Below are 72,089 nucleotides of genomic sequence, written 5' to 3'. Positions count from 1 at the left end.
ACACTTTGCAGTTTTTGAAAGGAAAAAGTTTGGCCAATGCCTCACACACCTATGAAAAACCTTTTTGGTACTGTTATTTGACATTTGTTCCAGGCCAGGGCTAACAAAGCTAGGCCTTTGATAGTGTAGATTTCAGAATGGAATGAAAGAAGACATGTAGTACAGCTAACAGTTAACAAAAAGAGATTTATTTAATCATAGCAAAGGAAACATATTCCATGAGGATATTAAGAGAGACAGCCACATAGTTCCTCCTTCTCTATGTTGCCTGTGGTGATCTCCTGGTCAAGCACCAGGAATGGGCTGGAACTCTCAATGGCTTTTTGGAATTGGGTGACCAGGAAGAAACATCCGTGGTTTGATCTGCTAGTTTCCTGAGCTAATTAAGTCTCAAGGCTGATTTCATCATCTTTTAAGGAAAAGAAGTAGCCCAGACCACATGGTGGAGGATTCTGGTAAATAGTCTTCCTACTATAATATTCCTTCTGCAACCATTACCCAGAGAGAGATGACTCATAGCTTGATGATGACTGGTACTTCTGGTGGAAGTCCTACCAACTCTTGCAAACAGGACTACTCCTATTTACATTGTCTCACTAGTGACTGTTATTTAAACATGGAACATGATGGTGAGAAGGAAGCCCTCTCAGATTATGAAAACAACAGATAGCAAAGAAAAACATGCTAGAGAATATTTAACAAATAGGCAAAAGCATCATCATATAAATCCATAGATATGTGAGTACCTATACTTCCTAAATACAAACAACTCATCCTTATTTGGAATCTGCAGAATTCTCTTTCTCTCTCTCTCTCTCTCCCCTCTCTTTCTGTCTCTCTCTGTGTTTCTCCTCTCTCTGTCTCTCCCTCTCTCTCTCTGCCTGTCTCTGTCTCTGCATCTCTCTCTCTCTCAGTCTGGCCCTCCTTTCTTCCCTCTCTCATACACACAAACACAAATTATTTATTTGTGTATTTATTTAGGATCAGAATTCATAGCTAACTTAACAGCCACTCATCTGGGCGGTGGTTTGCTCTGCCCCCCCCCAATATATTAGAGCCTCATCATTTTTTTCTACTCTACAAGTAAATGTAACACTTTGTTTAACACAAGGCAGATCTCCTTGGCTCTCCATTTAGCTGTTAGGCCTTTTCCTTCTAACATGATGTAGTGCTGTGTGTTGTCCTCTAAATGATGGCAGGCAGACAGAAGCCATGTAGAAAGAATTCCTTTTTGGCCATTACTACAGTAAATATTTTCCTCCTTTGGACAGCAGATTGCTGAGGACTTGCCATCACAAAGAAATAACTGGCTTGCTTTGTCCCTAGAACTCAACCAAGTACTGGGAACCAGATTTTTGGATTCCTTCCATTAAAATGGAAAGAAGAAAACAAGGGCACTGTGCTAAGCGCTTTATAGATATGCCATCTGATCCTCACAACAACCCAGGGAGTTAGCTGCTATTATTATCCCATTTTATAGTTGGTGAAACTGAGGCAGACAAAGGTTAAGTGGCTTGCCCAGGGTCACACAGCTGGTAACTAAGACTAAATTTGAACTCAGGTCTTTAGGACCTCTACTTTGTCTATTGCCTCACCAAAAGGAGCCCCGAAAGAACAAATGACTGAAATTCACACTTCAAAATGGCCCATTCCACTTCAGCCTTCAGTTTAGTCACACTAAATAAGATTAAATAAGTCATACTAAAATAAGAATTGTAAAATATATATGTAAAACATAAAAAAAAGCAGTCATTTTGAATAAGGAAAGAGAAGCTGAAAGCTACACGTCTATCCTACAGCATCTTATTTTACAGGGAAATATGAGCCAATAGCCAGAGATAATCCCAGACCAGTTGCAGTTCATTAATAGTATGTTCCTTTGACCACATTTTCTCTGGAGAATCATTCCTTCAAACTACAATCCACAAACACTAATGAATACCAGTCCTGCACCCGTGGGATGCTGTTGGACCCAAAGCATCGCCAATCCTCTCCTCACACTTCTCTCTCAAAACACAGCCATGGGGCAAGTAATTTCTCCACCTGCCTTCCTTCTCTTGCAAATCTATTTGATGTTCCTTGAAAATACAAAAAAAAAGTTCATCAGCTACATGAACAGGAAGTTCCCTACTCAATACAGTCTAAGACTGCTTGTTCCAGTTCTGTAAAGGGTCTTTGTATGATTCTACCCAGAAGTCTCAGCACTCAGTGCAACAGTTTCTGTACTTCAGCTCACAGCTGTCCCTAAATCTAGATAAAAAAAAAAGCTGATTAGTTATATAATACAAAAACCTAATCAGATTTGGAACTTATAATCATATAAGGTTAGAGCAAGAAAGTATATATTATATATACACATAGGTATATGTGTGTATACACATGCACATGGACATCATTTTAGTCTATTTCTCTTATTTCATTGCTAAAGAAACTGAGGCCCAGAGTTATTGTCACTTGCCTAAGCTCACCTAGCTAGTCACTTGTAGAGCAAGGACTGTAAGCCAAAGATCTCAATACCCAGTCCAACATTCTCTATACTCTACCACACTGCCTCTGAATCATAGTTTTCAACTCTTGGCAATTCCATTTTGTTTGTCCATTGGATTCTATTGTGTTCCATTTTCATCATTAGGACATTGATAAACTGGGACGTATCTGGAACATAGCAAGTGGGGGTTTTGAGGGACCCCAAATTCATGTCTGATGTGAATTGGTTGAAGGAAATGGGGATTTTAGCTTGGAAAAAAATATTTAGAAAAATATTTGATGGATTGTCATATGAAAGAAAATTGGACTTATTCTCCTTGGCCCCAGAGGGTTGAGTTAGGACTAATGGGTAAAATTTCAATTCAATCAATCAATAAAAAATCAGGCACCAAGAGCTTATTAAGCACTTGTTGCTAGGCGCTGGGCTAGACACTGGAAATCCAAAGACAGCAATAAAACAGTTCCTGACCCCACAAGCTTACAGTTTAGCTGAGGGAGGTAATTTCTGCATAGACAGGTACGCACTAACTAGCACAAGGTAATTTTGAAGGGAAGTCACATTTAGGCTTGAGCTAAGGAAAAACTTCCCAGTAATCAACATTGCTCAAAAGTAGAATGAGTTGTCTGGGGAGGTCGCAGCTTACTTGGCACTGGAGGTCTTCAAGCAAAAGGCAGACCATCATTTGTTGGGTACCTTTTAGAGAAGGTTCTTGTTTAGGTACAGTTTGGATTGGATGAACTCTGAGGTCTTTTTCCGACTTTGAGGTTCCATAGTTATGAATCTAATTTATTAATTATATGGGCCTCTCACACGTTCTGGATCGGGCATGACTTAGGCCAACCATCTGGTTCCAGACATTCTTGAATGGGTTATTCAAAAGTTAATGAAAGAAGATTTACTTAACTTTCATAGAAGATGGATATTCAACAAGGATATCCATTGAGGACATCCTTAGTTTATTCAGCTGAAAGAAACTCCCTTGCTTCTGAGTTTGCGGTCTACCAGGCAAGTATCAGAGGGCCCCTAGAACTCTTTATACTCAGGCAACAAGGAATTGGTATCAACAGCCTGTACTTTTTAGTCTCCAAGTCAATTTTTGAGGATGATTCCAACACCTTTTAAGGAAAACCTAACCTAACTTTCATGGGATCAGGGTTCAGATAGTGTTCCTACCACACCTAGCTTCTTCCTCCAATCTGCTGTTTATGCTGGACCAATTCAATGCTCATTAGCACCTCACCAAAGAATCTTGGAAAGACACAAGGGCAGGGTTCCCAGACTGCTGAGTCTGACTTCCTTTGTTGCAGCAAGAAGACAAAACTAGGTTGACCATATGCATGAGATAAGGCAGCCACGAATGGGATATGATTTGAGGGGAGACATTTGTGTTCCAAAACATCTCCCTCATTGGCTTCCTATCAGGAAACAGCAGGCTAACGTGGAAAGAACACTGGATTTGTAGAGAAAGCACATGGAATCAAAGCTGATGTCTGCTCCTCTTATGCAACCTTGGGCAAGTCACTTAACATCTGTGGGCCACAGCTTCCTCAGCTGAAAAATTATGGCATCAGATTAGAAGATCTCTACATTTCCCTCTGGATTTAAATCCCATGGCCTACACAGCTGACTTCTCCTCCACCAAAGTCACCTGGCAATAGGAAGCTTGGGAGAACGGAAGGTAAGCTAGATTTAGAGTCAGAGGGCTTGGGTTTTAATTCAGGCTCTGCTGCTTCTTAGCTCTGTGGCCTTGGACATGTAGCTGGACTTATTTAAAGGGGCTTACTTTCCTTATTTGTCAAGTACACTTTAATCCTGTGATCCTACAAGTCTGTCCTTTGGGTGTGACAACAAATGTAGAGAAAGACCCCCATGGAAATGAATACACCCTATTGACTTGGGTCAGGCCTGAGTCAGGATGGCCTCATGTTTTGGCCAGTGTGGTGATTCAGATGCATGATTAGAATGAAATAAGACACTTATAGATCAGCCAACATTGAATATTTACTTAGCAAGTAGGGAAAGGATTTCAACACTTCTAAAGCATATAGCCTTTCTGAGGTCCATAGTGCACCATCAGAAGGGTATGTTGCCTAGTGTGTTTCTTGGAGCTTAATAAATGCTTGCTGATTAATTGATAGAATCATTGATATCACATGTTCTTCACCACTTCACTCTGTAAGGTAAATGTGAATATTTTTAGCACAACTTTAAAAATGAAGAAAGTTAGGCTCAAAGAGTTTAAATGACTTGCCCCATTGTTAACACAGGTAGCAAGTAATGGGACCTGCTCTGGAACCTGGGTTTTCTGTTTCCAAGTCTTTTCATTCTACCACTGTAGTGGTGACTGTTGTCTATATGTGGACTACAAAGAATATCATACTAATTAATACCCAATTGAAATTCCCAGAAGAAAACTTTTTCATACATTGAGCAACCATTTTTCCTGCATCCTCATTGTCCTCATTATCACCATCTATTTATTAAGGACTCACTGTGTAGGAATCTATAATTGATGCTTAGCTGCAGAATATGTTGTTTGTCCTACATTTTCAAAGAGGACCAATGGCATCACGGGTAATGTCTTGACTTGAATGTGAATTGGATTTAAGTGAGTCAGAGTTGCACAAAGTTGTCAGCCTCACTCTCTCTTCCAGAGTCATTGAAATCTAGTGTCTGGAAAAAAGTCAAGATGACTGGTGATGGCCCAGGATGCAGTGAATGACCCTGGTGTCTTTGATGCCTGACCAAGCTCTAAGGTCTCCACAATACCTGCTTCAGCTGCCTTCATGGCCATTGGAACAAATTGTTCTATCTGCCATTCCACTAAGGAAAGTCTTCACATGCTTGGGGTAGACATCCACCCAACTCACCTATGGATTTGAGGCCTGTGGGTTACCCCTCAACCTGGGTTAGCCTGTCTCCTGAGATGGTTTAACTGGGATGTGGCCACTGAGCATGCTACAGCTTCTTGGAGCCACAGGTGAGAGCTGAGTGAAAGGTGAACACCCAAGGGGGATGAGCAGCTCTGGGAAAGGCTTCACACCACACATGCTAGTCCTCTTTGGACACTCATACATTTCACGATGTAGAAGATAGTCAAAGAATAAATGATTGCCCTAACCTCAGTGAAGGGATTTGCTAAGATGGGCAATAGGTTTAGGTATGTCTGGCTGGACAGCATTGATTTTGATAGCCTAGCCTTGAGATTATTCCATATGTCCATTTGCAACAAACATCTGTTTCAAATGAGTACAGGGCTAAGCTTAACCCACTGCTAAACTGACTCTGGCAGGGGGTAAACTCAGAAGAATATTAATCATTTGGAGGGTCCTTGCTAAAGAAACTTAGAATTCTATAGCCAACACTGTAGTTGCTCTTTGCAAAGAAGAGCCTCATAGAAGTTTTATAGCCAATATGGCAGCCTCACACTCTCTTCCAGAGTCATTGAAATCTACAGCTGCTGGGGTGAGGTTACAGCAGTTTCCCTATCACAATCTCTCTCTCTCTGTCTCTGTCTCTCTATGTCTCTCTCTTTAGGAAAAGAAGACTATGAAATTTATCTCAGATAAAAGGTATGATAAATCCTAAAATAGGATTTTGACCATTATGGGTGACAGCTGAACTGAAAGATTCAGGAGAGGACAGAGTGGTATAGTGGAAAGAATGCTGGCTTCGGAGGCAGAGATCTTGGGTTTGAATTCTACCTTACTCCCTGTGTGGCCTAGGGCAAGTAGCTCAACCTTTCTGGACCTCAGTTTCATCATCTGTAAAATGAAGGGGTTGAATTAGAATAGCCTTTAAAGGTTCCTTCTTCCTCTAAACTTATGATCCTGACACTGAGAAGAGTCAAGAGGCGCAGAGTTCTGAAAATGTGAGCTGCCATGCTGACTACAGACTTTAGCAGTTGACAGTGATTCTCAGAAAATGGCCAAACAAATAGCTTTTGCTTCAATTTGACTAAGGAAAATTGAACTTCCTAGCCTTTAACTGAAAGATGACAGAAAGCTTCCCTGCTATTGGCTGAGAAGACTAATACTAATAAAAGTTAACATTTATATAAAGCCCTAAGGTTTACAAAGTGTTGTACATATATCACTTCCTTTGATCCTCACCAACCTTGTGAATCATTGAGATTACTGAGACACTCATAAACCAGTGCCATTATAATCACCGCTTTACAGATGGGGAAACTGAGGCTGAGAGGTGATGTGACTTTCCCAAGGTCACATAGCTTGGGTGAGGCAGGATTTGAACTCATTTCTTCCTAAAGACTAAAACAAGCTTCATAGCTTATTTGGCTAAGAATGCTGGCTGAGGAGGGAGAGAGATTCCATCTAGCCTAGAAAAACAAGGTTGATTCACTGAAACACTTCAAGGTGCTAGAGAACTGAGCTGCAGATGGCTTTGAAGATAGCACCAGCAAGACAAGTATAGCTTAAGCACAGAAAGATGATGGAGCAGGCTGAAAAAGTTCTAACAACCTCTTTTCTGAAGAGAAGTTCATTAAGCACCACACCCTCCTCTCCCTAAAGGGTTGTAGAATTGGCTAGAATAATTATAAGTACAGCACAGCACCCCAAATGGACTTGTTTCAAGGCATCTGAATTCTATCAACCAATTAACATTGTCTACTATGTGCTAGGCACAGTGCTAAGTGCTAGTGATACAAAAAAGAGACAAAAGATAGTCCTTGTCCTCAAAGAACTTACAATCTAATGTAAGAAGAGAAAACATGCAAAACATATTCAAAACAAGCCATACTCAGGATAAATAGGGAACAATTAACAGAGGAGAGGTAGGCTTCTAGTAGGAAAAGATGAGTTTTGGTCAAGACTTAAGGAAACCAGAAAAAGTCTGCAGGTAGAGCTGAAGTGGGAGAGCATTCCAGCCATGAGAGACAGCCAGAGAAAATTCCCAGAGCTGAGAGAATGAAGTGTCTTGTTCATGGAATAACATGGGGGCCAGTGTCTCTGGATCAATGACTATGTGGCAGGGAGTAAGGTTTAAGAAGACTGGAAAGGGAGGAGGGGGCTTATGTAATAGGTAGCCACTAGAGTTTGCTGAGTAAGGGGATTGCATGATCACACCTAAGCTTTAAAATCACTTTACTGGCTGAATGAAGGATGGGTCGGAGAGGGAATAGATTTAAGGCAGGCAGAGTCCCAACCCAGCTCCCAGTAAGCTATTCTGATAGTCCAGGTATGAGGTGATGAGATCCTCCACCAGAACGATGGCAGTGTCAGAAGAGAGAAGGAGATGTATTTGAGAGCTATGCAAGGGGAAATCAACAGGCCTTGGCAATGTTTTGGATATGGAAGGTGGGGGGGGGGAATTCAGGATGATTTCCCAGGTTGTGTTGCCCTTGACAATAATAGGGATAGTTATGATAAGAGTTAAAGTGAACTACCCCTTGGAACAATGCCTGGTGAAAAGAAGCAGAGGATGGTGCCTAGTGGAGAACAGCTGGCAGAAATCAGGTCCAGCAGAGAACAGAATGAGGACATCAGAAGGAGACAACATAGGTAGCTTTGCCATATTAGAGTTGTGTGACCTTTCCAAGCCCACGTTGATTATACAGATTCACACCTTTATACAAGTGCTCTGGCCACATGCTCTTCATATGTGGATGCCCTTCATATGATTCTCATGAAGGCCCATTTTCCCCACCTCATGTATGAGTATTTGAGGAAAGTAAATTCAAGATTCAGGGAGGGAATATCCTATTATGACTTTACTAGTACTGCTCATTATTTAATTAAAATGCCTTTCTTATAAACTGTACATGTCATCTGGCTAACTTGGTTTTTCATATTTCAGTGTTTCCCTTGGTTTCTAGCTTTTGTTGCTGTTTGCATTTAAAATAAAACATTGGTTAATTTTAAAATAAAATATTTTTGTTAAAAAATAGTGTGGACTTAGAAATACTCTAGACTAGCTGTTTGGGGGCCTGGAGTGAAGTCAATGGGCTAAAAATCAATATTTTCTGCTGCACAGGTATCCACAAGAACAGAACTTCAGAAATTGTGATAAAAATTTCCATATCATGTCAGTCTTGAGTGTCAGGAAAGCAATAGCTTCTTTCCCTAATCTCCCATGAGATTTCAGAAGGGTTTTTTTTTAAATTATTATTATTTTTTTATCTACAACAGAATGATTGGAATGTGTTGTGGAGAGCCGAGACAACTCATGGGTGTGGTGCTCCAGAACAAAATCTCTGACCTTGAGATCACTGATTTCAATCCTACACGTTGTCACTGACTAATCGCAGCTACTGGCAACGTAGATAAAGTTGGTCTGAGCGGAAATCTTTCGTGGCTGATGGAATGGTAATTGGTGACATGGTGAATTAGAGAGTCAGTAACAGAATCTTTTTGTAAAAATTGGCCCATAGAGCAACTAGAGATTGCACAAAGATATTGTATGTGTTCTACAACAAGTCATCCCATGTTGTGTCAATGAACCAGTTTCCTGAACAGTTGGGATATAAAAATCAATAAAATGCTACATCTGCCAGAAAATTGCAGATCATTACAGCTAACTAGGTATCATTTTACATTCCCCACCATTCTTGAACCTTACCATCCCTCAAGCTATTATCCTATATCTCTCTTCATTTTCTCAAACTCCTAGAAATAGCTATCTATACTCATTGCCTCCACTTCTTTTCTCACTCACTCCTACTCACCATTTGCAATTTGGCTTCATACCTTATCATTCAATTGAAATTGCACTCTTCAAAGCTACCAACATGTGAAAAAACCTGAGTTCAAATCTCATCTCAGACACTTACTGGTGAGGTGGCCTATTGACTTCTCTATGGCTCAGTTTTCTCCTCTGTAAAATGAGGTTGGATTTTATCACCTCTAAGGTCTCTTCCAGTTCCGAATCTATGCTCCCGTGATACCTTAATTGCCAAATGTAATGGTCTTTTCTCAGTCTTCATCCTTCTTGACCTATCTGCTATATTGGACACTGTTAATCTTTCTTTCGCTCTTGATTTTTGTGACACTACTGTCTCCTGAATCTTATATTCTACTTGCCTGATCCTTTGCTGGCTATCATAGATGTCGCAGTCCCTAATTGGGCGGCTAGGTAGCACAGTGGATAGAGTGCCAGGCCTGAAGTTAGGAAAGCTCGTCTTCGTGAGTTTATATGTGGTCTCAGACACTTTCTAGCTGTGTGACCCTGGGCAAGTTGCTTACCCCTATTTTCCTCAGTTTCTTCATCTGTAAAATGAGCTGGAGAAGAAAATGGCAAACTACTTCAGTATATTTGCCAAGAAAACCTGAAATGACTGAACAATTGCTTTCTCCCTCCTTCCCTCTCTCTCTCTCTCTCTCTCTCTCTCTCTCTCTCTCTCTCTCTCTCTCTCTCTCTCTGTCTCTCTCTGTCTCTCTCCTTTTCTTTCCTCCTTCTGCATACAGCAATCCAGACAAAATGGCTGTCTGTTCCTCAATATAACATTCCATCTCCAGGAAGCTTAGCCTGAAGAGAAGATTTAAGGGGATATGATAAATGTCCTCGAGCATTGGAAGGGCTGCCATTTGGAATAATCATTACATTTGTTCAGCTTAGCCCCAGAGGGCAAAATTAGAACTAGTGGATAGGAATTGCAAAGAGGCAAATTTACCTTTGATCAAAGGAAATATTTCCTAACAATTGCAGTGATCCCAAAGTAGAATTAGGCAACTTCTGTAGGTAGTGGGTTCCCCCTCCTACTACCAAATAACAGGCAAAAGCTAGATAACCCAGACTTGGCCAGGTGTGTCAGAGAGAGAATTTTTTTTTCCAATTATGGGCTGCCTATATGGCCTCTGTGGTACCACCTATCTCTAAGACGTTGTGATTGTATTGAAGAAAACAGGGACCAAGTGATCAACAGTGATCAATTTGAAGCTGATTAACAATCTCCTAGCTAACTGAATGCATCTAGAGTACAGGCTGAATCATTTTTCCTTCAAATTAAAAATGAACTTTCTATGAGTTTAACAAAGCAGAAAGTCTCATGAGTTCTTGGAAAAGAGCAGATGATTAGACTGATAATCTTACCCACTGGAGCTATTACTTCTATGAGATATTAATGAATTTACTAAAGCCATAGTCATTACTTTGTGACCCTGATGGTTATAACTAACAAAGTGATTTGTAATACTCTTTCCTTTTCCATAGAGTATTACAGGTGAAGGTAAGGGGTCACCTGACTCAACAAACCCTGCATTTTGCCGATGGCTTCCAGTAGGAAGATTTAGGGTACATACAGAATGTTGGGCCTTTTTTGAACTTCCTTGAATCTTTTGATCTTCAAGTGCCCAGAGTCCAAGTTGTTTGAGGCTTCTGGTTTCCAGGTAGTTAACCAGGATGATATTATATTTGGTAATGAAGAATGATGTCAAAAGGCAACTTATTCTAAATGCACAAACACCTAAGGATGCAGTGTCTTTACAGACTCTGCTTCACAGAAGGATGGAGATGAGGCTTGGGGAGATGAGGCCTTCCAGTATGCCACAGCTGGCAATCCTGCTTGGTGATCATACACAAGACTCTAGCACAGGACCTGACACATGTAAGTGTTTAATAAACTCTTGTGGATTGCCTGATTTTTGATTGATTGACTTGGTCCCCTGCCATCCCTATTCCAGAAGACAGCCCCCCCCCCCAACTGTTGAGTCAAAGCAATTCAAGTGAGCTAGAAGTTCAGCTATCCTTTGAGGTGAAGCTGGAAAAGTGATTTCAGATAAAGCTAAACCTTTTAGGTAAACTATAATTTCATGGTCAACCCCGGAATCAAATCAGCTCCACCAGGTTCCTTCCTAGACCTATGCCTGCCCCGTCTAGATTTATAGTCTCAAGGGCTCAGTCAGAACTAAAATGATCTTTAGGGACAAGGGGAAATTTTCTGAGAACTGTGTCCCATGTCTTCTGTCTCTTTGCTCTTCATACCTGCTCTATGTATTCTGATTTTAGAACTTGAGAGACACTTCAAAAATATGTTATACAAACCTCTACTGATTGCTTACCAGCTCAGGTGAGGGAGGGATAGAATTTGGAACTCAAACCTTTAAAAAAAGTTAAAAATTCTTTTAATATGTAATTGTGGGGGGGAATAAAATATATTAAATTTTAAAATGTTACACAATAGCAATGGCCTGATGCAACACTTTTGCTCTCAGATTGGGGGTGGAGCTGAAGGTGGGGGAGAAATGTGGAGGAGAAAAGGAAGAAAGAGGCATTTGGATCCCATAGACAGAAAAAGGTGACTCCCATCTACCTCCCTTCCCATGTTCCTTGCACAGAAAGCACAGCTATGGGCAAAGGTTGGAGGCTGATGGCCAAACCCATTAAGACTACAGAGCAATCGGAGAGGAGGCCAAATCTCCCAGGCCAGCTGTGAACCTATCTGCTGTGGAAAGGAATGCTGAACCTCCTGAATGAAAGACACTAACAGATATGCTTTTAAACAAACAAACAAACAAACAAAACACAAATAGGAAAACAAACACAACTCTCATTCTAAAATTTATCACAAGGAAGATTTGGGTGAGACGCTAGATAAAAGAGAAAGCCAAAAATAAATTCTCTATGAGCTCTCATAGGGTGTGCTGGTTAACCAAAATATCAAGTAGGGTCTGGGTTTCTCTCATTATCATGATGAGCTCCAGAGTAAGAGACACGGTCTTGGTATGTCACACAGAGACATTCACATTGCTTATCCTTGAAGCTGGGTGGTTGTAAGAGAAAAACTTGGGACTAGATCTTCTTCTCCCCAAAGTAAGGAGAGCTAGTTAAGTAGGAGCATCATGGGTAGCTGAAGATTTTGTTCTATTACCGCATATGAAATCTATCATATTAAATAAACACATCTGGCATGCATTTACCAACAGAGAAAAATGACACTAAGCCATCCAAATAAGCTTTTAAAAATTAAAAGCCAAGGAATCGAAATTCTGCTCACCCAAAGAAGCAACCAGACTCTAGGGTTGGCTAGCCATCCAGGACACAAAGATTATATAACAGAGAGATAGGGGCAGCCAGAGGTCAATTCTTTTCTTCTCCTACTTGTTAGGAAATATAATAGGAAGCCACATGGTGAGACAGAAGACGTGGGACACAGTTCTCAGAAAATTTCCCCTTGTCCCTAAAGGTCATTTTAGTTCTGACTGAGCCCTTGAGACTATAAATCTAGACGGGGCAGGCATAGGTCTAGGAAGGAACCTGGTGGAGCTGATTTGATTCCGGGGTTGACCATGAAATTATAGTTTACCTAAAAGGTTTGGCTTTATCTGAAATCACTTTTCCAGCTTCACCTCAAAGGATAGCTGAACTTCTAGCTCACTTGAATTGCTTTGACTCAACAGTGTGTGTGTGGGGGTGTCTTCTGGAATAGGGATGGCAGGGGACCAAGAGAGACCCTGAACTATTCCTGGGTAGGTAGGTATATAGGTGAGTATTTGGAAAGGAAGTAACATTCTAAACTGGAAGAAGGACCAAATCAGCTTCTTATGGGATAGAAGATGAAGAAATTAGGGCATTGTTTCCTTGGGGAAACAGCAAGACTTATGGGAAAGAGCACTGAACCTGGAGACAGGAGACCATTCAAATTCCAAATCTAGCACTTACCAGTTGTGTTACCATGGGCAGGTCACTTAACCTTTCTTAGCCTCAGTTTCTTTACTGTAAAATGAGGTTAATTATGCTTACTTACTGGCCTCACAGGGTTGTTAAGAGGAATGTAATTTGTAAGACTTAGATACATTTTAAAGTGAGTTATTATTACTAGACGTTTCTTAAGGGACTATTGATACTTTTGTGGTGCTGCTAGAGTAATTGTCTTGTGTCAAGGTAGTAACATGGGACACCGCGTCTTAGGTGATAGCTCTGACCAGGGTCCAAGGTATTGGGGTAGGAAATAGCTAATAAACATTCGTGCAGGTCAGTGTGCTTAACCCCTGAACAATGATACTTGAGGATATGTAAAATGAGTCAGAGAAGAGCTAATAGGCCATAGGTTAGGTCTGGCACACATAATACAAGAGAATATTGGATACATTGGAGGCAGCTAGGTAGCTCAGTGGATAGAACGTTGAGTCACTTACTAGCTGTGTGATGCTCACCAAGTCACTTACCTTCTTTTTGCCTTTATCCACTGGAGAAGGAAATGGCAAAACCACTCCAATAACCCTGTCAAAAAAATTGGTGTACTATGATCCATGGAATCATGAAGTTAGAAATAACTGAACAACAATAACAACAAATTGGATACACTGGTGGAAATCAAAATTACTGCCCCTAGCCTCCTTATATTCAGTTGCAGAGAACTAGATTTGAAGCCAATAGACATGGGCTCAAATTCAGACTCTTCCAATTACTAAATGTGTGGCCATAAGGAAACCATTTAATTTCTCTGAGTCTCAGTTTCCTCTATCTGTAAAGGACTAGATAATTTCCAAATTCGCTTCCAACTCTAAAACTCATGATCCAAAGTTCCAGTTTTAAATCAATTACTTAGTTGTCATGCGATCCTCTTTACTTCGACTAAATGAGGCAGTTAAGTGGCATAGTGGGTAGACTTCAGGACTTAGAGTCAGGAATATCTGAGTTTAAATCCTGTCTCAGACACTCACTAGCTCTAAGACTCTGAATGAATTACTTAATCACTCTCAGTGCCAGTTTCCTCATCTGAACCATGGATCTAATAATAGCACCTACCTGAAGGGTTGTGGGGATCAAATGAGTTTATACACACATACGCATATGTATATATATGTATATATACTCATATATATATATATATGCATATGTATGCCATATACATATACATGCATATTCATACACATGTATATATATATATATGGATATATGTGTATACATGTACATATATAGCTTTGCAAACTTAAAAGTTCTATATGATTGTTAGCTGTTGTTAGTAAATGTTCTTGGTCCAATTCTCTGCAGACCTATAGCATCCTACTACTATCTATCTGCTGGAGTGGATAGGTAGTGGAGGCAGATTTTTCCAGGAAATAGAAATAATGATACCACATTAGCTACCTTTTAGTAGTAACCAATAGTGACAGTATAAATCTAAACTGTTTTGAATGGCTTCCTTTGGAAAGCTTAAGTGTCTTCAAATGAAGCCATAGGTTTGTTTGTTTGTTTTTTTAAATAATTATATTAACCCAGGGGTGGGGAATCTGTGGACTCTAGGTCCTCAGGTGTGGCCCTCTGATTGAATCCAAACTTCACAGAACAAATCCCTGTAATAAAAGGATTTGTTTTATAAAACTTTGACTCAGTCAAAAGGCCACACCCAAGGCCTAGAAGGCCACCTGTGGCTTCCCCAACACCTGCTAACCCTTTTCTCCCCTACTTGTGTGCCTCTATGGAGACAGCTAGGCATAGAGAGTCATCTCTGTGTAGTTTTAGGTACGATCTCTGTTTGAATTCATAAACTTACCAAGGATAAGAGCACTCACTTTAACTTCCTTTATCCTCTCCCTCTAACCCAGGGCCAAGCACATTCAGAGTTAATAGAATAAACGGTATTACATGAACTAGTTAAACAGAGTTTGAAGGCTTAGTATAAGGCTGTTTTTTCCCCTAAGGTCCTATGCCTGAAATTCATTTAGCTGCCTTAAGATGAATGGTGGTAACTGGTCTGTGGCCATGTAGTCCAAACATCCATTCTTTGGTTAACTGAGAGCATATATTAGCATATCATTTCGGGCAGTTCTATCTTTTCCATAAAGATAAACCCAGAAAAATATGAACTAATTCGTAATTGTCCATATTAATAACATAGTGGAAAGAGTTAGGTTTGGCACCAGTAGAGCAGGATTTGAGGCCCAGTTCTGTGACCAACTAGCTGTATGACTTTGAGTGAGTTACTTAACCTGAGGCAAAGGTTCTTCATTTGTAAAATGAAGTCAATAATATTTGCACTATCTCCTCTATAGGGTTGTCAAGAATACCAGATGATATGATGTGTTTAGGGAGTTTTGCAATTTATAAAGCTCAACACGAGTGTGAGTTGTTCATAATATTATTACGTGTAGAAGAATATTGAAGTTTAGAGCAAATAAATGTAAGTCTAAAGACTAAGTATAACCAGGTGCCTTCTCAATGGTCTTTCACTATTATCAATCACTCTTAGTAGTTTTTCCTCATAGAACTGTTCAACTGAACCTTTCCTTAGGATGAAAAGTTTATGGGTAAATTAATTTGAACAACTCATTACTAAGCAAATTTAGTTGTTTGTATTATGTTCATTATCAAGTTTTTAATAAAACACTTAATTACTTGAAAAAAGCTTAAGTGGACGTATGGATAGCTTCACATGTCCTGGCTTCAGGACAGTTTAGTGTAAAAATTCCTGGTGAGTACTTTTCTTCTGCCTTAGTCTTCTCACTCTTAAGATCTACCTGTCCCATGCTCCTCCATTTCTTTGTGTTAGGGAGAAACCAGTCTTCTGGTTCAGAGGGTTTGGCTTAGCCCAGAAGAAAGAGATGATTCCTACCTTTTGTGTGTGGTGGCCCCTTCTTCTGCCTTCGAAGACAAGGCTTGATGTTAACTTTCAATTTGTTAAATTGTCTCAGTAGCACTATTTTGATTAATTTCTGAAGATTTCCTTAAAGCTTTTCAGCAGGGCTTTGGTCCCGGACTACTTGTCTAAAAGATTTCATTTGTCTTAAGTCTTATCTTTCCAACTATATTAACAGCTCCTGGACTCAGAAAACATTGCACATGTTTCTTTTGTACCCTCTCCATCCCCACCAATTCTAGCATTAATTAATGAATTAATTAGCTCATTCATCAATTCAGCACAGGTATGGGGCACTTCTCCAGTGCAAGGTTTTCTGGTAGGTGCTCTAGGGAAGACAAAGAAGGCACACGGTCCCTTTTTCTATTGAGTTTATAGTAAAGGATGGCTTAGTGAAAAGAACATTAGATTTGAAGTCAAGAAGCTGAGAGCTAAATGCTGGCTCTGACTTACATGGTCAAGTATGACCATGGTCAAGTCAGCTAATCTCTCTGAAACTCAGTTTCCTCATCTGTAAAATGTTTTTTGAGAGGTAGTTGTTAAACATCAGTACACTTCTGCCTCTACATAATAATCTGGTTTATAACAGGTTATTAGTCTAAATTTCATCCCTAGGTTGGGAGGCCTTTTCCCACAGCCCCATCTGTCCCTAGTCTCTGTTTTATCCTGGCCCTCCTCAGTTTATGCACTTCTAGCAGTTCGCTACATTCCCTCCAACATTCATTAATCATCCCAATTTCTTCTTTCTTACCTTCCTGACGTCCCCTTTCCCAAGTCACAAAGTTACAGGATGCCACCTATAAATTACTCACTAAATTGGCATTCCCAAAGCCAACTTCACCTTACTGTGAAGGGCTATCACCAGGAAGAGGGAGAAGACTTATCCTACTTGGCACCAGAGGCTGACCTGGGAGCAATGTGCTGGAAGGGGCAAAGAAACAAATATAGGTTTGATAAAAGAAAATGTTTTCAGCCAATTAGAGCTCTCCAAAAGTGGAACAGATTGCCTTAAGAGATATTCTGGCCTTTCTCCTAAAAGCATGTAAACAGAACTAGATGACCACTTGTTGGGTCTGATGTAGAGCGGATTCTCACTGGAGTAAATGGCCTCTTAGGTCCCTTCCAATTCAGTGGCTCAGTGGATAAAGCACCAGATCTAGAGTCAGGAAGATCTGAGTTCAAATCTGGCCTCAGACACTTACTAGCTCTGTGACTCTGAGCAACTCACTTAACCTATATCTGCCTCAGTTTACTCATCTGTAAAAATGAAGACAATAATAGCATCTACCTTGCAGGGTTGTTGTCAGGACCAAATGGGATAATGATTGTGAAGTGCTTGGTAAAGTGCCTGGCACAGTGTAAGTGAAATATAAATTTATATTATTATTATTATTTGCATTTATTTTATTAGTATTTATTACTAATAAATTATTTTAAATGCAAAATAAGTAATTATTAAGTAATTACTATCAATATTAATAAATATATGTTTACAATATTATACATTGTATTATAGTAGCAATTAGACACTGCTACTATCTTTTACTTACAGAGAAGTAAGGATAACAAAACAGTGAACAATAAAAATAAAAGAAGGCATTTGTTCACAAGAATACTATTTAAAAAGTTAAATTTAAAAAGTTTAAATTAAGGACTTCCCATTTACCAAGGAGGATCTGTCTGCCTCCCTGGCATGAGCCCCTTTCAGTTCAAACATTCTTTGTTTCTAAATGAGAAAGACCACTAGTCTTTCTTGAGGTGAGATACTACTGAGAGTGACATTGGGACAGCATGAAAATGAATTTCTGAAGGTTTTCATCACCATCTTCTTAAAAACCTCCTGCACCCTCACCATCTTTGCCTACTTGAGGCTATTTGCCACTCCCTAGCATATGTAACCAGGTTGCCATCTAGTGATTAAAGCTCATAGATGGGGGTGAAGTCTGAGGTGCTCAGAGTTCAGCATCCTGTACATCTCTAATGAGCTCCCTCTGGGACTCCCAGGACTAAAGCTTTCTCAAAACACAGAAGCTGTTCTTAGGCATTTCAGAAATGCCTGTATAGCCCACAGGGGCATATCTGGTAAATCTAGTGCTTTTGGTTGGGAAGTAGGGTTTTCTCCAAGGTGGAAATAGAGGGGTTACAGTGAGGAAATTCATCTTGGGGCAAGTGAATGGATCCAGAGGGAAGGTGAGCCAGTCAGGAGAGTAAGACAGAATCACCCACTAAATTCTTTTGGAAAGCAGAAATATAGGTTGTGGTTTAACAACTCTCACTTTCAATGAGCCAATGGAGGAAAAAGGAGGAGAGACAGAATGAGGCACAGAAAGAAAAGTGAAGAGTAGGAAAAAGAAGGAGAAAGGAGAGGAAGGTAGAAGGGAAAAAAGGAATCATGATCCAATACAATAAAGAACAAAATATGTTGGCAAAGGACTGTGTAGAGCACAGAGAATCAAAAAATATAACAAATCAAAATCCTTTTCTTCTCTACATCACATAAGACATGTGGTCCATTCATCTCTTCCTAATCCTCCTGTTTTGAAAGACCATGTACTGTCATGTTTTTCATCTGTGTATTCCCAGTCGCTAGAAAGTACCTTCTGCATAGTAGGGATTTAAATGTTTGCTGAATGAACAAATGAAATTAGAGGATAGATGTTTGATTATCATCGAATTGATATTCCCTTCTGAATTCCTTCATCAGCTCTGTCACAAGTGTTTCTTCTCTTATACAAATCTTTGATCTCATGGCCTGGCTCTTCATGGGCTTTCCTTCCTGGAAACCAGCTTTCTTTAACTGTCCCTTGGGAGCCTCACGGTCATATCCCACAGGACCAATCCAAAGCAACAACTTGGAGAGGTAGCAGAAAAAGCAATGTATTTGGACCCAAGTAAACTGTTAGAATCTTGATTCTTTGACTACCTGTGTGATCTTGGGCAAGCCAGTTAACCTGTATAGGACTCAGTTTCCTCATCTGAAAAAATCAGGGAGTTGGATGAGGTAATCTCCAAGGTGCCTTCCAGTCTTAAAAATTAGGACTTTTGAGCATCAGAGCCCAAAATGGTAGGAGTAGGGCAAAAATGAACAAGAGGGTAGAAGGATATTGGTACCTCCAGTGACAATAACCATGTAAGTGGTCTGCAAGAGAGACAGTCACAGTGTCAATTAACATTGATTAAGCATGCACCCACAGAGTGCTTGGGACTACACCAGTGCCTACCAGACTGGTAGTCTGGTAGGGGAAATTCATCCTTAATCACCTGAAACACTTCCCCTCTACCCCTTAATCCCAACAGAAGCTCCAAGAAAACAAGCAGAGATGATGAGGGACTTCCCCTTTGGGAACTGTCAGCACTAGTCTGAAGCCATTTCTTCCATTCCTCTTCCTCTACCCAGACCCCTTCCACCCCCTGGAGAGCAAAGCCCAGTGTGCACCCCCACCCCTACCCCAATACATATTGAGTTGAAGTTAATTCTATCTCTTCCCTGGGCTCTGACGCAAGGCAGAATTTACCACAGGCTCAAGGGACCAGTCTCCATTGTCTGCATCTCTAACCCTTTACCAGCTCCCTTTCATGCCAAGGAGAAACAGGGAACCAAAATGTGGTAATATGATCCCCAATTAGCATAAAATAAAAACAGCTCAGTCATGTTTTCCGTGGCCCTTTTCAATCGTAAATCAAAAGTGGGAAATGGGACAAAAAGATATAAATATACTCATAGAACTAAAAATAAGGTTATGGCACATGCATATACATGCATTTATCATAACCTCAGAATTTGTCTCTTAAAAAAAAAGTCAGCTGGAGGGAGGAATCCAAGCTATTCTTTCCCCTAAAAAACACAACAAGCAGAGGAAGAGGCTTCCTCTTTCATCTGTGGTGCTGAAAGGGTTAAGTTCCCAGCCATCCTTCTCCAAAGTGATTTATGATGATGAGTAGCGTTTCAAAACTCTCTCCCACTCCCAAAGAAGTCCCCCCCCTTCCCTATGGAGTCCTCCCTTAATGTGTTGAAGTGGGAAGGAGGCGGTGTTTTGCTGATCTGTTAAATTCTTAGTAAAGTTTCTGAGATTTCCAGTGGCTGCTGTTGTTTGACTTTGGTTTGGAGCAGAGCTGAGGTTATCCTGACATTTCTGGGACTGGATCCAGCCAAAGGGAAGAAGAAGGGGGAAAGGGAAAACGAGAAGAAGGAGAAGAGGAAAGAAAGGTGGGGAGGAATACACGGAGACGTGAAGAACTGAATAAAGAAAAAAAAAAGCCCACCCCTTTTTCCCTATCACATTGCTGTGTTTTCCTTCAGTCTGGAAAACGTATTGATCCTGATACTTTGGCTCTCGGGAAACAAAGGGACTTAGCCAGATTGGGGGGGAAAGCATGATAAGAAGGATCATGGAACTTTAAAAAGAGAGAGAGAAATTCTCCAAACATCTGGGACTCCACTCTTGCGGGATGTGATGTGTGCTGGAGTTTACGTGTGACTGCTACAAAAACCAAGCCAGAACTTAAAGGTAAATGGAGATACAAGGATTTAAAAGGACGGTTCCCTTCACTTCATTCTACTGGTCAAGAAGGTAAAAAGGAGAAAGAGAGAAAAAAGGAAAATCAACTCAACTGGAAATAAGACAGTCTCTGGAGTCTGTGGTCTTTTAAGTTCAAAACTGGAGCTGCTGCAAACCCTTTGGTGCTGTTCATCCGCTGAAAGGGAAAAGAGCTGGGAGGAGACTGATTTCTTCTAGGGAACTGTCCTGCGACTAAGCTTCAGGACTTCCCCCTCCCCGCCAAACCCTCTGCATTCCATCTCTATGAGCTAGAATGTAAGTGTGTAGTCTTTTTCACCCCTTAAAAATGTCTTTGTTGCTTATTCGAATAAATGAAACGTGCATGTTGTCACACTTCATGTGCTTGGCTTGCCGTCCAGAAAGCCAACTGAAAAGTCAGTGCAAACACGATGATTGAGGACACGAGCTAGTTTTTTTTTTTGCTTGCTGTAAGTGTTTCTGGAAGGCTCCTTGTCCTTCCCAAGTCACTGAACTGCAAAGACTTAAAAGCAAACATGTCCCATTCCCTTATTCCTTCCCTCTCATTGCTCCCCACCCCCACTTGAAGGATAAAATGTATAGATCAGCCTGCAATTAAATCATTTTCTTGTTTTTCTTCTCTTTCTGTTTTATGTTCCTACCCCGTCGCTCCTCAAAGTGGATGACACAATGAACTGGATGATGGAATGGGGCTTCACCATGCTACTGGCAATGTGGCTAGTGTGCCCATCAGAACCCCACCCTCAAACAGTGGACAGAGGGAGCCATGGAGCTGGGAAAGTGCTGCCAGCTTCCCAGGTTAATGGTAGACCACTTCGATTCCTGAGGCACACAAGGAGGGCCCAGGGGAGTGTGAGAGCCACACCAGATAATCCTGACCATCCCATCCTAGACAGGAGGAGAGCTGTGCCAGTATTGAGACTAGCCCGCCCAACTCCCCTGCCAATGCAGACCAGAGTGGGTGGCAGCCGAATGAGGCAGGAACAGAGACCGACAGCCAAGAGCTCCCCAAGGGAGATGGTGAAAGATGAGGGATCCTCTGCTCGGGCAAAAATGGTGCGATTCCCATCAGGGTCCAGCTCTCCCAACATCTTAGCCAGCTTTGCAGGGAAAAACAGGGTATGGGTCATCTCTGCCCCTCACTCGTCGGAGGGCTACTACCGCCTCATGATGAGTCTCCTAAAGGATGATGTGTACTGTGAGCTAGCAGAAAGGCACATCCAGCAGATCGTGCTATTCCATGAGGCAGGGGAGGAAGGTGGCAAGGTGAGGAGAATCACCAATGAGGGCCAGATCTTGGAGCAGTCCCTCGAACCTACTCTCATCCCCAAACTGATGAGCTTCTTGAAACTGGAGAAGGGGAAGTTTGGCATGGTGCTGCTGAAGAAAACCCTGCAGGTGGAGGAACGCTACCCATACCCAGTGAGGCTAGAAGCAATGTATGAGATCATTGATCAGAGCCCTGTCCGAAGGATAGAGAAGATCCGGCAGAAGGGGTTTGTCCAGAAGTGTAAGGAAGCTGGTGTGGAGGGACAGGTGGTTGAGGAAGGGAATAATGGTGGTGGTGGAGGGAGCAGACCAAAGATGGGCAGTGAAAAGAAGAAAGAAGACCCACGGAAAGGACAAATCCAACCCACAAGGGAGAGTCGAGTGAAAACAATAAAGAAATTGGTCACCACAACAGTAACTCCTCCTCCAACTGCAAGGGCCACCATGCTTCCTCCATCTCCTCCAAGGACAGCAGCCTGGACCACCCCTCGTGCGGTGACAGTGGCAACCCGGCCTACTACCACGACTACCACCTTTCCAACCACTCAGAGAACATGGACTACCAGAGTTCATACCACCTCCTCTTCCCACAGGCAGCCTTCAGCAGCTGAGGCGACAACTCCCAAGGGGACCTGGGAATCAGAAGATTTCTATCCCACCTCAAGGAAGGAGCAGCACAAAGAGAGGCAACAGCCTACCAGGAGACCAAGCAAGACCACTGGCTATGACAGCCACACAGCAGCAACCCCTGCAACCCCAGACCACTATACAAGGGCAGGCATAAGCCGCTTCCGTGACAACCGTACAGACAGGAAGGAGTATGGCCCTCGGGATCCAAATGTGGTGCCAGGCCAGCACAAACCAGTGAAGGCAAAGCCACCTAAAAAAAAAGCACAGGAAAAGATTCTAAGCAATGAATATGAGGACAAGTATGACCCTAGCCGGCCTACTGTCTCTCAGCTAGAAGAGGAGCTTGAGGCAGGGAACATCCCCCCTAAGAAAGGGAAGGAGACAAAAAAGCATGAGCGGCCTGACAAGCCTGAGAAGAAGAAAAAGGTGAAGAATGAGAAACCAGACAAGCTGCTGAGAGTGAAAAGCAGACCAAGAAGGACAAGACAGAAAAAAAGAATAAGCAGGAGAAAGAACGGAATAAAAAGAAGAAGGGGAGCAAAACAGAGCATGACGGGTACTTGAAACCCACTTCAAAGCTTTTCACACAGAGTTCCAAGAAATCATTGACTGACCTGCTAGAATTTTTTGAAGGGAAAAGGCGGCTCATTGTAAGTAAACTCCTCAGCCTACTATTTTAGGGGGATGGGCCATGTTTTGGTTTTCTGTTTTTAATGGGAAAAAAATGTGAGGTAATGGATGGATGGATGGATTGATGGGTGGATGGGTGGATGGGTGGATGGGTGAATGGATGAAATGAAGGAAGGAATGAAGAAATAAATGAAAAAGCATTTTTTTTATAAAGACTTTCTTTTTTTGGTTTTGAGTGAGGGAATCGGGTTTAGGTAACTTGCCCAGGGTCACACAGCTAGTAAGTTTCAAGTGTCTGAGGCCGAACTTTGAAAAAGCATTTCTTAAGCACTTAGCTTGTTCCAAGCACAATGCTAAGTGTTGGGTGTTCAAATACAAAGAAAAGACAGTCCTTGACCTCAAGCAGCTTATGTTCTAGTAGGGAGAGACAACACATACAAGGAAATAGTATTTTGGCTTGGAACATTATAGGGATGGTGAGTGGAGCCACAGAGAGGGTATTTGTTATGGTATGGCTGCTGGTAGGAAGTATGGGGAGTGTAGTAAAACTATAGCAAGAAAATTTAGGCATTCAAAGTCTGTCTTTTTTTTTCTAAAACAGTTGTTTGGGTCAACAGAGTTGATCCTATAGCCCTATAGACGGAGTGTCCAAAAGTCCAGCATCTTCTGTTCAGTTGTCCGATAACTCTCCCTTTCCTCTTTGACAGCCTTGTATTTTTGTATATATATATCTTCCTCCCTATGATCTATCACAATGAAGGAGTAGGAGAAGAGGGGATAAGGGCATTAGAAGGTGGGGGCAGTGAATCTCAGTCAGTTGTGTTGACCAATAAACTTCAACTATTACATGAAAAACACTTTCTTTGTGATTGAGCAAGCATGGATAAATTTGTCCTAGTGGGGTGGCAGGAATAAAGAATATGGAATTTTTTTAAAAATCAGTTTAAAATGAATATCAAGACCAGTCTTGAAGGGGAAAAGAAATCACAAAAGAGATGATGAAATTGGGAGGGCAAGATTATGTGTGTATGAGCCTTAGTCCTTTTTTAGCATCAGATGGCAAAACTACCATCTATTCTTCCTCATGACTAACTCCCTGGGTCATTGGCCAGCTAGCAACGGGAACAGAGCAATATAGGATGGAGAACAATGTGAGTTCCTGGATTTATAGTGGGATAATGAGCAATAACCGAGTTTAAGGACCAGATTCCAATTAATTCTGGGCTTTACTGTTGAGACTAAAAAGAGGAGGGTCAGTGTGTATGGAATTTGATCTCTTAAGTCCATTTCTACACTAAAAGTCTGTCACCATTGAGACTCAGAACGGTATCTGTGTTGGTAGAGAGAAAAGCAGTGTTTGTGGTAGGGTGAAGATGCAAACTTGGGGGAATGTCCAGTTAGAACCTTAGTCTTCTTCTGAATCACTGGGTGGTTCTGAGCATTTCACTTTCCCAGGGCTGTCAACATTCCTTAGGCCCACATGTGTCACTCCTTTACACCCACAAAAGAATATGGTAGAAACTGGTTAAAAATGAATTATGTTTTGGAGAATCCCTAGTTCCATATAAAACATAATGCTAATTCTTATAAATAATGTGAAAATGCTACTTTCTCAGTATTCCTTCTTCCACTTTTCATCACCCCCTTATCTCTACCTCAACTGCGAAGTCTCAAGCTAATCTAAGTCAATCCTTCTTAGGGAAATAAGTAATTTATAAAATCTTGATAAGGGTACTTCTCTTCTCTGGACCTCTGTTTACTCGTTGGTAAAATGACTAGATAACTAGGGTTAGATTAGGTTATTATATCTAAACTCCTCTCTAGCTCTAGCATTCTAGGATATTAAGGCCATAGGATTTGGAGATGGAAGCAACCTTAGAGAACGTCGAATCTAATCTCTTAACTTTAAGAATGAGGAAAACAAGGTTCAGGGAACTTAAATTACTAGCTCAAGGTCACATAGACAGTAAGTGACATAGTTGCCCTTTAAATTCAGATCCCCTGACTCCAAATGAAATTCTTGTTTCACCACAAACACTGTCTGTTCACTACACCACACGGATAATATAGTGTCCTTCAGTAACACAAACATCCCCCAATATTTTAATACCCTTGTCAGGAACAGTTGAATTTTAGAAGACTTACAGTCTGTTAGAACTGGGGTGAAGGAACCCTAACTGGTTTTATTCAGGCCCAAAGAAGTCAGGTCATGAAACTAGGGCAATCTTCATGAATTTCTAATTATGTGAATTACATGTGTCTTCCACATTCTCCTAAAATTACACTATTCTTTATGCGTGACTTTTCATACCTGTGGATTAAGTAGGACACTGACTGACACCTCCTTCCCACCATTTCATTTCTCTGGTCCCTTGGTAACCGTTATGTAAACTCTCCATATCTCTCAATCTAAGCTGGATTTGTACCAATGACCTGAATTTAAAAGCTCTGTCTCCCATTAGTCTTTGGCTGTTTTACCAAGTAAGTTCAAATAGCGATTTGGAGCTTTAAACAAAGCAGAAATCGTGGTGGTATTCATCTTAGGTGGGACAGTTCCAAAATTCTCTTCCATCTCTCAGCTGTTTCCCAGGGCTCCTGTCAGAATCCTGAAACCAAACCCAGAACTTTGGAAAGGTTAAGTGGATAAGAGGGATAGATCTTTTTTTTTTCCTTGCAAGTTCAGTTGTGTGTGTGTGTGTGTGTATACATACATACATACACACACACACACACACACACATATATATATATATATATATATATATATATATACATACAGAGAGAGAGAGAGAGAGAGAGAGAGAGAGAGAGAGAGAGAGAGAGAGAGAGAGAAATTCAGTTTTGAGCCACAAGAAATTAATCATAGACTAAGGAACAGCCATTACTAGAGGACAGTATATCACTGTCATTGAAGCATCATTTAGGAATTCTAAGGCATGTTTTATCTGGAATGATGATTATCTGGGGGAAGATTAATCTGGAAATCTTCTACTTCAGGTCCCCAAATCTGACTCATTTTTTGGATTGAACAACCCCCAAAGGATAACTGAACATTTCTTTTGGGACCTCTGAGACAACTCGAACTCTTAGGAGGTGGGCACAAAGAAGCAGGTGTTGCCTTCTCTCCCAACCTTGGGAATAACCTTGCGGCATCATGGGAGTTTGTTTGCCTAACCCTGCTTTGTGGAAGTCATCCAGTCCTGGCCAGTTTGAGCCGACAGGGCAGGCAGAGTTCACCTTTTGGCCAGGTTATAGTTAGAGAATGTGCCAAGGCTGCAATTGTGTACTCTCCTGGCAAATGCCTTTGCTGCAAAATGCTGTGAGCTGAGTTAAAATCCAAAGGAGGTTTTAACTGCCCTCCCATAGACATCACTCTTTTCTTCTCTCCCTCCCTCTTTTCCTTCTTCACCCGGTGATCTGAAAGTTCAGCTGTGCCCTTTCTGCTTTTCATATCATCACCAACAATAAATCTTCAGCGCTTGAAACTCAGTTGACAGTTTTTGCTGATGTCACATGAGGCAAAGAAGAATCCAACTTGGCTTGCTGGTGACTGTATGAGCTCACCAGGGTTCGCAAGGGTATAAAGTTTGTTATTAGAAATAAAATAGGAACAAGATATATTACATTTCCCCACTGATGCACCCTTTCAGATCATGATTCCACCTGAAATTTGTTTTTTGAACAGTGGGGCAGCTAGTTGGCTCAGTGGATAGAATGCTCTACCTAGTGTCAGGAAAACCTGAATTCAAAGACAGCCTCAAATACTTACTAGCTGTGTGACCCCAGGCAAGTCATTTAACCTTTGTTTGCCTCAGTTTCTTCATCTATAAAGTAGGGATGATAATAGAACTCACCTTCCAGGATTGTTGGGAAGATTGAGTGAGATAGTAAGTACTATATAAATCTTAGCTATTATTGTTGACAGAAATAAGAATCAGGTGAGAAGAGATGACTAGCTTTATGTCTCAAACAGAGTATTTGTTGTTCAGTCATTTCAGTTGTGTTTGACTCTTCATGATCCCATTTTGCCATTTTCTTGGCAAAGATACTGGACTGGTTTACCATTTCCTTCTCCAGCTCACTTTACAGATGAGGAAACTGAGGCGAACAGGGTTAAGTGACTTTCTCAGGGTCACACGGCTAGTGTTTGAGGCTGGATCTGAACTCAGGTCTTCCTGACTCCAGGCCCAGTGTTCTATCCATTGTGCCACCTAGCTGTCCCTGAACACAGTATGGGCACTTACAAATATTTATTGAATTGGAAAAAAAAATCAAGACTTAATAAAGATCAAAAATTGGTAGAAAGTAAAGGGGCATAGTAGACTTATGGGTAGAGAGGTGAACAGGAATCAGATTTTGGGTAAATGATTTCAGACATGCTGCTTACCTTCTCTGTGTCATACAAAGTTACCTTTCCTTTCAAACTTAGAGATGGTATTTTTTTAACCTCCCTAGGAACACAGTGGTTCAGTTAATATTCACAAAGGTATAGATACCTAAAAGTAGGCACTGCAGAAGTTCAAGTGTGGCAGCTAAAGTTTTCTTCCTAGTGACCCCAACTTAACCTGATATCTTGGAAATGAAGCAAGGTCTACGGACCAAAGCAAGAGCACAGTATTTGCAGCCCAGCCAATCTGATATGGCTCTCATAACGTGAGTGTTTTACATTCATGCAATTTCGTTCTTTTGAGGAACAAAAAACTTTCACAGTAATGAGCCCTGAATTTGGAGCAGGAGGTTCCAATTGGAGCTCAAATCCAGGCTTCACTGTTTACCACCTGTCTGACCAAGTCACTTTACTTTCAATGCCTCAATTGTCTCATAAAGTGTCTATAAAGTGAGTGAGATGAGGATATTGAACTAGTTGATTTCTGATGTTCCTCCCAGCTCAAAATCTACAATTCTGTGAATAGCTCACCAAGCCTTTATAAGAATTGTAGCAGCTAATGTTTGCAGTTTGCAAGTGGGCAACTGAGACACAGAGATTTTACAGGACACCCCATCCATTATCCTGAAATATTCTGATTCTCAGGCCAGTGTTCAACCTTGCACACATGCTACCTTCCAACAAGTCGATGTAGAATAACATTTTTTGCATATTGGAGTCTTGAATACTCTCATTGGGGGTGTACTGGAGTAAAATCATACAAACTTATGAAACTGGTTGTTAAATTTTCAATGTGAATATTTACACCTCAGAAATTTTTTAAAAATCCATTATATATAGATCAGGGTTTGATTTATTATTTTATTGCTTGTCTAGACTTAAGAAAGTAATGGAGAAAAATGTTAATAATGCAAATTAAATTTAAAAGTGAGTCTCATATACAGTTCTCTCCCTCCCAAGAGCTGGTTGTTAAACATTTACCAGCAAAACTCTGACTGTAATTCTAAATTTTTAATTGCCTCCATCATATGAATCATAGAATAATAGGAAGTAGAAGATGTAAAAGATCTTAGAGATTGGTTAGTCCAACAATAAACATTTATTAAGCACTTACAGTGTGCAGGGAATGATGTGAGGCAATGGACACATAGACAAAAATGAAATAGTGCTTGCTCTTAAAGAGGGGATACAATATGTGCTCACATAAATTAATATAGTCCACTTGTTATTATGTAAATAAAGAATACGAGAATCACAGAAATCAAAAGACTTTTCCAAGTATTCCATACAGATAGTAGAAGAGCAAGCATTAGGACCTAAGTTTCTGGATTCTCAGTCCAATGCTCCGGAAAAGAAAATGGAATAAAATGAATTTACCTTCATCTTGAGGTTATCACCCGTACTGTGCCAGTACTGAAAGTGGACAAGCCTGTATTGCCATAAAATGAAGGAGATATCAAGAAATTGCTTCATTGCTTTAATAAGTGTTGACTTCTATATGGTACAGTGGGGGGAAAAAACCACTGGCTATTTCTGAAACCAGGGAATCTGGGTTCATATCTACCCACTGGTGCTTCCTCTCTGTTTGTCAGTCTTTCTGGGTCTCAGTTTCCTCAGCTATAAAATGAAGGAATTGGACTAGATGGCCTCTGAATTCTCTTCTAGGCTTAGCTGATCCAAACTGAGAATTAAACATTTAAACAAACTATGCAGGCCCTGACTTACACAAATAAGTTAATCAAATCATAACAAAATCCCTGCTTCCTGTCATTATCTTAAAGTAAAGGTCTTGCCTGAATTATCCAGATGTTTGTCTCCAGCCCTCATCTTTGCTCTGCCTGTAGAGACGTAGGCAGGTCTATATGACTTCCCAGATCAACCATTTATTTGCCAGGCTATTGATTAATCAATTCAATACTGGCTGAATCAGATAGACAACTGAGTGACTTATTAAATTGGTTGGTGTTTGATCATGGTAATAGCTGAAACAAAATAACCTTCAAACCTTTTGAAATCACGATGTTACATAGACATAGTCACAGTACATGTAGAATTTTCTAGACTTTTCATACAAGGCAAAACCTTGTATTAAACCCATTGTCTTGTACCTCAAAACCAACGCATTGGTCAGTCTACTGGTGTTGGATTTCAGGGATTCAAACACAAGTTCACATGACACGAATGGTCCTACTCAGTCAATCCATTGGGAGGTATATATGTAATTGAGATACAAGCACCAGTAATGTCAACTTGACCTCAATGATCTGAGTATTTGTGCAATAATCTTATTATTTGGTCCATTTGGGAGATCAATTTAATGTAGAAATAGTTTAAAATCTTTGAACTAGCAGATTACTTCTCCATTTTTTAAAATTACACCATGACAATCCAGAATCATTTCAGGACTGAACACAGTACTTTAAAAGAATGTGGAATTTAGATAGCATCTTCATGTTTAGGTATAGCCAGACTCTTCCCATTCTAATCTGTTCGCTTTCCTTATGCAAACAAACTTCATAATCCAGTGAGCCTGGCCTGAGCCAATGTTCCATCTGGAAAGGAAACATGGAAAAAGAACAGCCCTACTCTATTAAAGCCACAATACAAGTCCCACTTTACCCCACCAAGTTGGATAGGTGCCCAGTGTAATTGCTAGACAACAGTGTTTACTGAGACTAGCACCCCTCCTTCCTAAGAGACCACTGGGATGCTCTTCTAAGAAAGAGGGAACTGGAAACCTTTGCTGAATGTTTCAAAAGCTGCTTTAGCTATTGCTGGAAAGAAAACGAATGTTGTGTAGATGTCATTGCGCAGGAAAAAAGTTACTGAAAATTTGAAATGGATACATTGTCTTCTATACACATTGAATCAAACATAAGGAACAGAGAAGATGCTAAGGTGGACTTCTTGATTCAGCAGAACTATAAATACATATTCACAGACTGATGGTAGGATTGTAATCTTGAGCTCCCCTACTCACCACCTTACGGCAAAGTCCATCCACATTTGCCACTAACTTGGCACAGCCAGCTAATATTGTCAGGGGCACGAGTCTTCATAATGGGTAAAGGGAAAAGGTGCCTTTTAACTTCTTTCCTGGTTACTTTTAAGATTAGGATAGAGAACTGCCATCAAATCATAAGATCATAAATTTAGAACTGGGAGAGGATTGTAAAGTTCATTTAATCCAACCCCTCATTTTAGAGATAATGGAACTGAGGCCCAGAGAGATTCAATGACTTTCCTGAGATCTATCTAGGAGAGTCCCTGGTACATCTAGGGTAGCTCCGTGTCTTTTGGGGACTGGGCCATATCCATTTAAAAGGGACTCCAGTCTCTGTGGCCTAGGCCCCTATACATCAAGGATAAATTCACAAGGCTGCCTGTAATAGACCCCTGACTAGAAAGGCCTTCTCTGTCTGAGATCAGCCTTTGCATTTTTAGGTAGGGGCCCTGACTATTTAGGATACCTGCTTGCTTAGGAGAGGCCCCTGACATAGAGGATAGACTCATGCTTGAATGTTATAGTTCTAAAGTTCTATTTCCCCAACTAGCTTGCAACTATGTCATGTGCCTCCTGGTAACCCCAGAGCTTACTGCACTGTTCTGCACAAAATAGATGTCCAATAAATGTTTACTGTTGTCCATATTTGTGATGATGACTTTGTGGTTCAGTCATCTTTCAGTTGTGTCTGACTCTTTGTGAACCCATGGGGTTTTCTTGGCAAAGATACTGGAGTGGTTTGCCATTTCCTTCTCCAGCTCATTTTATAAATGAGGAAACTGAGGCAAACAGGGCTAAGTGACTTACCCAGGGTCACACAGCTAGTGTCTGAGGCCTGATTTGAACTCAGATCCTCCTGACTCCATGGCTGGCACTCTATCCACTGTGCCATCTAGCTGTCCCATGTGATGATGATGCTATAGCATAATTAAATTGCTTAATTCTTCCTCTTGGGCTCAGAAGTTTTTAACATTGCATTTTTCAAGGATTGGATGGATAGAAAAAACTTTATTATCTTTTCCCTCATCCCCCTCTCCTCAAGGCCAGTAACCCCAGTGGCCAAGTGAGGACTGTTGAAGTATGGTTGATACCTCCTTGCACTACACCTTGATATGCCTACTCTCAGGTTTACAAGGGGGCAAGGAAAGATCTTATATCCAAATGCGGGAGACTTAAGAAACTTTCTCCTTGTCCTTGTAGAGATCCAGCTGTGCCCCATGGACAGAGGAAATGATTAAGTATGAACAGGACAAAACAGTAATAATTATGAAAGTGGAAAGGGTATTATCTTTCTAAATCAACTTATATGTGTTTATTGAGCATTTACAATGTTCTGGACACAGTCCCAGGCACTAAGGATACAAAAGAGTATAATGCTGACTTTGAGGTTTTTTTGTTCTTTTTAAAAATGAATGCGTTGTAACAGCCATGCATATTAGCAGAGGTTCACATACCTCAGAACTAAAAGCATGTCTTGCTCTTGAGGAACTTATGGTATAACTGAGGAAACAGGTAATGCACATAAAAACAACAAACAATTCAAGGTAATATATGCCAATTGCGAAATGTGTGGTCCAGACAATGAATGTTACAGGAAATCAAAGTTGTGAGAGATTGGTTTGAGTAAGAGTGAACAGGGAAGCTTCATGGAAGACAGAGGACTTGACCTGGACCTCAATGATGGACTGGTCAGATTCAGAAAAGTGGGGTAGGAAGGAGAGCTAGAAGAGCTAGAAGAAGTCTAGGGAGGAAGAATACATGAGCAAAAGTTGAGGTAAAAATGCCCTTTATATGTTTCTGCAGGGTTGGATGCCTCTGGCTGGAACACAGTGTTTGTAGAGGAGAATAGTGAATAATGAAGCTAGAGAGGATTAGGGTTACATTGTAGAAGGACTTGACTTCAGGGTAAATGAAATTAGCTCCATAGTATCTCCTGAGACTCGGTGGTGACTCATCAGCTCCTATGGATTTAATTTAATTACTGTCTCTACACTGATGATTCTCAAATCTACCTATCCTGCCCTCACCTGACCTCCAATGTTCCATCTCCAACTGCTTTTCAAACACCTAGAATTGGATGTCCAGTAAACATCTTAAACTAAACATGTCCAAAACAGAGCTCATTTTCTGCCTCCCTAACCCTTCCCTCTAATTTCCCCACCACCCCCCAAAAACAACCTTCCTTATTACTATAGAGGGCAATCCCATCCTCCCAGTCCCTTAGGCTTACAACCTAGGATTCTTCACTATCTCTCAGCCCCCAGATCTAAGCTGTTACAAAGGCCTGTCAATTTTATCTCTGCATCATCTCTCAAACATACCTTCTTCTCTCCTCTGTCATTTACACCACCCTAGTGAATGAAGACCCTCATCACCTCCAGCCTGGATTATTGCAATAGTCTGTTGGTGGGTCTGCCTGCCTCAAGTCTCCACACCCCATCCTCCACTCCAGTCTACCTTCCATTCAGCCACTAAAGTGAATTTCCGAAAGTGCAGGTTTAATTATGTCACTCCTGTATTCAGTAAACTCTAGTGGCTTCTGTTGCCTCCAAGATCAAATACAAAATGCTCCATTTGGCATTCAACACCTAGCCTTCATAACTCAATACCTTTATAATCTAGCCCCACTCCTACCTTTCCAGTCTTCTTGCACCTTACTTTCCACCATGTTCTCTTTTATCCAGTGACATTGGCCTTCTGGCTGTTCCATAAACAAAACACTTCATCTCTTAGCCTTGGACATTTTCTCTGGATATCCCCCATGCCTGAAATGTTCTACTTCCTCAAATCCACCTACTGATTTCCCTGTCTTCCTTTAAGTCCCAACTAAAATCTCATCTTTTGCAGGAAGCCTTTCTCACTCCCTCCTAATTTCAAGTGCCCTCCCTCTCTTAATTATTTCCTTTTTATGCTGCATATAATTTGGTTGTATGTATTTGTTTGTTGTATCTTCCAATAGATTGTGAGTTCCTTAAGGGAATGGATTGTGTTTTGCCTCTTTTTGTATCACCAGCACTTAGCACATAGTAAGCCTGGCACACAGTAAGCATTTAATAAAGTTTGTTGATTTATTGAGATGAACCAGTGTAGGGGGTGTGCTGTAGCAACTTCCAATTCAATGACCTGAAGGTCATTGTTAAATTTTCAGGACGAATATTTACACCTTGGAAATCAGCAAAAAATAAAAATTAAAAAAAATCTACAAATCAGGGCTTGATTTATCATTTTGTTGATTGTCTAGATTTATGAAAGTGATAGCGAAAATAGCAACGATAATGATAGCTAACACTGATATAGTGCTTGCTATGTGCCAGGCACTGTGTTAAACATTTTACAACTATTATTCCATTTGACCTAATGATAATGCAGATTAACTTAATATATCTTGCATACATTTTTCTCTTCTCATTTTCTTCTTCCTTCTGCTCATCTTTCTACTGTGCACGATTAATATTTTGGACTTATTCATAACAGCATTGAGAGCTAGAAGATAACCTGGAAATTATCTAATGCAGCCCTCTCATTTTACAGGTGAGGAAACTAACATTCTAAGGTTCAGGAAAATTGTTACTTTCCAAAGGTTCTATTGATAAGTTTATAGATGAGTTCAGTTATGACCCAGAAAAGAATCATTGTTATCTCCCCCATGAATGTATACTCCTTGAAAGCATGGACAACTTTTGTCTTTCTGTGTATCCCATAGCAGGTAACATGTGGTAAGCTGTTAACAAATACTCATTGATTAACTGACTGCCTTTTTTGACCCTGAAGATGCTGGCCCAATGTGCTTTGGTTAGAAAAGGAGACTCTTGCTGGATACCACCAAAAAAAAGCTTAGAGAAAAAGAAAAAGGAAACGTTATCCTATTAATAAAACCAAGACGTATCTCTACCAAGTTTGTCCACTCAGGGACTGCAACATGTCAAATTGGAACACCTCATGAAAGATATAAGGATTTGGAGAAGATTCAGAGAAGGGTACTTAAAATGGTCAAGTGGGTGGGAAGAGGCCTTGAAGGAAGGCTTTGACATGTGATATTCATGTAAGTTGATTTCTAGAGGTTCCCTAGAGGAAAATGATCCTTTCAAGCTTACCTAATTAAGATGGAGAGGAGGGAAGTGGTAGGGGAGGAATGGTCATGAAAGTAAGAAACTGACTCACTTTTTCTCCTACTGTAAGAGGCAAGCACATTATTACTCTTCTTCCTTTTTCCCCCCCTTCCTTTCCTCCTGCCAGAAGGGCTGATGGGGTCCTGGGTGGGAACCTAGACTACAAGAGATATAAGTGAACTTGAGCAGGGAGCCCAACATTTAGAGTCAGAATACTTGGCTGAATGGACCTGGGTGTAACTTTGTATGCCTTTTTTTTTTTTGAATGTTTGCACAAGAGAAAATGTGTGGGCTAAAAGTTTTCTTTAAAGCTGTTTGTAATGTTGTTTTATAAAGATCCCAAATAGAGTCAATGGAAATTTAATTCTGTGTTCTGTGTAAGGTTGAAAGTGTTTGGTCAGCAAAACTATCTAATCAGTCAAAATGAAGCATTATTAATATCATGAGGTGAATTTTTGACTAGTTTAATACCCAGCAGGAAACATAAAAGTTAGAGTTGGCCTTATTTAGATCTGAATCATTCAGTTTCAATAACTGAACAGCCTTCGTTTACCCTCACCCACTGGGGTGCTGTTAAATGTTTAACAACCAGCTCTCCAGTAAAAATGAAACTATGCATAAAGCACTTTTAAGTTTAATCTGCACTGCTAACATTTTCTCCATCACTTTCTTTTTTTAAAATTTATTTTTAGTTTTCAATATTCACTTCCATAAGCTTTTCATTTGTAAATTTTCTCCTTCCTCTTTCCCCTCCCCAAGATGGTATGCAATCTGATATAGGCTCTACATATACATTCATATTAAACACATTTTTACATTTAGTCATGTTGTAAAGAAGAATTAGGACCAATAGAAGGAAGCACGAGAAAGAAGAAAAAAACAAAACAACAATAACAAAAAAGAGAGCAAATAGTATGTTTTAATGTGTATTCAGACTCCATAGTTCTTTCTCTGGATGTGGACAACATTTTCCATCATGAGTCTTTTAAAGTTGTCTTAGATCCTTGTGTTGCTGAGAAGAGCCAAGTCTATGAAAGTTAGTTATCGCACAATGTGGCTGTTACTATGTACAATGTTCTCCTGGTTCTGTTCACTTCACTCAGCACCAGTCCATACAAGTCTTTCCAGGTTTTTCTGAAGTCTGCCTGTTCATCATTTCTTATAGCACTATAGTATTCCATTATATTCATATACCACAACTTGTTCAGCCATTCCCCAACTGATGGGCATCCTCTCAATTTCCAATTCTTGGCCACCACAAAAAGAGCTGCTATAAATATTTTTGTACATGTGGGTTCTTTTCTCTTTTTTTATGATTCCTTTAGGGTACAGACCAAGAAGTGGTATTGCTGAGTCAAAGGGTCTTCATCACTTTCTTAAGCCTGAACTATCATCAAAACAATAAATCAAGCCCTGATTTGTAGTCTTTGCCAATTTCCAAAGTACAAATGCTCACACCCAAAAGTTTAACAATCATCCCTCAGGAGCCAATTTGAGATGGCTCCAGCAAACATCTGTACATCACCCCACTCCTTCAGATTGCCACAGTAGAGTCTTCCTAAATGTTATACCCAGATTAACACTTTCTTGTTTCTGTATACCTCTAGCTCATCACTGCTCCCAAGGCTGAGAACAACATGTATGTGCAGCAGCGAGATGAATACCTGGAGAGTTTCTGCAAAATGGCAACCAGAAAGATCTCTGTGATCACTATCTTTGGCCCTGTCAACAACAGCACCATGAAAATTGACCACTTCCAGCTAGGTGGTTTTAAAAAAAAATCATTACATTATTTTTTCATGTCCTAAAAGAGGGATGGGGCCAATCCTAGGGGGAAAGAATATGCTTCTTCAGTGTGGTATCACTCTATTTCTTCCCTTCTCCGCTCCTTTTTTCCATAGCTGTCCTGGCGTTTTCCCATGTTTAAGCTGTAAAATGAAATTTATGGCATTTCTTGCTGCTAGTTTAGAAGTCAGAGAAATGGTGAGAAGGAGAGAAGGAACCCAAGGGGCTAGGAAGGAGGCAGGGATGGGATGGAGGGAATCAAGGCATTTGCCAGAATTCTAACACTTTATGTGGGTTCAGCTCCTCCTAGAATAAAACCATTTGATAGATGTGTGCACGGCATAGATACGTTTTGTGGACTGGACATAGCAGGTGGTTTACTCACTCACTCACAGACTCAGGGGCCTGCCAGACTCCTTGGAACTCTTCAGTTCCTGGCAAGGCAGGGAGGGGAATTAACTAGAATTGAAACAAAGTTGTTTGGGCTAAAGGAAAAAGCAACTGAAAAAATAGAGTGGACTGAGCTTGATGCTATTGGAAAAGGAAAGGCCTTGACTGAATTAGGTTCTTTGCAATTTTTTTTAATATTAATAATCCCTATAAGACTGACAAATAATAAACTCAGTGTTAAGGCTGTAGGCTATACTCATGATACTTTTCAGATACGGACTCAACATTACACTTCAAAATGTTTTTTTTTAAATACAGTTCTAAAGCACTTAAAAAAAAACTTTTGGCAAAATTCTGTCATGTGTACACATTCCTTCATTGTTATCATTTACCTCCTACTGCCACAGTCAGAACTTTTTTTTTTTGCCTAGAACTGTGATTTCATGGGTATCTATAGGGAATTCTCAGTGAGGAAACTGTCTCTACCCATGCAGATCAATGCCTTGCAAATTAGAATGTTAGAGAGCTGCCTGACGACACTGAGAAGTAAGCACCTGGCCCATAGTCACACAACCAGGATGCGTCAAAGTCTGGACTTGAACCCAGATCTTTACAGCCAGATTTCAATGTGCTATGCCACACTTCTCCTTGGACAAAGGAATAATACTTTACAGATCAACATTCTCTATTATCAGTCCAATCAAAAACATTACTGATGCTAAATATATAGAAAAATGGACTGTCCAAGAAAAAGTTGGCACATTTATCTATGAAGCAACCTGCACGTCCTTCTTCCCCTTTCACGGGGAGGGGTTGTAAAACACAACAGGGGCTTGCCATCCCTGGGATCTGGCTGCCTCTTCAGCTCTCTCTGTGCTTATTGTACAGCCTTGGTCAGGAAGGGCACACTCTGGGGCTGGATTAAATTATAGCTGTGAAGTACTTGGAAGTCTTTAAAGAAAGGTGTACTTGTAGTGTGGGCTATTTATATTTTCAAAGTTCTTTGCAATTGGTGGGATTTCTTACCTCAGCTTTTGTTCTGTGAGGGAAGGTGCATTATTATTTCTCTTTTAAAAGGTAGGAAATCAGGTGTTGGCTAAGCTGAGGTAAAAAACAAATAGACAAAAACAAAACTTCTTGCCCCCTAACTTTTAGGCTGTTATTTAGGCAGTGAGTTACACAATAAAATCTAACTAGATAAGAAGGAGAAGTATACTCTAGTGTAGAGAATTGTGCTAGGTAATCATGGAAGTTGTCCAAGACGGGGGGATCCAGAATGTCAAATCTGTTATCCACCAATTCCATAAAGTATTTTTTTAAAAGTCTGTTACCTAAAGATGGCCTTTAGATGGCCATTCTTTTTTCCCATCTCGATATCTATCTCTTCCCAAATGTTATAAGTATTTTGTGTTGCCTGGCAATTTTACAACATAATTCTATCGCCTTCTGGACATCTGGATCTAATGTGAATCGTATAGACGCCTGTGTTTTATTTCTCCTACATAGGGAGCCAGGCACTGTAATTTGGTTGTTTGCTTCCCTTGGATGACATACTAGGCCTGCTTTTTTGGGGACCTCTTTTTTCTTTTCCTTTCTGAAGTCCTTGTGTGCCTTTATATCTCCTCATTTCTCATCAGATTTGAAAGGAAAGCCTACCACGTATACACTATTAAGCCAGAGCTGACAGAACAGCTATGGGAAAATAAGAACCAGCTTGCACCATCATCCAAAATCTCAAAACTTTGGCCCTGACCAAAACTCAGTTGGAAATTGATCAGATGGCTTTAATTTTCCATTTAAGAATTTTTTTCAGGCACTTTTTTCAGACTTTTCCAAATTTTAAGTGGGCCCAGAAGTAAAGGCCCTTATCCAATCCCAGTGCCATCTGTGCTCATGAGGTACCACACCCTAGCATGTGCATTCAAGAGACTGCCAGAATCTAGGTAACGTGTGGCTAAGCATCTAGGTTCTAGGGTATTTATCTTTCTTAAGATGTGCAGGGCCAGAGAAAGACAAGAGAGTCAGAGAGACACAGAGATGGAGAAAGACAGGGAGAGAGACAGAGAGAGAGAGACAGAGACAGACAGAGAAAGAGAGGGGAGAGAGAGACACACAGAAAGAGACAGAGAGACAGACAGACACATACACACAGAGACACAGAGAAAGAGAGAGAAGGAGAGAGAGGGAGAGACAGACAGAGAAAAGGAAAGAGAGGGAGAGAGACAGAGAAGAAAGAGAGAGAGAGGTGGAGAGAAAGGGGCAGAAAGAGAGAGAGAGAGAGAGAGAGAGAGAGAGAGAGAGAGACAGAGAGAGAGAGAGAGAGAGAGAGTTATTTTGCTTGAGCAAGTTCCAACCCATCAGATGCATATCAGCTGGGGTGGTACAGGGAAGCCTGGAAACTGTTCCTTTAAGGCATGAGGTTGGGGTTAAAAGAGTCCAATCTTTGAAAGAATTTCTTCACTGCCAATGGCATTTAAAAGATGCTAATCTTGGAGGAGAATATGTGAGTGTGTGTCAAGACAATAGAATTAAAGGGAAAGTCTCCTCAAGGGAAAAGTAGCTGGCTGCAAACTCTGTTTGTTCAGTAGAAGGAAAAAATAGCCCTGTGCTTTTTTGGCAATATAAAGGTATTTGTTTGTTTGTTTCCAAACTCTCATTGTTTGTTGAGTTTGGAGATGAAAAGTGTGTGATAATCACACCTAACAGGTCAGTTTTTGAGAACAAGAACATAGTGGATCTTTTAAGGAAAGAAGGTCTTTGGCAGTTTATAGGAAGGAGATAGGGAGAGTTTCAGTAGAATGTAGAAAGGGAGGTAGAGGATGTGATTTAAGTGGAGAGCAAAATGAAAGTATGAAGAGGAATGCTAAAGGTACCTAAACCAGGTGTGGGCAAACAAACAAACAAACAAAAAGCCACAGGCAGTGTTTTTTCTTATAAGTAGCAAAAGGGAGAATGACAGGCTATATCACTCTCGCAGATAGCAGCTGGAACTGCCCTCTTCTTTACCTCAATATTTTCTGTCCTGGATGACTTTTTTATGTCAAAGTTCTATAAAGTTGAATCCATCAGGGACCTGAGATAGATAAGAGTGCATAGATTCTTGTTACTTTTTCTCAAAAGCAGACTTAGCAGGTTGACCACATACTAATTATTCTTTCTTGTTGAGTTGTTTTTCAGTCATGTCTAACTCTTTGTGATGCCATTTGGGGTTTTCTTGGCAAAGATACTGGAGTGGTTTGCCATTTCCTTCTCCATCTCATTTTATAGATGAAGGAACTGAGTCAAACAAGGTTAAGTGACTTGCCCAGGGTCACACAGCTAGTAAGTGTCCAATGCCAGATTTGAATTCAAGAAGATGAGTCTTTCTGATTCACCTTCTTAGTTGACTGCCATTGTCCTCTGCCTCTTGTCCCTGCCATTCCAAGGTGGCTCAAGTCAGGAGTATGTGCTTACCAGATGCTCTGTTTTCTGGAGTTTAACCATTGCACTCCTATTTATTATTCAGCTTCTGATTTTAATAGTTTTCAATTTGAGGGATTAGAAGACCACAGAGTTTAGAGCTGGAAAGGATATTTGAGATCATTATTATTCTTGTTGTTATAAATGTATGTATATAGTATTACAAAGGTTAGGGATGGAAATGTCTCAGGGCAAGGGCTGTGTCTGTGTCATTAGACGGTGGCAATTTGTAGCAGCTAGTCGGCACAATGGGTGGCGTGCTGGGCCTGGAGTCAGGAGGAGCTGAATTCAAATTTGGCCTCAGACACTTGCTAGTTTTGTGACTCTAGGCAAGTCATTTAACTCTGTTTACCTCAGTTTCCTCATCTATAAAATGAGCTGGAGAAGGAAAAGACAACCCGCTCCAGCATCCTTGCCAAGAAACCTTCAGATGAGGTTACAAAGACTTGGACAGGACTAATCGAATAAACAACAATTCGTACAAATGCCCCTCGCCTCCACCCCACCCTTATCTCTGTTGCCCCCAATGACTGCCATCTGCTTCTTTTGTTCTCTGCTCCATGTAACCACACAGCCATTATATCTATCTAATACAATAAGAGAAATTGGAGCAGGAAGTATTCTCTTTTGTAAAGCAAACAGATAGAAACTGTACTCTACAGGTGAGAACAGAACCAGTTCACTGATGATAAGAGCATCATTCCAAAAACATCCACAGGATGCATGTTGTGCTTTCCACATGCAAAGATGAAGAAGAGGGAGGGGGATTGTCTCTGCCTTCAAAGACTTTACAACCTAGTAAATACTTTCTTATACAGTTAAAATTCTACAAGGGAAGTCAATCAAGGAAAGCTGGGAATTTCTCAAAAACAAGGATGTTTAAGATACAAAAAGAACCAATTTAAATGTTGAGGAAAAAGCAAAACCAGGAAAGAAGATGGATATGTCTACAAGGGGGAAAATCATGGACCAACTTATGGGGGTTTTTTTGTTTTTGTTCTTTGTTTTGTTTTGTTTTGATTTTTTTTTGGAAAAAGATATATACAAGGGTTAATGGATATAATATAATACATGAGTGTGGCATGGTCCTCCCAGAATAACATTTGGGCGTATGAAAACTCTTAATGAGCTAAGGCTAACAAGCATGGCTAAGAACAACAAGAAGTTAGTTGGTTTTGTTTTTTTTTTTTTTGTATTTTCAATTCTGTCACAGAAAAGAGAAAGATCAAAGAAAGGATAGGCTGTTGGGGTGGCTGGAACAATGTAATAGATGATGGAGGGAATATCTAATTGCTCAATTCTTCATATTTCTTTTCTTAGCTAAATAAAGTGACCCTTGGGTTAGGAAGGACAGAACAAAAAGGGCTAATAAGAAGCTAAAATCCAAGATAAGTAGGGAAACAGTAAGGAAATGCTTAGTTGGCTTCAAGTCACCAGGCCAAGATCAACTACTACCTAGGGTGTCAAAGGCCCTGGCTAATGTGATTGCTGAACTGCATCTTTGAAAGATTTCAGAGAATTGCATCAAATAGATGGTTTACGATTGGAGAAGGACAAACATTGTTCTGATTTTTAAAAATGAAGAGAGCGGAGTCCGGAAATTGGAGGACATTGACCTTTACTTTACCTGGAAAAATTCTATATTTTATTATTAAAGGGATGCTTAATATATACCTTTAAAAGGAAGAAGTGACTATAGAGAGCCACTGTCAGACTAATTCTCTCTCTCTCTCTCTCTCTCTCTCTCTCTCTCTCTCTCTCTCTCTCTCTCTCTCTCTCTCCCTCTCCCTCCCTCCCTTCCCCCCTCCCTCCCTCTCCCTAATTCCTTCTCCCCCTCCCCCCCCTCAGTCACTAGACTATTAGATCAGGGAAATGGTATAGAACTGGTTTACCTGGATTTTAGCGAAGTGTCAGACAAAGTTTCTTATGCCTTTCTTGGTGCCAAGGTGAGAAATACAAGTTAAATCATGGCATGGTTTTGTGGATCTGGAAATGGTTGAATAGTTATGTCTGAAAAGTTATAATTGGTCAATGCTTTCATAGAAAGAGGTCTCTTATGGAGTGCTTTAGAGACTTCTGCTCAACAGATTTATTAGTGACTTGCATAAAAGCATAGATACATGGTTACCACATTTGCAGATGATACAAAGCAAGCAGGGTGGAGGGAGGATTGCTAATCCTTTGGATGACAGATCTCAATAGGCTAAATCTAATAAGGTGGAATTTAATAGGCATAAATATAGAGATTTAGATTTGGGTTCAAAAAAAAACTACTTACCAGGCACAAGATAGTAAAGCCAGAAATTCACTTGAAAATAGTCTGGGAGTTTTAGTAGACTTCACCTCAGTGAGAGTTCAAGAGTGTCATAAGACAGCAAAGAAAACTAACTTTTCTTAGATTGTGTTAACAGAGGCATGGAAAGCAGGGGGTTGATAGTTCTGCTGTATCTACAATTCACATCTGTATACCGTGAGCAGTTCTGAGCACCACATTTAGGCAGGACGTGGAGAATTCCCAGAGGCTGGTGACCATGATGGTAAAGAACCTTGAAATCATTCCATTTAAAGGTTGACTGAAGGAACCGAGAGAATTTAGGCTGAAAAAGAAGAGATAGAGGAAAGGAACAACTGTCTTCATATGTATGAAGGATTGTCATGTAGAAGAGATGTGAAATTTGTTTTGCATTATCTCATAATGTCAAATTAGAAGGAAGTTGCAAAAAAGCTAGTTTTGCTTTGCTCTAAGGAAAAACTTTCTAACAAATTAGAGCTGTCCAAAAGTGACATTTAAATACACACACATGTGCATATACATGCACACATGCACATATGTGTATGTATATGAATATGTGTATATACATGTATGTATGTATACATATGTTTATACATTATGTACTTGTATGTTTTATATATATACACCTGTAGCATACATTTTCTATACATGTATATGCATACATATACCTATACATGCATAAATATATACCTATATGCACATATACATATTTATATATATAGCTTTGGGTGACAGTGAGTGCCTTCTCACAAGGAGTTTTCAAGCAACTTTGGATGACCATTTGTCTCTTATTCACTTACCCTTTTTCCAAGCTACCCTTCCAAAGTGGAAGTTCTACCCCCACCCCCAGTCCATCCCTATCACCAAGGGGTCTGTGAATAGATTTCAGCAGGCCCATGTACTTGGATTGGAAAAAAATTGATCTTTATTTCAATATTTTCATTGTAATTCTATGTGTTTTAATTTATGCATTTAAAACATTATGAGAAGGGATCCCTAGCCATCAATAGATTTCTAAAGAGGAATATGACAAGAAAAGACCTGTGGCCAAAAAAACCCTACTTGCCACTCTCATGTACAAGACTGCCCAGAATGTAATGTATTTTTTCCATCCCAGTCTCCCAGAGAGACCATAGAATGGCTAAAACACCACAAAATGGGCTAGTACTGTGGTCAATATCAAATTGAACAGGATAAAAGTTGGAACATTGTATATATATGTATGTGTGTATGTGTGTATATGTGTGTGCGTGTATGTATGTATGTATGCATGCATGCATGTATATATGTATAGTCAAAATATATAATCCATGCTAGAGACGGGAGAGTTACGGATGCTCTTGGATAAAATTTCAAATACATGACCCAAATTTCTGGATATGTTTTCAGACTGAAGCAGACCTCTCTTTCACCTGGCATTCATTTAAATAAAATTAAAGACAGGACCAATTTTTTTTTGGCAGGAGCTGGCAGCTGGAGGCAGGAGCTGTCCCAAGATAGACACAAGAACAACCTAACACCGTATTTGGTCAAGTTCTCAGCTTTTCTACCATGATTGTAGTACTACCCAATAACCTAGCTATAGTATTGGTCAATATTTCCATTGTTTTTCTTTGACAGCTTTTGCTACTTTATCACGAATATTCATTTTGGCCCATGATTCTCTCCAGAGCCTGGGAGAGAAGAATTTACCATGTCTTTGGTTTGGTCAAAATCTCTTAGCCAAGTTTTTGGCTGGAAGGAAAGACCAGATCATGGAACTGAGCTTCTTATCGCTCTCTCTAATGGACCCCATTTGTAATGATAGAGGTAATATAAACAGGTAGGGCCTGTAAAAAGTTGATTCTGGGAAATCTTAATACTTGGAAGGAGTGGTGTTATATGGAGCCAGGTCCTGGCTCTGGCTTTAATTCAAAATTTGGCTATCTAGATGGCCAAGATATGGTGAACTTGGAAACTAAGAACAGTATTCTCACTAAGCAGGACTCAAGGCAAGATTTGTTAAGTTTTGCCATCAGCACACAAAGTAACTGAGAAACATTATTTTTATTTAGTGCTTTGCAGTTTGCAAATGTGTTTTTTTATTTGTCCCTCAGAACAACACTAAAAAGTAGGCAATGTTCTATTTTTTCCAATGTTTTAGACATTTTTATTTAAAGTTTTGAGTTCCAAATTCTATCCCTCCCTCCCATCCTCCTCTCCCCTCTCCCTGAGATGACAAGCAATCAGATATAGGTTATACATGTGCACTGATGTGAAAATTTCCATAGTAGTCATTTTGTACAAGAAGACTTGAAAGAGAAAAAAATGAAAGAAACAAAGTGAAGAACAGCATGCTTCAATCAGTATCATTTCTTTCTCTGGAGGTGGATCATTAGTCCTTTGGGATTGTCTTGGATGATTGTGTTGCTGTGTTTTCCGTAGTTCAACAGATGAAAAACTGAGGCTCAGAGAGGTTCAGTTACTTGCCCTAGGTCACCTCAATAGTGAATGAGTGATGGGAAGGGGGAAGGGAAAGAAATAAGCTTCATTATAGTACCTAATAGGTGTTAGGCTGTGCTAAACACTTTACAAATATTTTCTCATTTCATTCTCACAACAACCCTAGATGATAGGTGCTATTATGATCTTCATTTTAGAGTTGGGGAAACTGAGGCAAACAGAAGTTTAAGTGACCTTTCCAAGGTCATGTAGCTAGTAAGTGCCTGAGGTCAGATTTGAACTTAGGTATTCTTGACTCCAGGAGCAGTTCTCTATTCACGGTATCTGTCCTTGGACTTTAAAAATGTAAGGTGTTAACTTTTGTTTGCCATATCTTTCTCCAGTGGATTAAGGCAAACAGAAGTTAAATGACTTGCCCAGGGTCACACAGCTAGTAGTGTCTGAGGCTCTATTTTAACTCAGCTCTTCCTGACTTCAGGCCCAGCTTTCTATTCACTAAGCCACCTACGTGCCACCTACCCCATACTCATTCATATTTTATCTCCTTTAAGATAATGAGAAACCCATGAAGGTGCTAGATGATGAAGACTTAGTAGATCAGCATCTCATCAGTGAACTGAGGAAGGAGTATGGAATGACCTACAATGATTTCTTCATGGTGCTAACTGATGTTGACATGAGAGTCAAGGTAGGGACTTTGTGAGCTAAGGTGCCATTCCCTAGTATGATGATTCAGATTTTTTTCTGCAAATGGTTTCCTTTGACTGAAATGTATATGTCTTATTCTCCACTTGATGTCCTATACATTTGCTGTTTCTGTTTTAATGTTCTGATCTAATGTTCTGATCCTTGCCATTTTTTTGACTTTCAAAAGTCAAAAAATTTTGACTATTCTCATTTGTATCAAAGGTATGTGGGACTAGATTACCTTTTATAAAACTAATGGTTGAAAATGCAAACTTACTTATAAAACACTGTGGAGGAAGAAGAGGAGGAGGAGGACAAATAATTATGAGTAGGATCACTTAACAAAATGTTGAAGGGAAACAGTTGAGTTGACTTCAGTTTTAAGATGCAACAGAGAAATGTATTGTCAACACCATGGAAACCAGGAGTCACTAATGGAGGCAGCTCTTTGGCTCTGGATAGAGAGGCATCCTCTACAGCTGGTGCCTTGTTGGTATGCAGAGGCAGTAAGGGCTGAAATAGTAAAGGAAGCAATGGGAAAGTTATAAGCTTCCAGAAAATAATTAGGCTGTCTAATTTTGGCCCAAATTCAGGCAGCTTTGGTTGTTCATAGAACAAGAATCAGCCTCAGGTAAGCTCGTTAGATGCCAGAAAGTGGCACTTTATTTAGCTTTATTTCACTTACTGAAGAAAAATTTCCCTGATGTTGGCAAGAATTGGATTCTTCTGCATTCCCATTGGCTGCCACTCTTCAGTTTTTGTAGATCTGCCTTAGCCATATGCCAAGGCATAGTAGGGACAGAACGACATAGGTCACTATCATAATGATAATTGCTTCTTTTCAGCTAGCTTTTAGAGTTCTGACCCTGGAGGGAGTTTCCAAGAGCTAGCTCATTCTTTTTTATCCATACATGACTGCACACATTCAGTAACCATCATTTCTTATGTTAAAACCACTAGCCTAAGATCCTTTCTAGCTCCAATATCTTACGATTCTATAAACTGTTAAATGCACAGCACCACACTACCTTCTGATCACTCTCTACATCAATATTTCCCATCCTCAAACTTCTATATAGTTCAACCAGGTAAAATACTTAAATTCACTCCTGTTGACTGCTCTATAGCTCTAAGTTTCTTAAGAAATGGGGCCTAGGAACTCAGGAGGAATAGATATATAGGAAGAAATAAATGAAGTCCCATCTGAATTCTCCAGACATGATTGTGTCATATCTCTTCCTATTAAATACATGCATAGATAATTCTCATAAATATTTTTTAGGGATGAGGGAACAGGCATATAGCTTGATAGTCATTCACATTTTCCCAGTTGCCTTTTGGTGATAAAAGCGCTATGATGGTATTTTTCAATGAAAAAAAAAAACTTCATCTGAGATACTCTGAGTATTTTTAACATTATTTTGCCTCCAATGGTTTCTTCTGTAGGCACTTGGTCAGGATCACCCTCTCTCCTTGACTGAATTTTATAAAGTGTTGTTGCTACTAGATAAGCATCGTATATCCGATATTAAGGTGTTAAGTGGAGTGATTTCACTATTATTACTAACAAAGTAAATCACTATCAAAATACCAGTGGATTTGTTCTATGTCATATCTGTTTGTTGACCTCTCGGTTAGGGGGATCTCACCTTAAGCTCTTGGTAGGTTCTTTTTTCCCTCAGCTGTTTTTCACGATTTCCTAATCTTCTGCCTTCTTCCTCCATGGTGTTTTACAAACAAGTTTTCACTGTAATTGCTGTTGTTGTTCAGTAGTCTTCAGTTGTGTCCAACTTGGTGACTCCATTTGTTTTTTTGTTTTTGTTTTTTGGCAAAGATACTGTAGTGGTTTGCCATTCCATTCTCCAGTTTATTTTACAAATGAGGAAACTGAGGCAAACAGGGTTAAGTGACTTGCCCCAGGTCATATAGCTAGTAAGGGTCTGAGGCCAGATTTGAACTCAGAGAGATGAGTCTTCCTGACTTCAAGCCTGACACTCTGTCCACTGCGCTACCTCGCTGCCCATCTCACTCTAATGTAGTATTATATTTTCTTATTCTTTTTATTCATTTAGCAAAGAGACTGACTGTTTGCTGGATAACATGATTTCTGGGCTATTTTGGTTTCTGATTAAAATTCTGTAGGAAATAATGATAGTATCATCATTTTTATTCATTTCCTCATTTTCAGTCATTAGTTTATCCATAAAAGGTCAATAAAGAACTCCTGAATCACACACAATCCCTTTTTCCTCACCTTTATTCTTTCTTCCAATCTGGTGTTTATTTTGACCTCTGCCGTGACCAACTGATGATCTGAGTATTCACAGACAGATGATTCCAGTATGTCTACTATGTCTGTAATCAGTTTCTTTTTGTCTGTTAAATATATCTGAGTTCATGTTTCCTTATATCATTTGCTATTTGCCATGCCCGGTGCTTTCTGACTTTCTTATTGAAGAATGTATTCTGAAGCATAAGACTCCAACCTAAGCTGTAAGCCTTTGGCCTATTTCTTTCATTGATCCTGAGTCATATTTTCCAGCAGATTTAGCTTTTCCTATGTTGCAAGAACAGTTTCTCTGTCCCTCTTCTTCCAGCGCCTATTTCTTTCTCTTCCTCACCACCCTTCTGATAGACTGAGAAGTTTCTTTACACAGGTTTATTACCATGGGTAGACTCAGCTGAGTAATTTCATTCACTTTTCTGTATTAAATATGGTGCTCCTCACTTCTTTTTCTGTTGTAAAGTGCATGAGAAACAGCTTGGCCTCAAAGGCAGGGGAAGTGAAACTGGGATACATTCATAGTGAAGCACTTTGGAGGTAGGTGGGTGACTTTACAGTGAAAGGAGTTCTGCAAACCCGAAAGACCCTTGAAAGTGTAAGTCGTGGTGTTTCATACATTTAGGACCTCAAAAAGAGAGAAAGCACTACTGTGTGGGAGAATTAGTTAAATGGATGAGCCCCAGTATTTCAGTTTCCATGACTGTATTCAGAAATTATGCTGCCCTAGGCAGATTGGGGGTTGCAGCTCCAGTGCCCAGTTGGAGAAAAGCTGTCTTAATGGATAGCTGGACGTTTGGGTCTATAATTGTCTTTTTGTTTTTCTTTCTTAAACAGCAATACTACGAGGTTCCCATAGCAATGAAGTCTATTTTTGATTTGATTGACACTTTCCAGTCTCGAATCAAAGATATGGAAAGGCAGAAGAAGGAGGGCATTGTCTGCAAGGAGGACAAGAAGCAGTCACTGGAGAACTTCCTATCTAGGTACACGTCCTTTTGACCCTCAGGAGTGGCTGGGTTTGATTTGACTTTAAATCACCTTACATGATTACACCAAAGTACTGAAATAAAAAACAACAAACAGATGCTCATAGATTTGTAAAGTCTTTATCCTTTCCAAGAGAGCAATGTGATTTCTAAGAATTATACAGCAAACTGTCAGCTGAGAATGTCATTTTTTTCCTCTTGTTAATTGGAAAAGGCACTGATAATGAGGATTATTGGATTGGACTTGTGGTTGCACTGCTGACTTTGAGATCTTGAATCAGTGATTTCTCTCCTTCCTGGTCCTTACAGAGTACATGTGACTGACTTTCCTTGAACATGAATTGACTCAAAAGATCTCAGAATAGTAGAGTTGGAAGGTAATTTAGAGATCATCTAGTAGTCTAACCCCCACATTTGACAGAGAAGAAAATTGAGGCCTAAAGATGAGAAACAACTTATCTAAGGTCACATTGCTAGTAAAGGATAGAGCTGGGACTTCTTTTCATTACATCATGCCACTTCTATTTGGATACCCAAGTCACAAGAAATACAAATTTGGGAAAACTTGAGATGCCTGCTAAGTATACAAGGTGTCCCAAATGTCTGAGTGTAGTTTTAAGCTTTCAGGAAATATCTACTTCAATGCAATTGTACAAATCTATCCAAATGACTTCTATAAATTGAGAATATAATTTAAAAAAAATGAATAGCTGTAAAGATGCAGAGAAACATGCATTCCTACAAAGAAGATGACATTAGACTAAAAACTGATATGACTTTCAAGGTGCCACTTAACCTAAAGTTTCACTGGTGGCCAAAAAAAAGAGAAAATGTTACTTTCTCTATCTAATGTCCTGAAAAATAAGGCAATATTAAAAGGGAAAAAAATGGAAAATAGATCTTGGCCTCTCAGGAGTCTAGAGAGAAGAGGAAATATTTATGACTATACTGATTCTCTACCTACCAGAAACAAAAGAGAGAAAAATCCTGTATTCACAATAGCCTTCCCACTATTTTCAGTCTAATCAGAGAGTTTCCTTCCTGCTATGGCATCTCCACAGTTTGCTTCTTACTTCCCCTTAAGACTGCAGACAAAATTACACTTTCTATCTGGCAAATTTTGTGCCATATTTGAAAGATTTGAAGGTGCTGCTCCTTTTTAAGGGACAAGACAGTTCTGAATCCAGAAAGTCCTATCTTACCTCCTCAATCCAGGCATCACCCCCCTCTTAGTGTCTCATTTTCTGAGCCCTGTTTTTCTTGAAAGCTGATGTGAGGGTGGGCACATTATTATTATTATCCCCCCTTCCTTCTCTTCTCATAACCAATACTTAAAGGTGAGAAGGTGTCAAGTCATCTGTATCACTATAGGCATCTTTTTAACAACCTAGAAGGAGCTCCGAAGCTATAAAATATGATTGTTATATTTCACAATTGAGAAAATTGAAACTCAGAGAGAGAGAAATGTATTTACTCAAGGTCATGTCACTAGTAAGGGGCAAAATCAGGGACAGACCAAGATCTCCTGCCTCTGAATGTAATACTTTCCCCATGACCTTATACTGCTTCCCAGTGCAATACCATTAAATGAGACTGTCAATTTAGCCTATTGTCTTAGGCTAACCTCTTTGCAGAGAGGGACACTCAGGCCCCCATGGAGACATCTCTTAGGCTAAAGAAATTATCACCCTTTCTAGCAATAGAATTTGCTCATTTGAGCAAATGCCACCTCAATCTAATGTACTAACCTAAACTACTCATGGGTACACCCACTTCTTTTCTGTATCTGTCATCCTAGAGGATAATGACTGGTAAGGTCGCAGGGTTTCTCTTATCCAGGTTCTAGATTGAGGACTCTAGCTTCAAGGAAGGAATAAAATGGAGGAGTGTGTGAGAAAAACCTCTAGGTTGTAACTTCAGGAAAGAGGGATGTAGAAAATGACAGAATAAACTTGGGTTGTTTTTCAAATGGAATTTTTCCTCCAAATTTGCTGAGGTATTGGTGAGACTCTATATTCTCGCCTGAGATTAGCAGACATCGGAACTAGTCTAGTCTTCAGAAATGTTCATTTTGTTCTGCCTATAATTATCGCTCTGTGAGAATTAAACCGTAGAGAACGGTGTCAAATATCTACTGATTTGGGAATACCAGTAAGATATGTAAATACGTGCACAACTTGGGAGTTTTTCATTTGTAGAGTAGGCACACTGACAGTGAAACCACTCATTCCAAAATAAGTCAGTGGGTGAGATTCACAACCTATGCCATATCCTAGAGCATCAGCCCTACGGAGGGAACCAGGCAGGGCTCTTGGTGGACCCCCTGCCGACAAAGAGGCATTACTTAACAAGCAAACAACCCGCTGTTCATTATGTCTGAGACAGTAGTCCTTCAATCACATACCACAGAAGTCAGGACTTCATTCAATGGCATGGTTAGGTAAACACACCAAAATATACATCACCCAAAATAACTCCATTAGGGGAAGACTTCATATCTCTGTGTGAGGCCTGGGAGCCAGGGTTAGGTTGGGTCTGGGTTAGATGGGTCAGTGCTGGTCTGGCAAAACTCCTAAAAAAGCAGAATGCAGAGAACAGAGGGGTGTGACCCTGATAACAGTCACCAAGCTGTCTTCCAGAAATCTCTGACAGTCCTGACATCCCACCCTCCTGTCCTGCTCCTCCCTCCAGCTGAGCACACACTCCGCCCTCCCCCAGCTCCCCTACCCCTGCTATCCTAAATATTGATTGTATGTTTTCTTTTCCTTTCAAGAAAAACAAGTAATAGAAATCACTCTAATTTAATAATCATGGTTCTCAGTGAGGCTCATTAGAGGCCTTCTATTTAAAACTAATATTTCATCAGGCTATTACTGTGTTCTTCCCAGTCATTCAAACCTTTGCAACACTCCTCCTCACACCTCATCCCCACCTGCTCTTGAGGCCATTTTTTTAATTCTGGACTGCATATTCCCGTTTTTGTTCTCAAGCAGTGGGACTTAATGTCAGAGAAGGAAATAAATATGAAATCCACTCTTTTTTTTTTTTTAACACAGATCAATCTGTCCTCTATAGTTCTCCCATTACTTTAGGTACAAGGCAAAGCATATATTCCCCAATAAATGTATCCCAAACACCCTAAAAATGTCCCTTGGTTCTACTTCTCCTTTGTATACGTTGTCCTCATTTAAAGCCTAAATAATGCCCTTTTGACTTATGAGACTGTAATGAACAAGGTACAAACTGTGTTCAGTGGACATGATTCCAGCTTCCAGGACAGCAGGTTTATGGAAATGTACTAATCTGTGATAAAGGTGTTGGCAGTACAAATAGAAATTAAGAGATAGGTGGCATGGTAAATAGAGCACTGGCCCTGGAGTCAGGAAGACTTGAATTCAAATCCAGCCTCAGACACTTATTAGCTATGTGACCTTGGGCAAATCATTTAACTCTGATTGCCTCAAAAAAAGAAAGAAAGAAATGAAGAGATGGATGCAAGACAAACTGTAAAGGTAGAATTAACAGGATTTAGTAATTGATTGGAAATGAGTGGTAAAGAAGAGGAAAGAGTCAAAGATAATATCATTTTTCTTTTTTTAATAATTGGAAGATAGGGTGCCATAGTGAGAAACAATATAGTCAAATGAAAAAGAAAGGTTAGGGAGAAAAGACACAATGCAGCCTTGGACATGTTGGGTTTGAGGTACTGATAGTATGCCATGGAGTAGATACCAAGTAGGGCAGTTGGAGGCATAAGTATGGAGCTTAGAAGAGAAGAGAGAGATGAAGAGATGTCTATATATAAATATATATAGGTGGCAACTGAGGCCAGGAGAGTACATGAGATCATCAAGGGAGAGAATGTATACAGTGAAGAGAAGGTCAAGGAGAGACCCTTGGTGGAAACCTACTTTAAGAGTTTGGGGAAAATGTGAGGAAGAGAGAAAAAGAACATTTGAAGGTGGGAGACAGTAAGGATGATATGGAAACTTGGAAGAGTAGTGAACAGTGTCAAAAGCTGAAGAGAGGTCAACGAATATGAGAACTGGATCAAAGTCATTGGGTTTGTTGGTTGGGAAGTCCATGGTAATCTTTAACAAAGCAGCATTGGTAGAGTTTAGATTGGGCAGTAAGTGCCAGACTGAAAAGTAAGGAAGTGGAGGCATCAGGTATAAATAAATTTTTCAAGAAGGTTATCAATGAAGGGAAGGAAATAGAAAAATAATTGGATAGGTTAGAACAGTCCAGGGAAGGCTTATTATTGAGTTGGGGAAACCTGGGCACATTTTAGGCATATGGGAAGTGAGTTAATGGTGAAGGAGAGACTGAAGATATATTAAGAAAGTTGATGATCACAGGAACATTTTCCTGAAGACAATAAAGAATGAGATCAAAGGTGCAGGTAGATTCATTAGCCTTAATGAAGAGTTAATTAGTCAATATGCATTTATTAAGCACCTATCAATCAATCAATCAATACTTATTAAACACCTACTATGTGCCAGGTACTGGAGATACAAAGACAAAAGACAGTCCCTGCTTTCAAGGAGCTCACAATCTAGTGGGTGAAACAACACATAAACAACTACACATAAACAAGAGATATGCAGAATAAATTACAGATAATCAATGGAAGGAAGGTACTAGCTTTTAAGGAGGATGGGGAAAAGGTTCTCATACGGATATTTCTTCTATTACTCAAGGGAAAGAGGATAGCAATTGATGTTGCTGGAAATTTGGAGGAACAGAATAAAATACAGTTTTCTTGGTTAAGCAGGAGACAAAGTTACGTATTTTTAAATGTGGAAAATAAGAGTACAGTTGGGAGTGAGAGGAGAAAAGAAAAGGTTTGGAACAGTCATTCTGGAAAATTTCAGGTAGCTGATGAGGATGAAGGGTTGTCAGACAACACAGAACCATAGATTTAGAGCTGGAACACCATTGAATTCAACTCTTTCATTCTATAGAAGAAAAACCTGAGGCATAGAGAGGATAAGAGTCTTGTTCAGTAAAAAATCTGAAGGAAGATTTGGACAAAGGTCTTCTTGACTAAAAGTCTTGCACTCTGTCCACACCACATTGCCCAAGGGCAATGGTCTAGCTGAGTTTATGTGTAATAAAATTCTAATAGGTGAAATCAACTTAATTTTGTCACTTTCTGTAGCAACACATGAATTTTGAGTCAATATTAAAGGAACTAGATGGTGGAGGTTTCCAGGCATGAAAATACACAAGTTAAGAATGGTAGTTGATTGAGATGTAGGGAATTCTACGGTTGTTAAGTTACTGAAGCATTAAAATGTTATTGAGTACAAGGGCAAATCAAGTGCAAGTGGAATAGATAATCAACCTAAGAGATTAGGGATGAAAAAAGAGACCAAAGGATGAAGAGTAGTCTTGATCTAAGCAAAAGACTGGGAGAAATATGAGAGATTATGGTTGTCTAGTCAAATATTACAGTTCTAGATCATGGAAGCGGTGTCATGTACCAAAGTGATAAGGTGTTTAGTATATCTGTGCTAATTTGTGGCTGAAACTACATTACTAAGGTCAACAGAGAGGAGGAATTGTGTAGTTATGTTGTTAGAGAGGCTGTTGACACGAATATTGAAATTCTTACAAGTTAGGGCTTCTTATCCTTTAGTGTATCACCTTCTTTTAGTTCTCTAGTAAAATTATTGGAATCCTTCTCAGAATAATGTTTTTTAAATGCACAAAGTGAAATACATAGATTTACCAAGGAAACCAATTATACTGAAATTCAATTACCAATTTTTAAAAAATGTCCATGGACTCCAGTTTAAGAACACCTGCATACGGATGGTGACAGAGGAAGACTATGAGAGGGGACAAAATCCCTGAGAAAGAAGAAAGTAGGAGAGCAAATAGATAATGGAAACAGGGTTGAGGGAAAGAGTGGTATAAATGGATTGTACAGATGTAAAAAAGGAAATGATCTTGACAGGTGGCAGTAGAAGAAAGGCCAAGGAGAAGAATATGCCCTCTCTTCCTTCTGGTCCTGTGAATTGCAGGAGCAGTAGGAGAAGCTTCCACTGGAGAAAATTGAAAGGGATATGTGTCCTTGGGGAAGGGTCAGGTTTCAGTTAAAATGGAGGGGCTAACTTAAAAAGTTCAAGGATATAGGTGAGTTTGTTGAGAAGAGAGCTGGTGGTTCCAAAAGGTACATTGGATCTGGGCTAGGAGATGGGGGAATTGGGATGGAAAGGACCTAGGGAGGAGTGAAGCTGATTAGAATAGTGATGAATCTTTGTGAAGAGGTAGCATGGTCATGGTGCTTTTAATTTAGGTAGTAAAACTGAATGACTAGGTTTGGGGAGCCAGTATAACAGAAAGTAGATTGATGAGGCATGCTCTGTTGTCAAAGTTTAAATGATAGAAAGCTTGCAGAGTTCTTCTATTCCCTTGGTTTCAACTAGGATGTGGACGTCATTGTTTCAGCATGAACCTTTGTGGAATCTCAGTCCCAAGTGGCTTCCTGTGCAATGGTGAGAGGTGTCATTTGGAACTTTGATTGGGGAGGACAGAAGCTTTTGGCCACCGCAAAGCCTAATTCTCCATTGCTTATTTCCCAGATTCCGTTGGAGGAGGCGTTTACTTGTGATTTCTGCTCCTAATGATGAAGACTGGGCATATTCACAGCAGCTCTCTGCTCTCAGTGGACAGGCTTGCAATTTTGGTAAGAAGTCATGCCATTGCTACTCCTGCAGACCCTTTTCTTCTCGGTCTTTTTTTCTAAAATAATAAAAATAGAATGCTTTAAAGATTGCAAAGTACTTTTTAATATATTGTCTCATTTGAGCCTAATGGAAATCTTGTGAAGTGGGTACTACAAATATTTTATATAAATATATGTGTGTGTGTGTGTACACATACATATACATACACATATACATACATGTATACACATATCCATATATTATAACATTTCCTTATTTCAGCTGAAGAAACTGAGGCTCAGAGAGGTTCAGTCACTTGCCCATAGTTATAGAGCTTTTAAGTGTCAGAGGCATGATTTGAACCTGTCCTCCTGATCCCATGTCCAGCATCTACTATGCCAAGTGAAGGCATAAATCCAGATTATTGAAAAATCCCCTTTATTCAGACAATCCACTCCTGGGCACTGATTAGTTTTCAGCTGTGACATATACACAAATGTTTACCCCGTAGATCAAAATCATTTCCATAAATGTGAAGAAGAAAAAAAGGCTAGCCTGGTTTATATTTATTTTGTCGATTTCACAGGCCTGCATTTGAAAATGTGATTCACATGACGAATATTCCTGGTATTTGGGTAGGAAGCAACCTTGCCTGTTAGAAATATGTGTATTGAATGTACCAAAGAAACTGGAAAAGTGTATGTGCGTTTTCCCCCAAAAACTATATCTGCCTTGGGTTTTGGCTTCTCTTCAAAACAGGTCCATTTTCAATCTTCTATCCCCCATCCCCCATCCCCAGGCTACAGAACTGACTCTATTATTAGGTGATTAACTCCAGATTACTGCCTGATTTGAGACTGTCAAAATCTTCATGACATCTGGGTACCATGCCACGACAGGCCCCTTGTCCTTCCTGCTTTCTGTCCATTGTACCCCTGCATCATCTTTATCTTTAAAAGGATCCCAGCAAGTTGCCAAGGCATGACATCTTCCCTCTCTTTCTGGAAATTCAGCTGGATGTTTGAAATAAAGCTGTGCTTTTCCCAAGGGTTTCCCTTTGGAATTCTTTAAACAATCTCCTAAGCCCAGAGGGCCTACTCTGACTTGTGCTAATGGCTCTTTGGTGGATTCTTAGGATGGGCTCTCCATCAAATGAATCAAATTAGGTCTCTGACCTCCCAGTCCTCCCTCTGGAAGGAAGTTAATGAGAAAAGCTACCAAGGGAAGCCATTGCAATTTCTGGCTCAGCTTCCTTCCAAACACCAGCCAGCCCAAAGAATCTCAGATATTTTAATGAGCTAACTGCTTCATGTCTTGTTTCATCATTCCAGAGAATGCAAACCACAGTTTGAGACAAGTTCTTCTCTTTCAATCTACCAAAACATTTGAACATTCCTCAAACACTGATATTAATTCTAAGAGCCACAGGGTATAGCTTTTAGCAGTTTTCCCATTTTGGCATTTAAAAAAATTCTGAAGCCTAATGTGTGAATGAATTATTCACCTCATTTTCTTTTTTAATATATGTGTTAGCTCTGGAAAGATATCTTGGATGCTCAGCTGTAAAATTCTGGGAAGTAGTAGATGGTTCCCATTTGAAATGGATTGCTATAAATTAACTATGACTCTCATTTCTCCTCCAGGTCTGCGTCACATAACCATTTTGAAGTTGTTAGGCCTTGGTGAAGACATTGGGGGAGTTTTGGAATTGTTCCCAATCAATGGTAATATGTTTTTAAGTAATTGACTATTAGCAAAGTTAGTACACTCATACACACACACACACATACACACACACACACACACACACACACACACACGCATAAAGCATTTTTTTGAGACCAAGACAATGCTGGAAAATTAATACTATCCATTCAAAATATCACTTAGAAAATTAGTCAATAAAATCTATTTCCCATGTTAATTCAATTTGGTTTCACTAGATCTATTTTTGGGCAGTCTTTGCCCCCACCCTCCCCACACACACACATTTGCTGATGAAAAACTCCTCTTGGCTATAAAGGCATCAGTTGAAAGAATGACTTTGGTTGCCAAGAAACAAGTTGCTATTCTGACAGGAAACAAGTTCAGGAACATGGACAATATAGTCTTTGTTAATGATCAGCTTAAAAGAAATGAATCTGACTGGAGTTAAATTAAGAGTCTGATTCTACCTTTTGTAACATTCCTACGAAAGAGACATGATGTATACCAAAGTTCATTACTAATGGTATTATAGAACAGCAGGAAAGATGAGCTATTAGAAGCAAGAAGTAAATTTCTTTTAGAGCTTGGGCCAAGGTGATAACTATGCTGAGGCACTGTACTCTTTGAGGACACATGAACCCAGTTGTAACTCATGTCATCCTCTCCTCCTGACATTTTGTTACATTGTTATATGATCTATAGCTAATTCAGATGACTCCTTATGGCACAATTCCTGCATCACAATCTTGGCTTGTGCTAAAAGAAAGGAGGGTTGGGCTCTCTACTTGGTCCTGCCATATTGTTTTTTCCTGAACTACAAAACCACAATTCACTGATGAATTCTATTTCAATCCCATTCTAGGAAGTTCTGTGGTTGAACGAGAAGATTTGCCTGCCCATTTGGTGAAAGATATACGGAACTATTTTCAAGTCAGTCCCGAGTACTTCTCTATGCTTCTGGTTGGGAAAGACGGAAATGTCAAGTCCTGGTATCCTTCTCCAATGTGGTCCATGGTGATAGTATATGACTTAATTGATTCCATGCAACTCAGGAGACAAGAAATGGCTATTCAGCAGTCACTGGGCATGAGATGCCCTGAAGATGAGTATGCTGGCTATGGTTACCATAGCTATCACCAAGGCTACCAGGATGGCTACCAGGATGATTATCGTCATCATGAGGGTTACCACCATGGATACCCTTACTGAGCAGAACTATGTAACCTTTGCCTCCCTTCCATTTCCCAACCAATAACCCCTGCAGCTGTTAAAGCCACATATAGCCAGCTATGTAAAGAAATTACTTCAAACAGCTTAAACTACCCTGAATTTTTCTTACAGTGTTCATCCAAGACTAAATAAATAGCAGACTTTTGCCTTCCCCAAAGTGCATGAGTCTAAATTTTAAAATGAAATAGTTCCAAAATAGTAACCCCAGAGTTTTAAAGTAACAAAGACTTCTTTTTGTGTTTTCTTTAGCTGGAGGGCATCTATTGCTCAGTAATTGTACTAAAAACCAAGATGATTTTCTTTTATTTCCTTCAAAGATGGACATTGTATGGTAGAGAGAAGACTGTAAAATAAGTGTTCTGATGCTTTTTATTTTTTCAAAAGTATTTATTGGAAAGTGAGAATTTTGTATAATGTCAAAGAATATGAGTAAAAGGCCATAACCCAGATTCTTTTAAGAAAGGTGAATGAATGAGATTACAGTTTGATTATTAACACCTTTTAAAATGTCTGTCAAAAAGAAACTTTGCTTAAATTAACCAAGCTTCATATTTTGAGTTTCATTCATAAAATGTGACGATGAAAGAGGGATTACAACAACTTGATGAAAAATCTTTAATGAAAGGGAATGGTGATGCCATGTGACTTTGGCCACAAAATGGCTCTGTAGGTCTGTGAGGTTGACTCCCTTGTGAGGTTGGGTTTTACCTCCTTGCAGTCTCCATCCCCTGTTCAGTACACATGACCACTGCCTCCTAGGCCTCCCTGCTTCCTGCTGTCCATTCAGAGTTGTATCAGAGGGCTTTAGGGAGCATAAAACTTGGGCAGAGGAGAAAGGAGATAAAGAGCTCCAAAACTTGCTTTTGAACTTAACAAAGCTGTGGGAAGATTGCCAGCTATTTAGCCAAGGTGGAATAGCTTTAAGTGTGGGAAGGCTAGACCCCTCCTATCACAAATAATGTCCGTGTTTATTTACTTCATTGGACTCACTATTAATACAGTATGCTATATTAGAAGAATACAGAAGCATAGTTTCCATGGATCCCTTTGTTTCTGTTGTGTGGCAGATGTGACCTATTTATATCAATAATGGAATAAAAATGTGGGAGGGAAGTGAAATTGTTTCTTCGAAGGTGGAGTTTTTTTTCCCACTTTACAATGGAATGAAATATGCATTCATCGTTCATTCATTCATTCATTCAACAGATGTCTATTGAATGTCCACTGTGTGCTTCATTAGGCTCTCTGAACAGTCTTACCCAGTTTTACTGACTGCTGTGGTCTGCTCCCATAACAGGGAGGTGCATTAGTCATTATTATTGCTAACAACTAATGCCAGAAGAGTTATTATTAGCTAATGATAATGCACAGGTTAATTCTAGGTAAGACAAATGTTTGTGAATTTGTTGTTAGCTCTGTCATGACTGCTGGTGAAGGTCTTCAGGCATCCCCATCAAATCTCTGTTATGCTGCAAACAAAAGTTCAAATGGGAGCCCTAGGTCTAAAAAAAGGAAGAGAGCTTGAAAAAGTTTCCATTTCAGGTCTCTTCTTTCAGGAGAAGGAATATTATCATCCTCTCTTTCAAAAGAAGCAGCTGAGACCCTGAAAGATTTCATTCTACTCAACAAACATATATTGAGCACCTATTCTATATAAATGCACCATGCTGGATATAGAAAGGATATAGGGAAGGATAAAAGGATTGATTTTAGGACCAAGGATATAGAAAAAAGATATAGATGGATAAGGATATGGAAAAAACAGGAAATAGTCCCTACCTCAAGAAATTCACATTTTAGGGGGGTAGATGAATATGACATATAAATGCAACTCAAAGTCTGGAACAAAGGGGGCAAATGATAGAGTAGATCAACTATTCTTTAAAAAAATTGAGGAGAAGAGAGAGGACTAAGAAGTGAGAGAACTGGGAAAGGCTGCTGAATAAAGTGGCATCTGAGCTGAGATTGGAAGGAAGATAAAGATTCTAAAAGGGGAGACGAGAAAAGAATGCATTTCAGGATGATGGGACAATCAGTGTGAAAGCATGGAGACTAGAGAGGAAAGGTAAAATTCAGAAAATAGCTAGCAATGCAGTTGGGTTATAGGGAGTAGAGGGAGTGAAAGGAGGTGATACAAAATTAAGTAGGGAAGGAAGATCAGAACCAGACTGTTGAGTCTGTGTTTCACCCTATAGGCAATAGGAAGCCGCTGATGTTTTTGAACAGGGGTTGACGTTTTTCATTAGGAAGCTAATTTTGACAGCTGTGGGAAGATTGCAGAGGGTAGAAACACAAGAAAGGGAGATGAAAATAACAGCATCTGAGTTGAAAGGGACCTCTGAGACTATTTAATTTAACTCTTCCATGAATTATTTCTTGATAATAGAACCAAGGTATGGTTATCCAAGACAATAGGAGACTCTTACAATAGTCCAGGTGAGAGGTAATGAAGTTCTAAAGGAGAGTAGGGTATGTGATGGCAAGGTGATAACATGTCATAGAAGTGGAATCAACAAAACTTGCCAACTGATCATTTGTGGGGTGTTGGGGAGGAGGATGAGCCTGTCGGTGGGGAATAGTCAGGCAGAAGGAAGAGAACCAAGAGAGAATTATGTCACAGAAGCCAAGGATGTAGAGTTTCTGGGACAACAGGGGCATTAGCCAACAGGATTGTAAGCCATAGACAGATAGCAGCCTAGAGGTGAGGGTTTAGCCATCTGGGGATCACAACTAACCTTTGAAGAAGAAGTATTGTAGTGGGATTGGAAACCAGATTGCAAAGAGTTGAGAATTGAGTAGGCAGTAAGAAAGCGCAGCCGGTGAATGATTAAAGAAATTCTTTCTAGGAGTTTGACAATAAAAGAGAAGAGAAGTATAGGGTGACAGCTTGGGGAAATGGTAATAAGAAGTGAAGTACCATTTTTTTTAGAAGATGGACATATGTGCAGCCATCAGGTAAGAAGCCATTTGTAGGAAGGGAGTGGGGAATATCAGAGGAGATGTGATAAATACTACTAATACAACACAACAACCCTTGATAAGATGAGGTACCTACTTCTCTGAGACTGGACAAAGGAGAGAATGGTTGAAGATATAGAGAGGTTTGAGTAGGGAATTATGGTTGGATGGACTCAATTATCTCAGTAAAGCAAGATTTTTGCTGAGTAAGATTGTTTGCAAAATTGTGGTGGGGCCTTTTGAAGAAAGAAGATATAGAATAACCACTGTTGGGTATGATAGTCACTCACTTTTTGCACTGAGGATCTACTTGACCTGGGAGGTGGGGCAAAGATGAGTGGAGTGGAGGGTGGGAGTTCTCTGAGGGCTGAAATAAAATGGCCTCTGAAAAACAAAAGGAAATAGATGGTACGTGTCGCTTATGATTGAAGATCGGCATTGACGTGAATAGTTGGAGTCAGCAATGTATTACTCAATGTTTAACCACCAGCTCTCCAACAAAAATGCGTGTATGACACACTTTAATCACACAAGTTTAATCTGCATTATTAACATTTTGTCTACCATTTTCTTAAGTCCAGACAACACACAAAGCAATAACTTAAGCTCTAATTTGTAGCGTTTGCTCATTTTTGAGATGTCAGTGCTCACACTGAACATTTAACAATCTCTGAACTGGTATGAGTTAGCTACAGCATGGTTTTTTGGTTTTTGGGGGTTTTTTTGGTGAGGCAATTGGGATTAAGTGACTTGCCCGGAGTCACACAGCATGTTAGTATTATGTGTCTGAGGCCGGATTTGAACTCAGGTCCTCTGGACTCCAGGGCTGGTGTTTGATTCACTGTGCCACCTAGCTGTCTTTACAGCATGCTTTTGGTTGGAGTACATGGAAAGAGGTTGGAGGAGAGTGACCAGCTCAAAAGGTCAATGACAGGGTCAGGAATGAAAGGATGCCTGAGGCTGTAGTAAAGGCGATGGATAAGGACAGGAAGATATAGAAAAATGGAGGTCATAGGAACCATAGAGAACAGGTTTAGGAAGGAGAAAATAATTTGTTAAGCACTTACTAGGTACCAGGCATTGTGCTAAGCGCTTTTAATACTGTTTCATTTAATCCTCATAACAACTCTACGAGGTAGATGCTGCCAATTTCCATATTTTACAGTTGAGGAAAATGAGGCAAAAAGAGGTTATGTGACTTACCCAGAGTCACACAGCTAGTAAGTATCTGAGGCTGGATTTGAATTCAGATCTTCCTGATGCCAGGCCCAGTATGCTGTTCATTGCACCACCTCACAGGCACCCATGTTTGAGAGGCATGAGGCTGAGGAAGACATGAAAGGATAGGAGATCATTTTTGGAGAGGAGAACTTCCAGATCATTGAGGTTGTATAATTATGGGTCTAAGGCTGATGTCAAGGCCTGGAAGATTTGTTGCAATGGAAGCCAAGGAGAATGATTTCTCTAGTCCTGGGCATTAATGGGGTTACTTCATTCCACCAGATCTCCTCAGCACATTCCCCAGGAAAAGGTGAAAGGGGTGGTCCATCTGGGGCTGAGGCCACGTCTTGGTATTATTTCATTGGGAAGATACACCACTATTCTCTCAAGTAGAAGATTCAGGCCTTCTCAGGATCAATGGAGCTTTTGTAAACAATTTAGCATCCTCCATGCTCCTTGGCTTTTGCACATCTTAGAAATGAAAACATACTCAGGAGGCCCTACCTTGGAGAAGCATGAGCCTGGATGCTGTTTTAAGATCTGACCCATGAATAAGTGAGAAAGGTAATAATGTTGTGGGGAGTCCAGGCAAATCCTAGCTTTCCTGAGACAGATATCCTAAAGGCTCATCCTCCTTCATCCCACCAAAATAATTTTCTTCTTCCTTTTTCCTCACTCCAGCTTCTTCTTCCAACCATTCTGCCCTGCATGTCAGAATGATGGGCCATAGGTTTCATATGGCCATTTGAATTTGAGCTGTGTTACCAGTTCCCATGTGGAACTATCTGATGTCACCTGAGAATCCAAGTCTCATGCATATCCCAGAACCTTTAGGTCCATTTGGATCCAAACATTCAGCTAAGCTCAGTGCTCAGTCAGTGCTGCCTGCTCATTATCACCTTTGGCAAAGAGAAAGAGATTTGATGGGGACAGTGGATTTCAGCTGACACAGAGAACTGGGAAAACCCAGAGGGGGCTGCTTTGAGTGGGGCTCTCACTTCCATCTCAGAAAGCCACCAGAAGTTTTTCTTAGATAGGCTAGAGCTGCCATGGAAAGTTCAGGTGGGTGAGGAGACAAGAAGGGTTGTGATTCGGGCTTCTGAGAGTATTTTTAAAATGTCCCTCTGGGATGGTCACATGTGAGATAAATCTATGACAATCATAGCTTCGCACCAACTAGGCAAGCAGAAAATTTCTGTAGTCTTATATCTTATATCTTAGCTCTTTCCTCAAGGGTGGCAGATGAATAGTCCCTCATCTTCTAAGATGTGGGATAAACACTTATAATAGGGGTTCTTAGCCATTTTTGCATCAGAGACCCCTTTGGCAGTCTGGTGAGACCTATGGACCTCATCTCAGAATAATGTTTTTAACTTTATGAAATGTAGATGTTTAAAGGCAACCAGTTATATTAAAATACAATGATCAAAATATTAAAAACAAACAAATTAATGGACGCTAGGCTAAAGGCTCCATATCAGCAAAATGTAGCATGAAAGATGATTTTGAAGGACATGGGGTGGCACTGGGAAAATGGCAGTATGATGACACAGTGCTGTCCTGGGAGACGGGATACTTGGTTTCAAATCCTGGTTCTGTTGCTATCTAGCTGTGTGACATTTAACTACTTAACCACACTTCTCTGTGTTTACCTTTCTGCACCAGTCCAATAAGAGGTGATGGAGGAGGTTTCCTTCTAGTTCTTAGAATCTATGGTTCTACGAAGTAAGTTAAGCTTGTCTTTGGCTTCCTCCCTCTGGGTGACTATTATACATCTCATTTATCTAGGCAGTGGACTATTGTGGAAAGTCAGGGAAGATCTGGCTTCCAATTCTGTCTCCCACATTTACCTGCTGGGAAACCTCAGACAAGTCAATTAGTTGAAGCCTCTGGTGCCTCATCTATAAAGTGGAGATAATAATAACTATGCTATATACCTCACAAGGCTGCTGTGAATATTACATATAATAATTTATGTAAAAAGTGTTTTATGAACCTTAGAAAACTATACAAATAATTAGGTATCATTGTTGCCCTCAGGTTGGCCATTTTTTGAAAGGGTGGCAAGTGAATCAAATCTCCATATAAGTCTTCTCCTTATTAGATTTTATTCTCATGTATTTCACTTTTTCCAAATCTTTTTTACTTGAATGTAACAGAAATTGTTTACATATGTACTCTATGAAAAGGGAGATACAAAACTAAATAAGACATGGTCTGTGCTCTTAAGGAGTTTACAAATATAATAAAAGAAATGATGCACACATAGCCATTAAACAAAACAGACCGTAATCAGTGCCCAAGAAAGTTACCCTAGGAGCTAAGTCCTTTCAAAGGAAAGAAAGCTGTCACTTTCAGTTGGGATTGATCAGTGATGACTTCATGGTGAAGGTGAGATTCAAGCTAGTCTTTGAGTGATGGGTAGGATTTCAGTAAGTGGAAACAGTAGAGAGATTATCAAGGATGGCATAAGCAAAGATTTGGAGGCAGAAAAGCACAGGACATATTGGAGAAAACACCCAGTTTTTGTCTCCTTGGGTGAAAATGTGAGTGGTATCAAAGTTGATGGGGGGGAGGAGGGGTATGTATGTGGGGAAGGATGGCAATAAGCCCAAACTGTGGGAAAATAGGGATGATCAGCAAGCCTAGGGAGGTAGCAGTGACAGAATTAGTTAGCATTTATATGTTGTTTTAAGGCTTCCAAATGCCTTACAAATCTCATTTGATCCACTCAACAACTCTGTGAGAAGGTGTTCTTATTATCCCCATTTTATAAAGGACGAGGACAGAATTTAAGTGACTTGCCCAGGATCACACAGCCAAGGATGTGTCTGAGGCAGGATTTGAATCCAGGTCTTCCTGACTCCAGGGACTGCTCTGTATCCTAGCTGTGTAGGTGGCAGACAGCTCAGAGCAATGCTATGTGGGTTATCTGGTGATTCCAGTCAGTTGTTATAATAAGTGGTAGTCCACTGGTGGTCCGTGGGATTAAGCATAAGGGGTCAGAGCCCAAGGCTAGGGTTGAGCCTCAGGTATTTCAGGAGGTGGTGAGGCCTCAGTCTATGTGATACAATAACCACCACCATAGCTCAACCATCCTTCTTTAGTATTCCTACTGATTGAGTAACTAGCTCATCTGTTACTTAGATATAATGGAAGAGCACTGAACTTGTTCAGAAGACCTGGGTTCAAGTCTCAATGCTCCTAGTTACTAGTAATGTGGCTGCTAGAGAGGGACAAGTACATTAATATCTCTGAGCCTCAGCTTCCTCATCCATAAAGTGAGTATGGAAACACCTTCAACTCCATGCTGTTGTGAGTGACGAATGAGGCAATGAGGACCCTCTCTGGTGCCTTCTTTCTCTGATTCTGATTTTTTCCTTAGTAGCTTCCTTGCTGGCCACTCCTAATGTCACAATAGAGACATACTTACCCTTAACCTCAGAGGACATCACACAGTCTCCATCTCTGTCAGAAAAAAGGAATGAGAGTAGACAGAAAAGAAAGAGGAATGTGTGGTCAGTGATTGAGTCAACAGACACAAAGCTTGTTCTGAAAAGGAGAAAAATTGCTGACTTCCGCCCAGAAGACTTAAAGGCTTTCTTCAGGCTCCTGGGTAAGAGAAACCATATCAGGAACTCCTGTTTCATATTTGCCCAACTACATTCCCAATGTTCAGAGCCAAATCTGTTAACAATGAGCATAATACCCAGGAAGGTCGAATTAAGTATAAAATGCCTAATAGCAATAATCACATAATCAACTTGGAGTTGAGGTGAGCAGGGGGCTCCATTTCCTACCTAGAACTCTTGCCTGGGTGCAAATCCAAAACACTCTAGTCCATTCCTCAAAGGGAAAGGAGATTCCCTGAAAAGGGGGACTCTCAAAGGTAGAATTAGGATCCATGAGCAAAAGCCACAGACATACAGATTTCAGCTCTAAAGCAAAACTTCCTAACAATTAAAACTGTCTCCAAATGGAATGCATTGCCCCATCAGTCACAGGTGGTCTTCAAGTTGAGGCTGGAGGACCACTTGTTGAGGATTCATATACCAGGTAGGGTTTGGGCTAAATGACCTCTGAGAGTCTTTTTTTTAATTTAAATTTTTTTTTTAATTTTTAGGCAATTGGGATTAAGTGACTTGCCCAGGGTCACACAGTTAGTAAGTGTTAAGTGTTTGGTCTGAGTCAAATTTGAACTCAGGTCCTCCTGACTTCAGGGCTGGTGCTCTATCCACTGTGCCACCTCGCTGTCCCTAGCAATTCTTTTTTTTTTTTCTAACTCTGAGTTTATGATTCTGTGATTCTAGCTGCTTATCTGACTTAGGATGGAGTGGTGGTCATGGTGTGACAAAATATCACATCTTCTAGGAGAGGCCTATGGGGCCAAGGCTGGAGAGCAATCTAGTCCATGGTTCCTGCTTCTAGAAGAAAAGGGGCACCAGAAGCCCAGCTTCAAGGTGTCCTGGCATTTGTACCTGTGCTCACAGATTTCCTCTGGGGTTGGAGTGTTCATGATTTCCTTGCCCTGTTCTCATTCAGCCTTTCTCCTCTACAGAAGACCCAGTCATTAGGAAATTCTTGGACTCCGACAGCCATTTTAAAGTGGCTGATAAGGTATCTGCAGCTCCCCTTAACATCTCTCTGTGGGACTTGTTTTCACTCTGTAATGCTGGGGTAGGAAAGACCTCCTGTTGCATGTCTACCTGAGACTTTAGAGGAGATGGGTTCTGAGGGTTGGGTGCTTGCATTGGGGAGATTAAGGCATAGTGTTCTCCAGCCCATGCTGGGCTCCATGCTTTGGCTGATTGTTCTATCACCTCTAGGCTGTGCTACAGCACAGGCATTCAAGGGCCTTCTGGAGGGATGGCCAGTAGTTTTCTCTGGAGCTGTGGTCCCTACCATGTGGCTCCCTTGTATCTCAGTGACACCCCTAAAGTCAAGGAAACTTCGCCTCACTACTCCTTCAAGGCTAAGCCTCTGAGCTGAGTTTTAGTGGAGGGGTTCCATAAATTTTTCAGGTATTTAGCCTTTGTGTTGGTAGGCAGTAAGGTCCCCTCATGGGATCAAATGAGATAATGCAAACCTCAAAGCATTATAGAAACACTAGGTATTAACGATGATGATGATATGGGAAGAGGAAGTTATTTCTTACTTTTGGCTTAGCCCAACCCATAGCTGAGCTCCTTTCCATTCAAATAATCACACTAGGATCAGGGCTAGCCATAAAGAAAATGGTGAGCAAAGATGACCTCAATTTTCTTTTTATAACATAGCCTATAAACGCTATGTAAATAGCCTTTAAATAAAAAATATATATAAGTAAATATATTTTATATAAATAAAATGCTATGTAAATGTTTTATATCTTGCCAAGTGCTTTGCAAATGTCTCATTTTATCCTCAAAACAACCCTGGGAAGTGGGTGCTATTATTATTTCCATTTTACAAACAAGAAAATAGAGTCAGGCAGAGATTAAATGACTCAGCCCAAGTCACACAGCTAAGGAGTATCTGAGACCAGATTTCAACTCAGGCCTTCCTCATTTCAGGTCCATCCATTGTGCCACACCTTTCTAAGTAAACATTGAAAGTCACAAGTTTTCCCAGCCAGATGGATTATTGTTTTATGTGTGTGTGGGCCTATACTACCCCTTCCATTTCAACAATTCCCTGCATTGAAGTAGTTTGCTCTTTATAGCAAACTCCCCTTCGATGTCCACCCTAGACTCTTTTACCACATTCTCCTGGGCCTCCCTTCCCCTCCCCACTACTTTTATCCAGTTATTCTTTTCTCCATGCCAAGTTGTCCCAGAATTTGTTGCTTTTATACTCCTCAATGTCTCAGCATTTGAGCTGAGCTTTAAAAGTTGGGTACAATTTCAAGTATCCAAGATAAAAGGAAAGGGCATTCTGGGTGTAAGGAACACCTTTGCCGAAAGCACAGAGATAGGAAAATTTGGGGTGTGTCTAGGGAATCGTTAGTAGTCCAGCTTGGCTGCGTTTTAAAGTCATATGAAATGGAGTAATATGAGGTATAGTAATAGCCAGTCTGTGGAGGCCCTTTCAAGAACCCTCTGGAGACAATGGTCCTGCCTTTCTTTGTCTAACCAATTAAGGACTCCAGACATTGGTAGATTATGCTGGGAGACTTTTTTGGGCATGGGGAGTTCTTCAGAGTATGTAGACAACTACTTAACCTCCTGCCAACATAAATGCTAGTTTGTCTGGAGAAAATCACAATCTCTCCCGACCTCAGTTTCCTGATCTGCAGAATGAGGGGTTACAGTTACAGCAGAGGGCCTCGAAAGTCCTCCTCACCTCTGTGACTCTGTAATTTCCTGAGTTTGTCTCATTGCCCACATCCCTCTCTTTTGGAGTACCTGCTCTCCGTAGCCGTAGAATACTCTGGCCGGGTGACACTTCCTGCGTACACCCATAACCGCGTCCGTTTTTTGGTGGCACCGTGAGTACTTCTCAAGGGTCAGAACCCTCATGCCCTCTACCTGTCTAAATAAACATTGAATGTCACAGGGCCTCCCAGCCAGGTGGATCATTACTTTAGGTGTGATGGGGTCCAATGCCATCCCTTTCATTCCAACAATTCCCTGAGCTGACCTAGGTAACAAAGACTGCTGATTTATCTGCATTGTGGATATATAGAAGGGGAAGAGAAGGAATTGAAGATTGAGTCTGGTCTTGGAGTCCTAGTTTAGAGCATACAGAATGATGGAGAAAGGAAAATTAGGATTCAAGGGCCTCTGTGAGGGTCATCAGAAGCCTTGAATGGGCTACTAACGACTCAGCTTCCCTACTTTAGAGAACACTGGTCCTTAAGTAATCTTTATTACATTATTCCATTTTGACCATACGTGATGACTCACCAAATTCTAGATGAGGGGTTCTTGACCTTTTTTTGTGTGTGTCACGGACCCCTTTGGCAATGAAATGAACACTATGGATCTTGTCTCAGAACAATGCTTTTAAATGCATAAAATAAAATACATAGGTTTATGAAGGAAACCAATCATACAGAAATACAACCATCAAAATATTATAAGTTCCAAGTTCATGGACTCCCTGAAATCTCTGCGGACCCCAGGTTAAGAATCCTTGTTCTAGACCCTTTCCCTTGCTTCTTCTGATATAGACTTTCTAGGGCCTGTTGATTTAAAATAGAAGGAAATCAGATTAGTCTGATGAGATTTGTTTAGAGTAAAGCTGTTATTAGTTCCTAACCTATGTATTACCTGGGTTATTGGGGTACTTGTTCCTTAATTCTTCACTGCCACATTTCACTGGTTCTGAGTTGTCTGTCATTACTAGGCATCTGCTTAGCGTTTGCCCTTCCATTGTGGCAGATTCATCGCCAATCAAATTGAGGAGGATGACATGAAATCCAAATTCAGCATGATGCCTGTCCTTTTTGGAAAGAGACTGTGGCATAGTCTCTACTATGATTTCCGGAGGGTACAGAGAAAGTTTATAGTTGCAATGAACTGGAGGGTTCTTGTCACTTGCCAGATCTGTGATGAAGTGAGTATCTGGTGGTAGGTAGTTTCTCCGGGAGGATGTGACACTGACATGGGGGATGATCAGAAGTAAAAAGAAGAAAGACTGTTCATGTTCTAGTCTTCATCTTCTAAAAGTTTTCATTAAAAGAAAACAGGCAAACCTAAAATAAGTAAGACACAGAAATGTCACTGCCTGAAGGAGAAAAGCAGAAGATAAAAATAAGAGAAAGGGCAGGGAAATGGAGGAGAGATTTAAAGGAGAGATTTCAGGAGGTTTTTTTTTTTTTGTGAAGGAAGGAGGAGGAAGGGACTGGTACTGGGATAAAATGATAATAAACATTTATATGGCACTTTAAGATTTATAGGGAACCTTTCTGTCAATAGCCTTTAAGAAAGGTCTCCATTTCACAGGCATAGAGAGATAGCTTAATCAATTTGTCAGGAGCTGTACAGCTAAAGAGTGTTATTGCAGGATGGAACTTAGATCTTTTGACTCCAAGACAAGTGCTCTCTTCCATCATACCTGGGGGAGCAGAGGAAGACTTGAGTGCAGATATGTAAGATGTAAGAAAAAAGATAAAATAAAGTGAAGATATGAGTGAAAGTAGGAAAAATAGATAAAAGGTAGGTATTGGGGAGGTGCAAGGTATGAAAAAAGCTGGAGCCAGCTGATATAAAAACCTTGAAAATTAAGATAAAAAAAGTGTCTTGATTTACTTTCAAGGAATAGGGTGATGAGGAACAGATGTAGATGAAAACATATGAGGGAAAGGATCATAGATTTAAAGCTGAGACTTTAGATATTCTTGAGTTCAGCCCCTCAGTTTACAGATGAAGAAACCGAGGCCCAGAGAAATAGGATCACATAGCTAGTGAATGTCTGAAGTGGGATTTGAACTTGGATTTTCCTAACTCTGTGGTAATGTAGTAGTGGCATTGTTATCCACTATACTACAGTACTAAGATTGACAGGAAGTAATACCTGAGAGAGGAAGGACAGTTAAGGAATACAGTGTGACCAAGGTCTAATCAAAGGGTTTTTGTGTACAGTCAATGACAAACATTGGATTTAACTAAATGTTGGAAAGGGCACAACACAGTATCGAGGGGAAATGTCACAAAAAACTTCTTACCCTTTTATCTAATTTGCTTTTAGATCCAAGCCCAGGCCCCTACACACTGGGTCTGGGAAAGGGACCGAGATCTCCTCACTTAAACTCCAGCTCTAGGAGGGTGGGATGGAGGGAATAGAATGGATGATCCCAACATTCCAGCAAACCCAGGGTGAGTACCCATTCCTGATATCCCCACTCTCTTGCTCAGGCTCACCAAGGACAGAGCAACTTTATAATCATCAGTTGCCTGCCTCCTGTAGGAATTCAATTTTAGGATATTGCTGTATTTTATTTGGAAATGGGTTCTGAGGTATATTCTAGATGTACCCATTAGAAAAGTGACCTTACCAAGTGATGGTGGCATGTCCCAGGGAATGAGTCCATTTGGGATCCACGTGTACCACTTGTCTGATAGTCACAAGTTATTTGTTTATGTGCTATCTGAGCTGGATGAGAATACATTGAAGATCAACTGTGCTAACATACCAAAGACAGCTTGTGTGTGATTTCTTGGTGCACTATGCTCCAAGCTGTATATTGAAATGGATACCAAAGCTGAATAAGTTATGAGTCATCCAACTTTTGGAAGGAATTGGATATGATGAGGGTGGGTCAAAATTGTAAGGGAAATTGTGTGGCTAAGCTGTTCAGGTGGGATAACCTAATGAGAAACTTGGAATTTAGCTTAGTCTAAGGGCTTAGTACTCTGTTAAAAGAATCATAATCACTCAGGAGGAATATTTTTTGGT

General features: G+C 40.2%; 2 protein-coding genes across 2 annotated transcripts; both read left to right on the top strand.

Annotated features, from left to right (window-relative positions):
• The first annotated feature begins 20,033 nt into the window (after window positions 1-20,033).
• On the top strand, window positions 20,034-59,071 carry CCDC80 (coiled-coil domain containing 80). Its single transcript, XM_021007125.2, is given in 9 exon segments — window positions 20,034-20,839; window positions 21,222-22,916; window positions 22,919-23,112; window positions 36,200-36,356; window positions 45,513-45,649; window positions 48,767-48,915; window positions 55,512-55,615; window positions 57,239-57,319; window positions 58,165-59,071. Coding segments are annotated over 8 exon segments (2,853 nt in total). The 5' UTR covers window positions 20,034-20,839; window positions 21,222-21,232; the 3' UTR covers window positions 58,512-59,071.
• A 4,689-nt stretch (window positions 59,072-63,760) lies between these two features.
• Window positions 63,761-71,441, top strand: LOC110222259 (speedy protein E4A-like). The gene is made up of 6 exons (XM_021007177.1): window positions 63,761-63,773; window positions 66,043-66,327; window positions 67,270-67,328; window positions 69,092-69,177; window positions 70,073-70,247; window positions 71,382-71,441. The coding sequence occupies exons 1-6, from the start codon at window positions 63,761-63,763 to the stop codon at window positions 71,439-71,441; spliced, it is 678 nt and encodes a 225-aa protein (XP_020862836.1).
• Window positions 71,442-72,089: the final 648 nt, after the last annotated feature.

This window comes from Phascolarctos cinereus, unplaced genomic scaffold (assembly GCF_003287225.1).
Source record: "Phascolarctos cinereus isolate Bilbo 61053 unplaced genomic scaffold, phaCin_HiC Scaffold_726;HRSCAF=1367, whole genome shotgun sequence".
In the NCBI taxonomy this organism is placed as follows: domain Eukaryota; kingdom Metazoa; phylum Chordata; class Mammalia; order Diprotodontia; family Phascolarctidae; genus Phascolarctos; species Phascolarctos cinereus.
This window is presented reverse-complemented; position numbering and strand designations above follow the sequence as displayed.

Bases quoted from the DNA above. Each gene is read 5' to 3' on its own strand.
- LOC110222259 (XM_021007177.1), top strand. The intron at 67,329-69,091 runs GTATCTGCAGCT...TCTCTTTTGGAG, and splicing joins ATTTTAAAGTGGCTGATAAG to TACCTGCTCTCCGTAGCCGT. The intron at 70,248-71,381 runs GTGAGTATCTGG...ATTTGCTTTTAG, and splicing joins CTTGCCAGATCTGTGATGAA to ATCCAAGCCCAGGCCCCTAC.